At 38.5% G+C, this 72,089-nt stretch overlaps 1 protein-coding gene across 1 annotated transcript; it reads left to right on the forward strand.

Moving 5' to 3' along the window:
• The first annotated feature begins 33,102 nt into the window (after nucleotides 1–33,102).
• TES (testin LIM domain protein) lies at nucleotides 33,103–60,109 on the forward strand. Its single transcript, XM_053977927.1, has 7 exons — nucleotides 33,103–33,187; nucleotides 43,386–43,471; nucleotides 51,554–51,800; nucleotides 52,994–53,329; nucleotides 56,548–56,763; nucleotides 57,286–57,444; nucleotides 58,653–60,109. Exons 1-7 carry the CDS (start codon nucleotides 33,161–33,163, stop codon nucleotides 58,842–58,844), a joined length of 1,263 nt encoding a protein of 420 aa, XP_053833902.1. The 5' UTR covers nucleotides 33,103–33,160; the 3' UTR covers nucleotides 58,845–60,109.
• The last annotated feature ends 11,980 nt before the right edge of the window (nucleotides 60,110–72,089 follow it).

The raw sequence follows: 72,089 nt of genomic DNA on the forward strand, positions 1-72,089 counted from the left end.
TCCTAAACAAGATGGCAGATTAGTAGGCAAAACCATGAAAAGAATATAAAAGGTTTGGAATTTAAAAATCTGCATGAAGTTTATGTAAGCAGACTTTAAATCTTGCTTTCTTTACAAAACACCTGACCTTTTCAGTTTGTCTTGCACATGCAGTAATTTTTCTATTTTTTATTTAAGTTCTTCAGACTAATTCATTTCCCAACATTTCAACAAAAATCAAAAATTAGAGCCTGTCATTCACAAAATCATAGAAAACAACTTGATTTTCCATCAGGAAATCATCTCATCCTTTCCCCAGATTGCTATGTGATAAACTGTATCCATATTATTCCTAATGGATGTTTGTATAATAAGATTTTTAAAAGCTCCAGTAAAAGAAATATCTACACAGAAAACTAGACACTTCTCAGTGCAACATGTGAAGGTCTTAGCCTACACGTAAGTTCAGTGTTTATTATTATCTTCTTACTATGTTTACTAAACTAGAAGTCACTTGCTTTTATTTTACTTTTATATTTATGTCATATTTGTATCATATTAAATTATATGCACACACATTAAAATTTTGCATATTATATAGTAGTACTGTTATATTTATAATCTTTATAATTATATTTATAACATGAAAATTCTCCTGGCTATTTAATTTTATTAGACAAATATGTCTCTCTATTAGAAACAGGGTTTTTTAGAAGCTGCACATCATGATTTTAAGACTGTAACTATTTTCTTTTAATCTCAACTATTCTAACAGCATGCAGACCTCAAAACAATATTATTTCTCTATAAATTATGCTCACTGTCTCACTTTACATTAACACATGTCACACTGTAGAATAAATAACCTAAGTCTACCAAAAAGGGCTGGCACATGTTACTGGCAAATGTGATGATATTTTATTCAATTGAGGAAAGACAGCTCTGAGTCATTCTCACTCACATGATGTTCAAGTGCTCACACACAAAAAATACTATACACAACTTTTTACCCCAGAGACTTTATACCTCAAATGTCTTAGATCTGCACTTTCGCTCTAGTTTCACTTTCTGTCAACATAGCACTCAAAAAATGTTTGCCAACATGGAATCCTGCCCTCAAACCTGCTTCAAGAGACATTTAGTTGCTTCAGCCATTCCAACATAATATTTTTCCTCCTTCAGTGGATTCCTTATGTACTTTCAAATGAGGTTATTTTCTCCCCCCTTTTCCCTAAAACTTAGTCAGAATAGGGAAATAAAAAGAAAACAAAGGAGTGCTACTGTGATAGCTGCAGTTGCAAAAAGAGTTTCCAGTGAATGGGCCATATCCAGGACACTGGAAAAGTGACAAAATGCCACCTTTATCATGTCTTTTTGATTCTGTGTCATAAGCAGATGAGACATCTGAGAAGACAGAAAAACTCATAGCAGTAAAACTGTTGTAATCAGGAGAGGAGAAAACTGAGTCATTTCTGAAAAGCCAGTAGTCAAGTTCTGTCTTATTTTCAGTAGGACTGTTTGGAAGAATGGAAAAAATTAAATAAATTAGCATTTGGCAGTAGAAATAATGTTGCAAAAAGGAAAAAAAATGTCATCCTACAGGAAAACAATGGGGTATTTCCAAACTTAGAAATTTAAATATGGCAATATTAATTTCAAAAAAGCAAGGGGAGCATTTAGGCAAGAACATGACGGTGACTTCTAAAATGACAGAATGACTTGGAAGTGGCAGAGTGAAAGGCACAAGTCAGTGCAGACATAGAGATCACCCTTAAGCTCAAGTGATAAAATAAAACTGTCATAGATATTTCTCTGTTGTTAACTAGAGAATGGTATCTGGTCAGTAAACAGCTGTTCTATTTGGGCTACAGCATTCACAGCATGGAACAACCACAATCAATTTCCACATTGGGTAGCAGGCACATACAACACATTTGGGTCCTAACAGAGTCACTGAGAATTTTGAGAGCAGCTAAAAAAAATACATAGAAATACAAAAAAATAAAGAAAAACTGGTATTTCATCAGAAAAGAAAATGGCATGCATATACCAGGCTAAATGCTTTGCATGAGGAAATTATATTTTTTGTTGTGGTTGTTGTTGCTATTTATTTATAGACCTTTATTTATGAAAACTGAGTGTAAAATTAAGCTAAAGCAAAGTGGTAATGTTAAAATCTAGGATATAAGATAAACATACCTTACGTACAAATTCTCAGTTTATCATTATGCTATTTTATTGCATAAGTCAGGCAGCACCTATGCATAAAATAACTTTGGCTTTTCTTCTCCCTTCCAGACCCTTTATGTCTTTCACTTTCCCACTTTTTCCATGTATAACCTTACCACACAAATGCCTTAGTCTTACAAAGAACGCAGCACCTTTTTTTTTTTTGCATATTCTCAGATAAGCAACGTAAATGCAGAAACTTGCTGTGTTAGACTGCAAAAGTTAGAGTGAAAAGGGTCACAAAAATCCCAAAACAATGGTGAGTCATTCAAACACAACATAGAGACAATCTTATGGAAAAACATACTGACAAAAATGTGGTTAAGAAAAAAAAAATTAGTCCACACAAAAATAACAAGAAAAAGAATACCATTTTGGAATTCAAATACATGACATTAAAAGAGCTTCTTATATCTACATCAAACTTCATTTTTACATTAGCTGTTTAGCATTCAGTCCTGCAATAATCTCTTCTCCAACTAACAGCACAGATTTTTTTTCAGGTGAATGCATACATAACCCTTCTTTCTTCTTACACCATAAGGACAAGGTTTCTGGTCATTGAGGATAAGCAAAGAGAAAAGTAGGATTGATGACACTTCCCACCCAAAGCTCCTTTCAAAGCCATAGAAAGCTGGATGTGTTGCACCCTATACACATAAGGAGATGAGTACATGTATTCTGTGCCTGTACACCTATACATTGCCTACTTCTGCCTATGCAGTTCCAGGTACTCAATCCACATCACAAGCTGGGTGACACTGAGCTCAGTGCTGACACGATGTGCACATGCACAAAACATGCACAAAAATGGCAGGGAGCACAACAACGTCCATGCAGGCTAAACCTCCGTGGCCATGGCACACACGTGGAGGGGCAGCTCCACTCTGGGAAGATCAAACCCTTGGATGCAAGACAAATTTCCTTTTTGGAGGCCAAGTCCCCACTCTAGACTCCAGGACTTATTTCCCCAGTAGGAATTGGTGGAGAATCATAACTACATTTAGGGTCAATTTTAAAAGGGCATGTTTAAACATCACATGTTTTGCAGTATGTTGAAATAATTTAGATCCCCCTTTCTTTATGTCTAAAAATATGCAGTGACATTTGAAAGAAGGAAGTATGGTCCAAATATAGATGTGGGAGATTTCAGTATTGTCATCTTGTGCTGCTAAAAACTATGATAAAAAACCAAACACCCATTGTTCCATATACAGAGAGCCATTACCAGAAACTGAGCAATTACAGAACACTGCATATTTTCCACACATTCTGGGCATGGTTTTGATGTCTTTGTTCATGCTTAACAGTGCTTCACTTCTTGAGTAGCTCCACTTATGTCATGCAATATGAATAAACATAGCCTAAAACTGCATTATTTTTAAATTTCTTCCATTGATTTTTTAAAACATAAGTAGATATAAATACATCCTTCCATTTTTGCAGATTTACTTTGGAAGAAGTCTCCTCTCAAGAGTAAATAAATTGAAACAATCACTGATAAATTTTTAGCTGAGTAAAATAATAAAATTGTTACATTGGTTCATGGTAAGGTATGTCATGGAAAGATAAGGCTTTTCAGATGCATTGAGAAGCTAAGATTTTTTTTCTATTAATTATGCCTATTAATTGAAAAATATGTCCTAAGTACTTTGGAAAATATAGGGGAAGTGACTGCTATTAGAAAAGAAAAACCATCTCAGATTGCTTCTTGAAAGCAATTCTAACATTTCATTATGAAACATCCCATTCTAAGGATACTCTGGGGGCAGTAGCATGTTAATAGGCTTCCTGCCTCTGTCAAATTTGCAGAACCTGAATGCCAATAAAACATCAATTTTGGGGTTGGGGGGTGGAGGGGAAGCTGGGTTGTTTTTTTTTAATAACGGACTTTAAGTTTAAATTGACCAAAGAAGAATCAGGACCTCGTTACCTCCTCCATATCAGAGGTTTTATAGAACAAACTTTTATTTGATTTTTTTTCTCTGTCTTTTATCTAGCTTCGTTTCTTTCTGCTTGAGAAACTTCTGAGAGTCAGAGACTACTTTCCTACTACTTTGTATCCAGGCCAGCTATTACAAGCATTAAATAACAATCTGTGTCTGTCATTACGCCATTCTAAAACTTCTGACCAACATCAGCAAGCATGATACAACTTTATGTCCCACATTTATACCTTCTACTTGTAGCCAAGAGGTGAGAGGAAGTCAGCGTGCCAGAGTCTAGTTGAGTATAAGATTGCTACAACAGATTCTACATCTTTCAAAAGCCCACAGAAGATTTGCTGTTCTTTCATCAAAAGTACAACAAAAAACAAAGAGAAGAGGGATCAAGGCTGATTAACTATCCTTTCACCTCCACACAATACGTTATAAGCTGCTGGAAGTCTTTCCTCCAGAAAAACTCAGTTGGAGAAGTGTAGCCCCAAAGACGGCACCAGAGGTTACAGAATCATAGAATGGTGCAGATTGGAAGGCATCTGAAAGATCATCCAGTTCCAACCTCCCTGCCCTGAGCAGGGACACCTTGCACCAGATCAGCTTGCTCAAAGCTCCATTCAAACTGTCTTGAACATTCTAGGCAACATTCTCAGGGCAATTTGTGCCAGCATCTCACCGCCCTCACAGTAAACAAATTTTTCCTAATATCTAATCTAAACCAATTCTGTGTAAATGTAAAGCCACTCCTGCTTCTTCTGTCCTTGCAAAAAAACTTGAACAGGATTGAGCCATCAGCCTTGAGCCAGCTGCAGAATACAGCGGACTGCAGCACAGGAACAGCCACAGCTTTCTCTCCTTGCTCTTCCCTTTTCTCACACTCAGCACAGATGGGGATGCACAGCTGGAGTGAGGACAAGAAGCTGACTCAGGCCTGAGCATCAGCCAGCAACAAGTATTGAGGAGTGCACCTGCACACACTGCTGCAACTGTGATTTCTAGAGCATTTCTAGAACAATGTGATTCAGCCAAGAACAGCAGAACTGTGTCTGAACACCAACCTTTGGAAACACTACAATAGCCATGTACTAACATCAATGTACTCAGTATATCACATGCAAAATTTATACATAATACGGAACTTCACATCATCTTCATAAAACAGATAAACACATTGGTATAAATGTTACTCTCTCCTTTAACACATTAGTTTTCTCATTTCATTAGCTTCTTAAACTATGATACAAAGCATTTTGTGGCAATGAAATTCTTTTCCTGTCTGACCAATACAATGATCTCCAGCCAATTCAGAACATCTCTGGACATCACTGTAATACAAACACATAACTGAAAAACATTTTAGCTGCGAAAGCTTGCTGCAGTTATCTATTTTGATTTTAATCAGTAAATAATACATTTCAATCATTAATATCTGTTTTCTTGTTTCTATTTCTTGAAGAAATACTCTGAAAAAATATTACCTTCAGTAATGCTGCAGGCACATTATTTGCTGTATACATTTTCTGTATTGGCTTTTCAGACAGAGAATGTGTTCTCTTTCAGTTCTAAATGAGTGTCTTTGTCTTGCCTTAGACAAGGACATGCTATATAAACCAAAGTTACTTCCTCTTTTTTACAGAAAACTTCTTCCCCATTTATTAAACAGAGATGTTAAGTGATGACTAGTATATAAGTGTAACTATTTTGACTACTGTCAGCCTCTCAAAGAAATGCCAGGATATTACTTTAAGATTAGAAACAAGAAATATTGATAAAATATTTCTCCTCTAACATAATTCTGCTAAAGAGGCCATGAAAAACAACACAGTATCTTTTAGCAAGTGTCCAATGCTGCACATGATAAAAAAAAAAAAATACATGTGTTAGTCTAACAAATAGCAACACTATTTAATACCAAAACAAAGGAATACAACTGATCACTATTTTCTTACAAGATCTACTGTATTTACAAAAATTAAATAGGTTAATATTTTAATAGCATTTTTTGTCTCTTTAATACTTTAAGTGTTGCAGCAAATCAATACACATTTTGTGTCATTTTCCAGGCAATAACATTTTATCAATTTTTCAGTAAAATGTGGGTATGCTTAACAGGCATTGTGATGGTTAGACCAGAAAATAACATATGCAGTTTCATTATTAAAACTCAGGATGCAAAACGTATTTCCTGCTCTGCAAATGGCTCTAAATCCAATTTTTCCTCTATTGCATTTGGTGATTAAATATATTTTTTGTCTATATGAGTTTTAGATGTTTTTCTAACAAATTCAGGAGCTTTCAGGAAATAAACTCTTTATGTCAAGTCTCATTTATTCACTAATCTTATGTCTACTGTACACAAAAAAGGCATCTCTGACTAGAAAAGGACTAATCACTTCATGGAGGTTTACAAACCATTTATCTGAGTTTGTGGCAACTTTTCCAAAGTTCCAAAGCATATGCTTTTCCCTCAGGCATTAACATGCCATCTTTTCCATAGGAAACTTTTTTCCAGACAAAATTTTCACAAAATCTTTTCCTTTGTTTAGAACCTAATATATGCTTCAAAATACTCAAAATGTAGTCAGGTTGTGATACTTCTGAAGTATGAGGATTTCTTAGAAACATCAGATATATTATGATCAGAGCCAATTCATGTTTGTGAATTATGCTGCCACATTAGAAAATTCTAGGATATGTACTTGTAGAAGCCTACCACCTGCCCGTACTTCATGTTCTTCAGAACCTTCAATTTCATAACTTTTGAGTTTTTAGAGTATGCTTATAAGAAGTAACGTATCTGTCCTGGAAATTCCCTGCTCAAGTGCTTCTATTCTTCCCCTAAATACAGATCAACAGGTTTTGACATTTGAACCATTTTGTAGGCTTTTACACCTACCAACAACATTCAAATCCAAAGCTTGAGAGACCATAACCACATATTTGGTTTCTAAATCCTTTGTTATACCCAGTTTGCTTGCTGTTTCTGAGTTTTGACATTGAAGGGCAAGTGAACAATATATCCATTGACACTTGACAAAGTTTTTGTAGAGCTGTTAGTCAGGCCAAAGCCATAGCCTTTCCACAGGCCATGAAAGGTGCCAGACTGGAACCCCATGAGTGTACAGGAACCACCTGGGTTCCTCCAACCCCTGCTGAGAGTGCACTGGAGGCCAGATTCCCATCTTAATATTAGACATCCCAAAATATGATTGAATGTGAGTTATAGGCCCCCAGGATGTCATTTTAGTTGATTTCCATCCATGCTACCCTTCTCTACTCCCATGATTTCATTATATTGCTTCACCGGAAAATTCCCTGACTAGACAGCCAACTTCCCACCCACACATACAAATACTGTGCCTCAAGATGCCACTTGGCTTGCACAATCTTCTGAAGGAACTGTAAGAGGAAGCATTCTCCCAACCTCAATCCTCCCTTTTCTATAGATTAACCTCACTGCAAAGTAAATCCTCATACTATAATAGTTATCAAAAGAAGCTGAAAAGTATTATCAGCAAATGGCAGAAACTGAGGACACTGTTAACAGTGCCTAATAATTTTCTTCTTCATAACATATCTGGTTTTGTGTCCAGTCCTACATACAACATCATAATATATTGTAAGCTTTTAGAGACAAGCCAGAATGTCTAGCTTGTAATATTACATAGAGGCTACTGTGACAGGACAGGCTAGAGCATTCTCTAAGAGACAAGACACTTTATCTCTTTTTCCAGAATTTTTTATTGTCTCATTAGTCATATTGATGTAGGAAGAAGGAAATATTATGGACATTTTAGTTACTACCTATTTTTTTATAGGAATCTTTTCTGTTTTTCCCCACTTGACTTACTAGTTACTTCCTCTTTATTCAATATGACTGATTTATAAACTGATAACAACCTAGTTCTTGTTAGAGACTCCCAAGAGGTGCTGCTGTAGCAGATGCTGGGGTTTAACTGCTGAGTCATTGTGTCTGATTATGTAAAAAGCTACTTCCAAATTTACAGGTTTATAGGTTTATATCAAAATTAAAATAAAATCACTAGATACTTGTAAAATGCTTTATTCTGGATCTATATTTGTACAATAAAGCACTCAGGATTAAGAAAATATGCTGCAGACCTTTACAGAGAAGTGGAATATATAGTAGGATGAAGTGTCTCAGCATCCTAGCCACTACTTGATGGGACTGTGTGTGCCTGTCTCTCTGGAAGAGACCTTATGCTAGGAAATAGCATTTCTAAAACTTAAGAAGAAAGAAAATTCTAGACGTGTAGCCATAACTAACAGTCCTCAACGTAGAGAACATAGGTGATACAGCATTTTTTGGCACTGCTTTCATTAGCAATGTAGAGACAGATTTGCTTATTTCCAGAAACATGCATTTTTAAATCAAATGCATAATAATGACAGAAAATAGGATAATAGAAATAGAAGAAAAAACTATATTATTACCAAGACAAAGACATGATCAAAGTACCCATGACTTCTGTTCCTCCAAAATTACCTGAAAGAACACAGAAACTCCATACAGACCCTGCAGGCTGAGTACTGCCACAGGCTCTATTCTCAGAACGAGGCAGAGACAGACAGAGGGGAACACAACATGGAGAGCAACTCCCCAGGATTTCCAAGAGATTGCCTATCTAGGGAATGAAGAGAGGCAGGAATATACCCTACAATAGCTGGACATTTCCAGTATGTACCTACCAGTCCACGCTGATTATATGCCTGTCTTAAGTAAACTATCTGTCCCACTTTTTCCTTCAAAGATGGAAACCTAATTTCAGCAAGGAAATTCTAAGCCTGATGTCCTCTATAGGTTCCCTTGACTAATACATGCCCCATATGTAAAATCTTCTTAAAAAGATTTCTTTGTGGTCTCCACTGATTGTCAAATTATCCTAGTCTAGGAGGAGAACGAACATGAATTAAAAGGGAATAATTAGCCATGTTGCACTCAGGCAATTCTATCTTTGGTTATGTAGTGACAAGGAAATGACAAATTAATCACAAATAAGTTCCTTCTTGATGATAAATAACTGCATGTCATGCTAGAACAGGAACAATAATTATTTTTTGAGATTGTTGGAGTGAAACTTACACAGTGTCATTCATGTTATCCTATTTTGGCTTGCAATGTTATTCATGAGGCTTGCCATGTAGCTAAATTCCCTAAAAGGAAAAAATTTATTCCTGCAATCCATGCAGCTGAAATACAGCTGCAAACAAACACACTCCACCACACCTTCCTTCCATGTAAAGTTATGGAAGAGCATTAGATAGAAGAATATATTTCTATAACCAGTGTGAAGTCCACGTTTCTTTCCCCTCTATGAGTGTATTTAATATGGGCCATATTTGGTAAGATTTTGGCAGCTTCGTCCTAGAGACAGCAAACTCCACTGCTCCCTGACACCACTGTCCTCACCAGGCACAACCTGCTGCTATGAAGAAGACACTGAAAATACTGGGTGAAGAGGTTTAGTGTTCTGACTTCAGTGGGGAGCTCACAGCGGGAGTGAGGGCTGAGGCACCCGGAATATGCGGGAGCAATCCTGCAGCACGGCCAGCAGCCAGCCCTGCCCCGCAGTCTGCCACTAGAGGGAACACGGACGCGCTGGAATCGGGAAGGAAGGCAAATCGGACGTTTGCACTTTCTTCCTTATATCCCTTTTGGAATTCTTTTATCAAAATTGTCACCCACATAACGTTTCTGAAATGCCCCCTACTGGTCCATTTCAAGCCAGAAAAAGTACAGGAATGATGTTTTAAGTGAAAGTGACAGGGAAATCTTTGAAGTGAGAAGTCACCTGCAATTCAACTTTTTGCAACTCCATCTACCACTTTTTCTTTCAGATTTACTGCTGGGAAAAGCCCAGCAATATCACAAACTTGTTTGTAACTTAATCTGGGTGAGGACTTTTCAAGGAGCCTGAGAAAAACTACTGACTCACTACAGAATTTTTTCCCCTCCAGGAAAAAAAAAAAAAAAAAAAAAAAAAAAAAAAAAAAAAAAAAAAAAAAAGCCCATATTTAAATACAGTAAATTCTTAATTTCAGCTTCCATGGAATTTCGGGGGGGGGGGGGGGGGGGGGGGGGGAATAAGTGTAAATTTCAATACCAGAGAAGCCTTCCTTTCAAACCTTCTTGCAACCCAGGTGAGAGACACAATCAAGAAATGCTCACATAACATTGATTTGTTCTATTTTTCAGAAGCTGTTTCTGCTTCCATAAACAAATAAAAAAACTGCTGAAGCAGTAGTTCTTTCCTTATTAGTTCAATGCACTAAACTAGGAGCATATTTACTTTTCTGGAATCTCTATCTCCAAGATATTTGTACCTTCTAATTTATTCTAAAACAACACAGAACACCTAAAGATCAGAAAACTCTGTACAACAGAAATTTTTTTCCATATTCAGATCAACACTCCCCCAACAGCTGTCATAAACAGTACTGCATCTTGGGTTCATTGTCTTTAATGGGAAGCATATTTACAGAAATACAAGAATTCAGTTCTGCTTATAGCTGATCTTTCTTCCCTTGTATTTAAAAAGTCTGTAGATTTAAGTCTGAGATTGTTTGATTCATTATTTCAACTGGACCGGTTACTAATAGGTTGAAAAATATGGAAAAAACCTTATTATTTGAGTATTTGTTTATAATGTGAAAAAAGTTTTACATGGTCTTGACCCCTGCTGAGAGAAAAGGGCATTCCCTACATACGGCACCCCAGAGTACATGGCAAGACCAATACATCTTCAGAAGATATAGAAGCCATCAACAGATAAGCCTACATGTGTAAAGCAGTATAGTGGTTAGGAAATTAAAAACCTGTCCTCCAGATTGCTAACGTGGTTTTAAATATATTAATTTAAGATCTTTAAATTTCGACAAAATAATTAATAGTTTTCATAATGTACAAAAATTATACATAATTGAAATTAATAAAAGTTAAAATTATGTATTTGGGGTGTTAATACCTACTGAGAAGATTAAGCTTTAAATCACCAAATGAAGCAGTTTTTAATAAAAAATATTTTAAAATTAAAAAAAAAATAAATAAAAGGACCCTAGACAGGACAGACTCTTTCAAGATCATCTATAGATTAGGAAAAATAATTTAAAGAATTTTCATAGTAATGCTGCACTACTTTATAGGAAAATAAATACTTCACAAGCCCATAAGGTGGCAGCAAAGTCCTTTTTAATTGAGAGCAGTAACCTTCCGCTCTTTTGCGCAAAGTTGATGCTTTTGATGTTTTTTAATACCATCTCTTCATCGTCCAATTAACATAAAAGTAGTACACCAGTAACATATGCATTCCTCTGCATTGCTTTAAAAAGCAATAGTTCTCACTGTGTAAATCAGATACTTTAATATTTAATAAAATAAAATTAAATTACCTTTAGAACCTCATGTTAAAAAAAATAGTAATAAAGCCTCCCACAATGAAGGGACAGAATGTGCCCCACTGTGAATTGACTGGTAGCTTCTTTTCATGATACATCAGCTGACCTCAGTGCTCTGGCTATTGAATGAGCAGAACTAACAACATGGCTTATGTAACAGCAAAATCCCCTTCTCTAAGTTTTCACATTACTGAGCCCCATTTCTTTTTAATAGTAAATATCTCCAGAAAGCATGTATTTTCAAGCAGCTTGGAAAATATGTTACTTTCACAGAAAAGTTTACAGCTAAGAAATCTGTCCATGTGTGTGCTAGAGGTTCACTGTCAGAAACTAACAAGCTGAATTTATATGAAATATTATCGTTGTCATTGCTTCTACAGCTCTATGGTTGAAACACGATATCTGTGGGGCTGACAAGTCTGTACGAGTGTCTTCTACCAGCCCTGTCCTGTTTTTCAAATCTGGTTGATGCTGGAAACAAGATGCCATATGTTTAGGTTTTCCAAGCTATATTTAATCTTTTTCCACTGAAAACAAGTCCAGGCAGAGTGAGTGTACTCTATATTTGTAAAGGATTGCAAGTCACAGAGTAATGGCTAGATGTCTGGCCTCACACACATCCCAGGTACTTATAGAATCACAGAAACATTTAGGTTGGAAAAGACTCTTAAGGTTGCTGAGTCCAACCATTAATCCAGGACTCAAGTCCACCATTAAACCATGCCTCCAAGCAGCACATCCACATGTGTTTTGAATATTTCCAGAGACAATGATTCCACCACTCCACTGGGAAGCCTGTTCCAATGTTTGACCTCCCTTTCAGTAAAGAAATTTTTCCTGGTATCCAATCTAAACCTTCCCTGGTGCAACTTGAGGCCATTTTCTCTTGTCCTGGCCTTTTTTACTTGGGAGCAGAGACCAATCCCACTCTGTCCACAATGTCCTTTCAGGTAGTTGTAGGGAGAAATAAAGTTCCCTCAAAAAGGTATTACCCCCTCTGCATAGACATTCCTAAACTCAGTAAACCTATAATTCACCTGGTACTTCTGCAAGTGTTTGATTCACTGAATCTATATTTCACTAATATTTCCACCATTTCATCATACTTTCTGATCCTGTACAAATACTAGCCCATAGCACCCTCTGTTCATAGACCACACTAACACACACAAAACTTAAGTGCTTACAGCAGCCATTTAATTTTGGTCATAGCATACACTAGCCTAACCGCATTACTGGAGTCTATATTTAACAGCGAGAGCTTGTTTCATCAGTTTCCAAATAAAGATGATTTTTATGCCTGCTACCTGGCAATCTAAACCTGGAGTTTGCAAATCAAGTTGTGTTAAAAGCTGCTCAGCTTGTAAAACATAGCAAGGCAGAAGACTTGCATTTATGAGTTGTCAGAGCCTTCCTTGGCTTCATCAACAAACTAATGAATGAACAAGCCGTGTACATCCATTAACAGTAAGACAAAGCAGGCAGTGGAAGCAAACCTGAACTAGATCACATTGTCTCAGTCCACAGGGTTTACAGATGCAACTTTAACAACTGTCACCATTCCCTTGTCAGCAAATGAGCTAGGAGCATTGAATTTACTGTTTCCTGACTTTCTCACAGGTGTTTCCTATTCCCAAGCCTCTCTTTAGTGCTTGTACATTTCCATAGGCACTGTTTTCCCTGTTTCTGCTTTCATAAACATCACTGAATGTTGCATTTTGTCAGCTGAGACAAAAGAGATCAATGAACATTACGTTGATACAGAAACACCCAATGTCAGGATATTCCTTTGACCTTCCAAAAAAACATCCTTTTCTACATACATTTCATGCATTACTGTGAGCCGTCTGGTTTTACAATTTCCTGATTCAATAAGATTGTACCTTACTTTGTCATAATTAATGCACCAATATTCATGACTATACATTAAATTAAAATAGTAAAAGAAATTAAACAAGTCCCACATCATCTGATTAAATACAATATCAAACTCATTGGAGAACTGAGCTGGTTTACTCAAGAAGATTTATCAACAGAGCTTCCACATGGAAGAACTCTGACCTTTAACTAGCACTATAAGATTTTTCTTTGGACTTTTTTCAAAAGATAAACTAACCTTGTCTCTTATGGCAAATAGCAAAATAAGCAATAAAATAAACCCTGGCATAGTGAACTAATTGCAACAGGTAAAGTAGCAGAATAATACCCTTGGCTAGGTTTCCTGCTGGCTTAGAAAGGCAAGAAAGTTCACTGCAGAAGAGAAGTGGTGAACTCCTGAAGCTTGGAGCCAGAAGGTAACATCTGCTAACACCAAGTTTGATCAAAAGTAAGTAATATGAAAAGGAAAGTGCAAAGGGGCAGTGTTTCAGTAGAAACAACTCTGAGGCTTTCAGAAGAAGATGGCTTGGGGTGAGGAATACCATTAGTCATGACCTTACAAAATTCAGACTGGTGAGCTGGGCGGGTTTGGAGACAAACAACTAATTGCAAGTGACTAACTGATGCCTATGATGCTATTAATTTGTTATTCTGCTTCACATAAAAGCAATTAAATTCCCATTTTACTCCATTACTTTGTCTAAGCCAAATACAACTTCCTAGTATTATAATATGGCAAAGGACTGTAACATCCAGTAGAGAATTTGAGCATTGATAAAAATTTCTGGAGAAGGGTTAAACAGGATGGATTGGAGAAAAAAGAAGCAAAGAGACCAAAGCCACCCACATAAGATGAAATCTGCAGGCAAACCTCCTTTGCATTATGCCACAGCTAGGTAAATCAAAGTGCTACTGATTCAGCATCCAGATTGTCTTTGGGTCCTATGAGTAATTTGGTTAAACTATTTGGTTACATTTCCACAATCCAAAGCAGCTTTCAAAGTTACTTTCTTGTGAGCCTCTACAAATACTTTTTCTTTTGGTGAAAAACTCTTAAGAGAAAGTTGTATGCCTAATAATAGCTGAGATAGACAAACTAAGCAGCATTTCTTGAAACCTTATTTAATTGTTACTCCAGTGGAGATGTGCATTCATATATTCCTCCTGCCACCTTTGCTTGGCTCCAGCAAATATCCAGAGACCCTTCCAATCTCAGCTATTCTGTGATTCTGTGAGAAGGAATTAAATTATTCTGGTCTAAAGGCTGCAAATACTCACCACACAAATGGTGATCTGACAAGAAGCAGCATGATTAACTATATAGGAAAGATAAAAATTTCTATCTCTAAAGGATGAATCACATCATCCTAAGTCTGGTGTGTGAGTAAGCCAGATGAAGCACACACTAGTAGTACTTATTTCTTTCCATAGACTTTAAAGACAGCTCAGAGAGACTAGCTGTGACTTGTCAGGATCCATCCCCACATGGGCCACCAGTTGTTGACATCAGTGCTTGGCACCAATCAATGGTGAATGGGAACTGACTGTCATCACCAGTTTGTTATCTTACTGTAAGACTTTCATACCATCTCTCTGTGAGTTCCCAGGGGCAGCTTCTCTCAACACTGACTCCTTTTCTCTTCCTTCCACACAGCTGGCTGACTCCTACCTGTCCCTATCAGAATTACCTGACCCTTTCTGTCCCTAGAACAACCACTTAACCCTTGCTCCTCACAGCAGCCCAACCAACTCACCCCAACCCTCTCTCAACCAGCTAACCCATTCTTTTATAACACCCATCCTTATTGGACAATCCCTATTGGACACAGCTGCCCTATTAAGGGCAGGGCTGTTCCTACTCTTTGATAATTAGTACAGCTGCAACTCCTCAGGGGTGAGATTGCCTTCAGCACTATCTCTATTCTCCTACAATCCATCCTCCTACGGTGACTCAAACATTTAACTCCTACACATGGAAAATTGAATTATAAAAAGCTCTCAATAATAACAGACAACTGTTATTATTACAGTTACAATTGTTATAACTAGGAAGTTGTAGACTACCCTACAACCTGTGTTGACACCGGAACAATAATGATGCTTGGACAGATTTCTACTGAGCAATGACCTGTAGTAAAGGTAGGTATTGTTACCACCAGCACTGCTGTTACCCCACTCACATTGTAGCTCTCACCAGTAACCTACATTTGGTCTTTTAGTTACTTCTGGTTTGGGGTTGGCTCTGTTTATTATTTTTTTTCAGATTCTGCTTCTTGTCACTTCTATAAACACCCACAGAAAACAGTGTCTTTCTGACTGAGGTTTTTTCTAGACTGGTTCAGATATTTCCTGCCTCTTTAGTCACTAGTTTTCTGTTGATCCAGGAGAAATCTACTGTTCATCCATGGTGGGGATACATATTTAGCTGCTGACTAGAAATTCAGCAGAGAGTTTGGTAGTTAGTAGAGCAGCTTGTTTAGAGACCCTTAAAAAAATGCTCCTGGTTGCATGGAACGGCGCAGCAGTGCTGGTGATGTGCTGTGTGGTGCAGTCTCTACCACCAGATGGAGAGAGCACACAAAATACCTCAACCCTGATGACAGTCTGGAGAGAAGTGGACAAGTGGCCAGGTGACAGGCTGAAAGGGATCTGGGCTGGGGTTAATGGTGGTCTCATCTGTGGGACGTGTGCATTGTTGAGGCTGCCAGGTGAAGGAGCTGTGAGGTGAGGTGAGGTGACTCCACACTATCATGGAGAAGGAAGAAAAGAGCATTGGGTCTTCCTGACAGCCGACAGAGGCAACAGCTTGAGCCACACAATGAGTAAGTATGGCATGAAGTTATGCTTGAACTGTAAGCTTATACCTTCTGACACCAACAGAATGGGTCCTCCTGTGCCTTCAGATCTGAGCTTAGAGTGCCCTGAGAGGCAAAAAATGGGCACAAGCTCCACTGGGGAGAATCAGGAGCCTGCAATATGGATTAGTACCAAGATGAAATAGTATCTGATAGTGGTTGGAGACCCCCTTGCATAAGGGATGGAGCTGCTGTCATAGAGTTTCCTCTTTGCTTTGTTGATAAAGGACATTGTGGAGAAACTGCTGGGGCTCATTGTGTCCTCAGACTAATAATTCTCATTGTTTATCCACATGGGTACTGAGGGAGACCTGAAGCAACCCTAGAGGACTTACTTTGCTGAACTGGCAGAGATGATGGACATGGGAATTCAAGAAGAATTTTCCACAATCCTACAGGTGAAAGGGAAAGGCCAGGTAGGATTGAACATACTCTTAATTTACCAGGTGGTTGCATGGCTGGTGTCATGACTAGTTCTTTAGTTTCTATGACCATGTTGCAAATTCCTTTTTCCATGATGGAGGAACAATTCAGAGGCAGATGTAGATCACAGTCAATATTTATTAGAGCATTTTTTAATTAAGCTATTGTTATTAACAGAAGTTAACTATTCACACAGTACATTTCCTTCACACAGTTCACTTACACACAGTTACTAGTCACAGCAATAGTTTAAAAGCCAGCTTCAGCTGCTTACTCAGAAGCAGAGTCATATTGATGCATCAGTGGTTTGTATGAAGGTTTTGAGAATGGTCCCTCCAATATTTCTTTTTTTTATCAGCTGTATGTGCAGTCCTGTAACATTTATTTCCATACAGCAGCCTTCACTGCTTCTTGATGCAGTCTGAGCTACACAACCTATTGTCGATGCTACTGTAAGCTAGCAGCCAAGTACAGATTCAGCAGAACTCATGTTATGAGTTTTTCAGCTCTTGTGGATTCAAAAGGACATCACTGACGGATGGACACTAGCTCTCTAGAAAAGAGAGGCAGAGGAGAGGGCATTGCTGAATACAGGAAGGAGCAGTTTGAGTGTTGCTTTGGAATAAGAGACAGACTGGGTGAAAACGCATGAGTCAGGGTCAGAGAAGAGACCACTGAAGAGCACTGTAGTCAGGAAGTGAACTAAGCTTCTGTGAAGTTTTTTAAGCAACTCAAATCAGACTCTGGCTCTTATGGGGGACTTTATCTTCTCTTACATCTTCTGAAGGGGTGACACAGCAGGCTGAAAATCTAGGAGGCATCTGGAGGGTGTCAGGGAAAACTTACTGCCACGTATTTTAGAAAGACCAACGCTGATCTTGAACAAGAACTGCTTGGCAGTGTGATAATCGATGGCAGGCTTGGCTGTAGGGACTAGGAAACAGTGGAGTTCAAAATCCCAAAGGAGAAGGAGAAAGCTGAATATACAGACCTCATAATGAGAAGAGTAAGATTTGCCTTCCTCGAGGAACTGATACATGGGATCCTGTGGGAGGAATTTCTGAAAGTAAAAAGTTTAAGAGACTTTCCTTAAGGGAAACCTTCAAGTGCAAAACCAGAATTATCCTAATACCCAGGAAAATGAGCAGATGTTTCAAGAGACTACACTTCCTAAACAGGGAACACAGCTAAGAGCCAGTGTTAAAAATAATCAAGGGCAAGTTACTAAGAATATAGAAACATTGCCTGGACATGAAGGGGTGGTGAGTTATTCAATGCCTTCTTTGCCCCAGTCTGCCCCTGGCCAGGAGCTTCACCCATCTTTCACCAAGGCCTCTCTCCTCAGAGAGAGAATTTAAGAGAACCACACACACTGGAAATTAATAGCATCAAGTATCTTTAAGAAATATTTAACCATACAGATCCACAGGATCAGGTGATATGCATCTGACTGCTTGCCATCACCACTGTAAAGCTGCTTTGCACTATTTTTGGAAGACTAGAAATCAGATGTTCTGATGACTGGAGAAAGTTAATATTGCATTTAGCTTAAGATCTTATTGATCTGAGGAACAGCAGTCTGGTTAGACACGATTTTGTCCCTGGGAATATCAAAGAATATGTTCTTTTGAAAGCTGTTTCTAGGCACAAGAAGACAAAGGAGGTGATTTGGAATAGGCAGCATGATTATACCAAGAATCATAGTTAATATATCATAGTTAATATATCCAGTGCCAAATGCCTTTTATGATGAAAGAATATTTGTGGATGTGAGGAGGATAGTGGATGTTACCTGTCTTTTCTTTAGCAAGGCCTTGAGATGTTCCACAGCTTTCTTGCACTATATTGCTATCTACATAGATGAACTACTGGAGGTTTCCACTCATTTTGGCTGGGTAAGAGTAAATTTTCTCCACAGCAACAGTGTTTTGGATTTGTGCTGAAAACAGTGTTGGCAATGCAGGGCTTCTTTAGTTACTGCTGAGCAGGGGTTACACTGAGCCAAAGCTGATTCTGCTCCTGACATTCCCTCTTCCAGTGAGGAGGCGGGGGGTGCACAGATGCTTGAAGGGAAGACAACCAGGACAGAGGACATCTACTGATCACAAATATATTCCAGATCATAGGATGTGGTGCTCAGCACCAAAATTCAGGGAGGGAGGTTGGTGGGGCCTTGCTGGGCATTGGTCGGTTGGTGGTGAGGAATTGTTTTCTTTTATATTGCCAAGAAAAAAATCTTGGATTTTATTTTTCTTTCTCTTTGTTTGGGTTTTTTCCTTACTTCTTTTTTCCTTTGTCTATCTTATTTATTATATTGCTTTTATTTCACTCCTGAGTTTTCTTCAGTTTTACCCTTCTGATTCTCTCCCCAGCACTGAGGGGGAGTGAGTGAGCGACTCTATGGGGCTTAGCTGCAACCTGGGGTTAAACCACAACAATGGGTTAAAAAACACATGTGTGATTCTTCAGGCTAATTGCATACTGGTTTGTAAAGGACAAAAAAGACTGCAGCTACTAAGAAAAGGGAAGTGATCAATCCTTGCTAAACCACTCTTAGAGGGGATCCCCACATTCAGTTTGGGGCTCCTCAGTACATTAAAGACCAGCTGGTACACCAGCTGGTGAGACTTCAGCAAAGATCATCAATGACTGGAGCATTTGCCTGAAAAAAAGGCTGAGGGAGCTGAGTTTATCTTGTTCAGAAGAGGCAGCTGCAGTGGAACTTAGGGACCATCAAGAAGACAGAGTCAGGCTCTTTCCTAAGGTGCAGTAGGAAAATGGAAACAGTGCCCATAAACTCTAAAGATGGGATATCCTGACTATACAAGGAAAATATTATAATTAAGCACTGGAGCAGGTTGTCCAGAGGAGCTGCATGAACTCTATCCTTGGAGATGTTCAAGACCCAAGAGGACAAAGCCCTGAGCAATACTGTCTGATTGTTGATCCTCTGGCCAGGAGGCTTGAGTAGATGAGCATGAGCACCTTTCCAATCTAAATGATTCTGTGAAATACTCTTTTCCCCTCCATCAATTGTATGCTGTGACAAATAGTGGGTAATGTCTCTATGAATGAGAGTGGACATAACTGCAAATCCCACTCTAATCCACTCAGCAGCAGCTCTGGAAATCTGATCTGGCTTTCCAAATTCAATTCTAACTTTCTTTATAGGTGAGAACCTTAAAAATACTTGCAAAAATAGTTATTTTGAGAACAGTATAATTTTCCCTTTGCTGACCCCTGAAGTATGCCAAGATTACAATCCGTGTAATTCTAAGATTACACCATAGTTGGATGATCTGCTACAAACCAGGTTCATTTACCCTTGAAAAAAGAAAAGAAAATCTTTAATTAACACTCCAAAAAAAAAAAAACCAAAAAAAAACCTAACACAAAAAAAAAAAAAAAAAACAAAAAAAAAAAAAAAAAAAAAAAAAAAAAAAAAAAAAAAAACCTGAAATTGTGATGGCAGTCTTGGTAGAATTTTATCCTTAGCTATAGTAGAATCTCAAAGCAGAAGGTATTTTCAGGCTATACTACACAGAGCAATGCAGAGTTTACAATTTAAATAATAATTATCTCTGAAAGCTAATTTAAAATCACTGGCATTTCATAATGATCATCCAAAGACACAGAAGTCTGTAAAGCAGCTAGAGCTTTCCCAGGCTTTATAGCAAGACTAGTTTTAATGTAATTATAGCAATTAAGACCCTTCTATTAATAACTTTCTTTTCAGATTAATAAGCCACTTATGTAGTACAATATAAAGAGGCTTCTAATTACAGTGACAACATTGTGATTTCTGAAAACTGCTTAATAATGTGTGATAAGCGACTGCCAACTTGCATTAAGATGTTTTAGGAATCCTGCATGAACCTGATGTTTGATAATCCTGTTTTGAAGACATGATTTGAATTGCAAATTGAATTTAAAGGAAAATTCAGCATTCTCCTGCCAAAAGCAGTAGAATTTTTATTTTCAGGGCTGAGCAGGCCTTTAAAAACATAGCAACACTTGATAAAACAATTTGTTGTTGTTTGATGTAGCTGGCCATCAGATGCAAGGCACCCTGGTAACAGAAAAACTTCTCTTAATAATTTCAGTGGATCAAAATCTTAAATGAATTATCTGGTTTAAACAAGGCATCCCCTCAATAGGAAAGATAAGGTAATTCATAAGAAATTAATAAATATAAGTTATTTGACTTAACTAAAGTCTTATTATTAAAAATAATAAGATGTTGAAACTGAGTCTCTAATTGCTCCAGAGCAAGGTGTCTATTTCAGGTATTAATGAAGTTTGTCCCTAGGTGCATATGAAGCTCTTGGATTCTTGATGTTTTAAATACATTTTTTTTTTCAAATGTCATAAGGATTTAAGGAAGACTTATTTTTCATATTTTAGACATGAATACTGAGATATAGAAAAATCAGATTTTTCAAGAGATTAAATTAGCTGACTCTACTTCTGAAATTTTTATCCCCAATGCATAATTCAGTCATGTATCCTTTTCAGGTTACTTCAGGGTGAATGGTTGCTAAACTACATGGTATTGACAGGTATTGGTTGCTAAACTACATGGTATTGACAAGGTTAATATTATTATAAGAGACTTAAAAATTATAATCATCTTAAACACTGTTAAGATCACCAAAGGACTTTGGCCACTACATCAAACTGTGCAAAAAAGAAACTGCTCATCTACAACCACTGAAGCTCAACCCTCCAAATATATGCCTTCTGATTTCAGGAAACTGGACAGTGAGTTAAGCTGCCTGACAGGAACTCGAGATAACATAAAGGTCATACTATTGTCCAAGTATCTCAGCTCTAAGGAGGAGCAAACAAGGCTGCGGCAGGCAACAGCCCATAGACTCTTTTGCTGAGGCCAGGTTTGCATGTCTCCTCCCACAAACCAAAGCGGAGCAGGAGGGGAGTTTTTGGGGAGGTGGTGACAAAGCCTCTGGTCTGCATAAAACAGGGTGAACATCCACTGCCAAAGGCTAAGAGCTGAGATTTGGGCCAGATAAGAAGCAGACCAAGCGGATACAGAATGATGCTTTTTACTATGCCAGTTGTCTTCTCTTACAGAAACTGGCCCAGTTATAAAACTCTCCCTCCCATCCCCCTAGAAGGTCACATTTTCACAGGACATTCAGCTGCTCACATATGAGAGGCAGCTGTCATGTCCAGAAGGTGTCACAAGCTACCAAAGACCAGAAGAGTGTGTCCCTTACTCATTCCTGAGGCCTTCCACCAGAGGATTGCACTTGATTCACACCTTGCAACAGATTCATTGTTGCAAAAGACAGCCTAAAACATCCCCCACCTCAGGGGAGGCTCTTGGCCATTCCCACCTGTACCTGAACTATACTAATCCACAGAACTCTGTGTTTCATGGGACCCCAACACCTACAGGCTCAGGGTGAAAAGGACGCCACTGAATCCACAGCAGTGGTGACTCTTTCTATCTAAGTTGTCTCTCACTCTCATTCTCCCTCTCACACTCTCTTTCCTATTTCTTTCTCTCTTTCTCGATTTCACATTTGCAATTAAATAAAATCTGTACTATTGGCTTTGGCATATGGTCTTACTTGCATCTTAATTTAAGCAGAGGCATCTCTCACTAATAATCATAATAATCGTATCATAAGAATTATACAGTTGTAATTAAATTCATCTGTTCTTTAATAAACATTAAAAGAGAAATCCCAGACATATTTTCTGCAAAAATTCAACTATTCATTGAGCAGATTAGAAATATTAGAATTACAGTTGGATGCACTTTTGGAGGGAATAATCAATTTAACAAAAAAGCAATTTTACATTTTGTAATGGCATCTATGATGGTGTGCTGAATATGACAAATAGGCTTTATTAAAAAACCCAAACAAAACCAGCCATTTTCAGGGGTTACAAAACCAGGAAAGAAAGGTATCTTTTCTTCCCTAACTTTATCCACTAGTGTATAATAAAGTTGACAGGGAATATAGAAATCGCCCAGTTTATATATTCTAAGTGTGACTACATTCACAATTATTCCACATTAAATGGAATTGGTAATTATCCCAAAGCAGGGGTTGCTCCTTCACAGCAGGGATTCTGCACAGAAAGGGATATATTAGAAAAAGAATATTTCTTGTCAAAACTGTTCTGTTCCATACAAAATATTTTAAATACGAACATGGTGAGACAGATTGTTTCATTACCTTTGAGGTTACAGGATTTGTGTGGGAGATTCGGTAAAAAAATAAAAAGTGTTAGACAAGGCTGTCCCATACTTCAAGAACAGCTGAAGGCCCTAAACACAAGACTATCCAAGAACAGATCAGTACATGCATTTAGGTTGTTTGCTGAATATAGCCACTGACTTCTATTCAAAATGCCTCCAAAATGAGACTCCATCTGTCAGAAAAATTTTCAGGGAAACAGGCACAAGAATTGTTAGCTCTGGCAAAAGAAGGCAAAATAGTCTTCACTATTCATGTTCTAGGAAACACCTTCATTATCTGGCATTAACAGGTAATCAAATCAACTTCTTTCTCTCCTCTAATGTTCCACATCCACCAAAACAAGCAAACAAAAACAAAACAAAACAAAACAAACAAAAAAAAAAAAAAAAAAAAAAAAAAAAAAAACAAAAACAGTCAACAAATTTTAGAAGAAGAATGGAATAATTATGCTATTCTGAGTAGGATGTGAAGCAGTAAAGTTTTCATCTCAAAATGGCTGATCCTTGATAAAGTTATAACAAGCTGAAAATAGACCCTGTACCAGGAAGCATTGGCTAGCCTTGGCTCTTGGTATTGTATTTTGTCACTGGTGGAAAAACAAGCAACAAAATTAATGAAAAAAGCATTTGAGAGGCAGGTACATACATGGGCACACTGAATTCTGATTTTCTTTTCTTATGTACCTTTTTGTATATATTGCCTTAGTAACAGACAAATACAAGATGCTATCAAGCTATATTAAAATATTCTTTTTGAGAATGGAAGGCAAAACATGGATGAGAAAAGTAAACTAAGACTTCAGTCACTCCAAATAAGGGAGTGGGAAGAAGATGGAAACCAAATAACAGAGCAGCAAAGCATAGAAAAAAGGCATACATGGAGAAGAAAGCGAAAAATATATTAAAAGCTCTAATCTGATGAACCATGTTGTTCATACAGTTTATTTTTAATAATGTTTTGTGAATCCTTTAGTCTTTACCAGTAAAGGAGTACAGTTGTTGAATACATAAAAAAAGCTGTGATAAATTGTGTTGTAATGTTTCATGCCTACTATACAGAGAAAAGGAGAAATATACCATACAGGCAATGAAGAAGTGAAAAACTGAAAATGAAAACAACTTTAACAGTTTCTGTTTTCCTCAGCACTCGTGCATCATAATCTATCCAACAGCTTTTGAGACACAATATAGCCATTGCTCATTAGTACTAAATGCTTGAACCAGTGAATGATAGAGTTTTCAGTTCTTAGCTTACATACTGTTGTAATTTTACCTACTGAACAAGACAGAATCTAGACAGTACTGTAGTTCAAGATGTGCAAACATGCTGGTAATCTTTGGGAATCAAACTTGTTTCTTGGTCTGTGGTATGTACAACAGACAGCTTCCCCATGATACTGTCTAGAAGACAGGAATTCTAGAGTGTCTTCTGAACAATGCTTGCCTCCACCAATTCATCTTCGAGGGCTAATCCATAATCCCTTCTGGACATAATTTTGTCGTAAAGCTGTCTCACAGCTGTATTTAACAGTCCTCCCCATTCTGCTTCTGCAATGATTTCTCCCATTATTGGTCTCCCTCACTTTGAAGTGACCAACTACACCATCATGCTCCTCTCCTTCTGCTCTCTCTCGTGTTTGATTTCTCCCACAGCCAGTTAAGGTCTCTAAATTCAGATCACTAAGAGGACAGAAAATTAAATAACCACAAGATTAATACATTTCTTCTGGTTACAGAGTTGAACTGGCTAATCAAGGAATCAGGTAAGAACCAGAGATGGCACAAGTAAGGTCATTAGACTGGACAAAGGGCAGAAATGAAGGAAGAAGGAAAAATCAGAACTGCTGCTTTAGCCAGAAATGGATGTTAGATAGGACCAGATGTCTTCTCTCATTGCTCCTCAGCTACACAGCCACCTTTACTGAATATTTTTTTTAATAACATGAAAATGTTTTTATTTCTCCCCAAAATGCATTTTTTTAATGGTATGCAAGTCATTATACCACCTAAAGTCAATTGCACCATGTGGCTGTGTAAAGCTAAAAGCATAGGCAAACTACTTGTACGACAAGCCCTAAGAAAGACCAAATTCAGTAAGCAAATATAACCATCTGCCTGAACTTATGCCTCTGTAACCTCTTTGTCACAGGAAATAAAATCAGATTTTCTGAAAACTTCTGAAAAATGTTTTTATTGGTTGAAAAAGCAGTTTGCTCTGATTCTTGAGACATCAGCTGTAGTCCTGCCTATCGAGCCATGCTTTTCACCTGTTTCAGAGCTAGAAAACCTCTACACCAAAAGCCTCCAAGTCAAACAGCAGAATAAAATGGCCAAAGTGAATTATATGCCACATATTTTCATTTTAAATGAAGGCATAGATGTAGGAAAATTATTTCTGTGGCTGACTTATGACTCTCAACTAGCATACCCATCTGCTGGATCAGAGCCTAAACTTGTATTTCAATAGAGGCAGCAAATGCTAGATTCATATCAAGGCCATATTACATTATGACACTGTTATATGAAGAAGGATTAGAATGCAGTAGAAAGTCTTCCAGGACTGATAAAAACAGAATTGGCAAGCCCAAGCAGGGAGTTTACTTACTGTAGTTCAGATAACTGTCCTAATATTAATTTTTCTTCACATATACCATCTGAAACTATAAATCATATCCCCTGAGACTAGTCCTTTGACAACCTGTAAGTTACAGAGTAAGATCTACAAATGGGTACCTTTTTGGCTGGGCTAACAGTAGTTTTGATCAGTAGAAAAAGCAAGAGTCTGATCTATCAAAGTTCTGATCTATCTACCTGTAAGTTACAGAGTAAGATCTACAAATGGGTACCTTTTTGGCTGGGCTAACAGTAGTTTTGATCAGTAGAAAAAGCAAGAGTCTGATCTATCAAAGTGACAGCTTGGAGACCTATGACCCTAATGACAACTTCAGTCCATTTAATAGAAAAAAATTGTGCTTGCAGAACCAAGCCAGAAAATTTTTTTGATGACTCTGAAAGGAGTCTGGTATGCAGAAAGTCTGATCATCAGAGCCCTTTTCCTAAAACTTTACAGGTTTGCTTTTCTCAGATGTGGGTGGCAAGTATCACAGGATACTGGATTATGAACAGACACATAAAGAATTCAATTACCTGTTAATGTTCCTTGGCATCTGTAGTCATAAAAGCATGATCTCATATACTGTAACTACTTTCTTTCAATAGCATTAGACATCATCTCTTCAAGCTTAGGCTGAAGTTATTAAATACAAATTATAGCAAAAGAGTTGCTATGATTCTATCCAGATGGTACTTAAATTATCCTTCTCTAGACATATACAATCTTTATGTAAATTATTACTAATGGAAAATCTGAGAACATCAGAACCTTTGCTGGAGCTCTCTTGCATTGGAAAGAGGCCAAACAAGTGTTCATAACATTATATTGTCAGCAGAGCTATATAGGAAATTAGTTCAATTCCACAGTTTTTTTGTGGTTTTTTTTTTTTTGGAGAGCATAAATAAAAATTCTCTCGCATTGCATTGGAACAAAACCAAGAATGTTCAAAGTAAGAAACCTGATGGAAACAGCCTTTATCCTTTATTGAACTAACTACTCCCAGAGTGGAAGTATTCCCCATGGAATACAGAGTCTTTTACTCTGACCTAGGCAAAGCAGCATCAGATATTGCACTTCTGCAATTCATGCCTTAGTAAATGCCTTAGTCCTAATGAGATGGAAATTTTTTTTTGTGTTCTCTACTGTCATCAAAAATTCCACTTCTAGTATTTGAACTCCTGCAGAAAATTTTTATTTCAAAGAACTGTTCTGTTGTCATGACAAAATAAAAAACTGTTTGCCATAAAATTTCTAGATAACCATAGTTTTCAAAATTTTGTCTCTGGATATTGAGAGATCTCTGACATAATTCACAACAACAACAACAAAAAAAAAAAAAAAAAAAAAAAAAAAAAAAAAAAAAAAAGATAACTTATTGACTTAGATGAAGTCCATGTAGCTAATGGAGAAACATCAAACTTTGGGTCTCTCTCTTCAGATGGAAAATACATGTAGACAGCTGTTCCAAATCAAAGTATACTTGTTTCTTTTGTCCCAGGGAGCCCAGATCTGGACACAATACTTCCAATAAGGCATTATCAGTGGATGGAGGGGAAAGATCACCTCCCTCAACCTGCTGCCGAGGATATATCTTCTTTGCTGCAAAGGCAAATTGCTACTGCATTATCAACTTGGTGTCCACCAATACCACCATGTCTTTTTCTGCAAAGTTGCTTTTCAGCAGCTCAGCTCCCAGCAGGTAATGGTGCCTGGGGTTGTTCCTCCCCTGCTGCAGGACTCTGCAATTCCTGTTGAATTTGAAGAGGTTTCTGTCAGCCCGTTTCTCCAGCCTGTCCAGATCTCTCTAGGTTGGCAGTATTACCCTCTGGTGTGTCTGTCACACCCACCTGTTTTTCATCATCAGCAAGCTTGCTGTGGATACACTCTGCCCCATCACCCAGTAATGAGGATGCTATTCTCATCTATCAAGCCAGTTATCTCATGGATGCGCCTCAGGATCATATCAGGTTGGTTAAGCATGACTTGATAAATCCAAGCTGACTACCTTTGTCCTTTATGTGCCTGGAAATGATTTCTGGAATTAGCTGCTCCATCAAGCACCACAGGGATAAAGGTGACAGTGAGTGGCCTGTAGTGTCCTTGGTCCTCCTTCTCTTGCTTTTTTTGAAGATAAGTGTGACATTTACTTGTCTCCAGTCTTCAGGCACTTCTCCCAGTCACCATGATGAATCCAAAACTATCAACTAGTCTCACAATGGCATCACACAATGTCATCATCCAGCTTTCTTGGCAGTTATGGAAAACTCCCATTAGGACCTATAGACTTACATATGTTTGCTTGTGCATGCCCTGACCTCACCTTCTTCCACCAAAGACATGTCTTCCTTGTTCCAGCCTTTCCCACTGGTATCTGGGATTTCTGAAGGCCAGTCTTATTAGTAAAGTCTGAGGTGAAGATGGCAATGCCTCTTGCATGTCCCATGTCGCCAGGGCCACTTCCCCATTCAGCAGCATATCCACACTTTCCCAACTCTTCCTTTTGCTACTTGTGTACTCAAGAACTTTACCTTGCTTCTTTTGACATCCTTTCTCAGATTTAACTACAAGTGGGCTTTGCATGCCAGACAGTGCCTCAGTATTCCTCTCAGGTTACCCATCCCTGCTTCCACCTTCTATAAACTGCCTTTACATGTTTGAATTTTGCCAGGAGCTCCTTTTTCTTCCATGAATAAAATATGTATGGAAACTTACTATACAATAAGCTTTTCAAAGAACAAGAAGTGCATCTCTGGTTTTACTTAGTATTTTTCTGATACCATACATTTAATTTCTTATAATTTATAATACATTTTGAGTAGGTGTTTGAGAAGGTGTTGAGTAGAGTTTTTTGCCTAAGTAAATTTACGTCTATTAGAAACCTTCTTCAGGTTGTAACTACACATGTTGTGACTGGGACTGAAAACCAGAGATGAAATAAAAGAATTAGCTCCCTTCTCCAGTATATAATTTCTGAGTTATATCCAATAATTGACTTAGAAACTTAAAAGTGACACATTTAGTTTCTATGCTAGGGGACCTAAGGCACATAGAGGTCATGGAGCAGTCCCATAACTCAGAACAGACTCCAAGCAATGAAGCATACTGAGCAAAAAAGAAATGATAGTCAGCAAACAGCTGTCTCCCAACTTAGCTGAATCACCTATACTTGGTAGAAAATATCTCTGCTTATTAGGAAACAGAGACTCCTTTTATCCCAATTATTTCAAAGAAAAGAGCACAGCTTACTCTTTCCTTACAGAAGAGGTTTTTCTTTTATTGTTTTCTCCCCTTCTCTTTATGCTCCTAAAACTGCCCACAAATGGACAAGTTCAAGTTCCTCTTCTGGTTGAAGGAAGATTTGATTTTCCCAGCAAGTGTCATAATCATCAAGCTACACCACATTTTTCTAGCATTTTGCTTTGCCACTCTTTCAAGAACTGAAAAGTCACAGGGACAGTCAGGGAGAACAAGAAAGAGCATGACTATAGCCTGTGTTAAGGGTTCTTTGGATAACAAGCTCTCATCTGTATAAGTTTACCCAACATCTGGCCAATGTAGGCCTTGAGACTGCATAGCCATGTAGACAGATCCACTCTGTCACTGCTTCAGTGAGCACTTTTTCTTTTCTGTACAGTGGAACTACTTTAAAAGCATAGTTAATACAATGTAGTCAAAGTCTGGTAGCTAGTCCACAGTCCTAACAGATGGAAGCTGTAGTTTGATTTCCATCATGCTGATGAAATCTTAAGACTTTGTATTCTGACTTGGGGGAAGGTTCAATATCTACTCAGGTTTTACAGAAAAAGTGGGGCAGAGCGTCTTCTTTCTATATTCTTTTAAAAAGGCAATAGCTGTTACCAAACTTTACAAGGTTCTTAAATCAGCCTCTATTTCATGCATGGTCTGAAACTTCCTAACATAATAAGCCTCTCTGTAGAATGAAATACAGTGAAGTTTAGTTCTAGATTTAGAATGGATGAAGCATGAAACAATTATCAAAATTACTGTGTCAATATTAACGCTTACAGCATCTGAAAACTGAGAGAGTAAAAAGCAAAAGAATTAAAGTACAATAGAAAATCATGTATATGCTTATCTGGTAAGCAGATAATCAGTAATGCCTCCAGACTTACAACTTTTGATCTCTGCACCCAAATTCCCTTCTGGGTTTTTATTGGACCTGCCACAAGACATTTCATGTAACATTTCTTTGTTTTATTCAACTGGATACAAAAAGGCAAATGTTATTCCCTTCTCAAACTGAAATGCTTTTTTAAAACTAAATTACTGTGTTAAGCCACTTTGAAGCAAGACAGACTCCTTATATTTATATCACACTTCAGATTATATTTACAGGAAAAGATCTTAAAAGCACAGTGTCATTTCTTCTAACATATAAAGCACTGAGAAAACAGCAAAACTAGAAGAATTTAACTGGAAGCTAGTCTCAAGTAATTGCTTGAAAAGTTTAAACAGAAGAACTGTTTATTAAATAACAGCTTTACTGGAAACAAATTTTCAGATTGCTAAATTATGATACCTTCCATCTGAGGATGGGCTTTTAAATCACCTATATAATCTACATATCTAATGTTTGGAGAAATGTAGTTACATTCATCATTATGGTATTGGAGTGCAAAGAAAATTGTAAAACCAGGAAAATTATCTGACAGACCATCCCTGCAGTCCTTGTTCCCAGAAATGTATATGGTGGAAGTATTAGCCTTTTCCCATCTTCTGCCTGTTGCATTCATGAACGTTACTGGGGGAAAGTTAGCGCTGAGATACATCATGCTTTTTCCTTAGAAAATAATAGTATTTAAAACAGGTATTGGATATTTCCCAGACAGTTATAATAAAGCCCAGCTCTGTGCCCTGGCATGTCAATGTTGTTCTCCTGGCAACTTCAGAATCTTTAAGAAGAAGAGTCATATAGGATCACATTCATGGAATAGGAAATTATTTCTGCCAGGCAAATTAAAGCCATAGAAAACACAGAAAATAGTTACAATCTTAAAATGCATTCTTTATTGATCCAGGTCTCAGAGAAAGTGTGTTCCAAGAGCAACCTGCTGGTTTGCAAAACAGAAGTTTTATATTACTGTCTGCATTTTCCCTTAGATACATGAATCTGTAGGCTTCATATGTGAATTTGCAGAGAGTTGTTAAAAGATTGCTACATTCTGGCACTAGATGACACAATTGAAATATGCACAAATCACAACCAGAGCATCTCCAAATCAAGAAGTTTAGGAAAAATATAAGCAAATGAGCAGTGTTATAGCTTAGTAGGGGAAAAAAATAAAAATTACATGATCAAAACCATTATCATGCTATTATACCCAGAGAGATAAGTATAAGCAAAATACACTTAAACCATACAAGATTTTCTTTCACTTCTTTTTTGTTTCCTAGAATGAAAATATGCTTCTATATCCATACCCAAATGAAAAGCACATAATGATGACTATGATAGTTTAATTTCTCTGCTTAGTATTGTTAAAACTACCTATCTAGTCTTTGTAATTGCTGGCATTCGACAGCACATTTATTGAACAGGAATAATCTCCTGCTTACTGCTTTGACCACAGTCTGAGGAACTGATGAGGCTTGATGGTATTCAAACTATAGGGTCCCAGGTACACCAACATCAGACACTCTTAACTTCTCCTTGTCTTTCAACCCCCAAACCACCAGTAATTAACCACTAAAGAAAAAAAGAAAAAGAAAAAATAAAAATTAAAAAAATAAAAAAATAAAAAAAAAAGAGTGAGAACCAGAAATTAAAACCAAAATGTCAAATCCAACCAAATAAAATACATGCAACAGTTCCTATTGTTCATCTCTGTAAGGGAGACACACACTGAATACAGCAGCATTACTTGGTGGACTATGTTCTCTCATTTTTTCTAATGATTTAGCTTGACCCCACCCTCTCTTAGTTTTTTACTGTACTTCTTGGCCAAGATCTGCTGCATAGATTTACCTATAGGAGCTGTCGGCCCATGGCATACACCATGACACCAGTCCCAGCAGAAAAGTCAGTTTTGCTTTTATCTGCTAACAGACAACAAACAGACCTGGTCTTATGTTTGCTTTGTTGCAAACATCTTTCAACAAGTGGTGTCAGACAGAAAAAATTAAACGATGAAATATAAGTACCTCTGGCCTCTGAAGAAGAAACAAAATTACCTAAGATCTACTTGAGAAAATCTGGTAATTGTGGAGAGAAAACACTAGATTCTGCAAATGAATGAAAAAAAAAATCTATCAATTTTTTCACCATCACTTCCTAGGGTAGCTATAAAGTCTGTATGAACCTTTGCTACTTTTTCCAAAGACAAAAGAAATATGAAACATTAAAATATTTATGGAAGCATTCAGTCTTGCAAATGCTTCATTTTCCTGTCATTTTGCATTACATATACATTATAGGTAAAATACAATTTATATTATCAGTGGCATCCCAGGACTGAACATATGCAAAAGTGTTTGAAGACTGGGATGAGAGTCTAACGTTTTTTCCTGCAGGCAGGTAGGTGGAGTGTGGAACCCAGCCCTTGCGGGCACGGCCCTACCGGGAAGCTGCTGGGAATTCGGGCGCAGGCTCGGCCAGGCGGGGTACGATAGGACCTTGCCCGCTGCCGCCTCCAGCTCCTCCTCAAGTCAATAAACCACAGACTTGTCAGGGTTGGTAGGGACCTCTGGAGATCATCTAGTCCAACTTCCCTGACAAGGCAGGGTCACGTAGACAAAGTGGCACAGGAACGTGGCCAGGTGGAATGTCTCCATGACCTCTCTGGGCAGCCTGTTCCCGTGCTCTGTCATCCTCAATGTGAAAAAGTTCTTCCTTACAGTGAGGTGAAACCTTTTGTGTTGTACTTTATAGCCATTGCTCCTCTTTCTGTCACTGGGCACCACTGAGAAGAGCCTGGCACGACCCAGCTGACAGCCGCCTTTCAGGTATTTATATGCGTTCATGTGATCCCCTCTCAGTGGTCTCTAGACTAAACAGGCCCAGCTGCTGCAGTCTCTCCTCATAAGAGAGATGCTCCAGACCCCCAATGATCTTTGCGGCCCTTCACTGGACCCTCTCCAGTAGCTCTTTGTCTCTCTTGTGCTGAGGAGCCCAGAACTCAACACAGCGCTCCAGATGTGCCTCACTAGGGCCGAGTAGAGGGGCGGGACCACCTGCTGGCCATACTCCTCCCCATGCACCCCAGGTTACCACTGGCCCTCCTGGCCTCAAAGGCACACTCGCATTATAGCCCGAGATCTCCTCTTTTCTCATGCTTCGGGAGACTCCGCATTTGTAGGGGTCTGTACCCGAAGGCGAGAGGCTGCACCAGCGGCGCCCCGCCGAGACCCCCCCCTGCCAGCGCTGACTCACGGCCGGGCCGGGCGGGGCCGGGCGAGGCCGGGCGGGGCGGCGGGGATTGGCTGCCGGGCCGGCGGCGGCCGGCGGGGATTGGCTGCCGCGCGGCCTTTGTTCGGCTGCAGCCACTGCCGCAGGGCAGCGGAAGTTTGAGCGTCGCGGAGCGCGCGAGTCGAGACTCCTCCGTGGGAGCTGCCTCACGGCCAGACCCGCCCCGCCATGAACCTGGAGAATAAAGTGAAGAAGGTAAGGAGAGCTGCCCACCGGGGTATCTGCCGCGCACGCCGGTGTCCGCTCTATGGGGAGCGGCGGACCCGCCTCGGCGCCGCAGCCCCCGGGAGGACTGCCCTGGGGTCGCCCCGGGGTGCCGGGATCAGCCCTTCCCGGCGCCCCGCGCTTCCCGCCCGGGCCCCGTCGCAGAGGTGGGAGGCAGGAGCGCTGTCTGCCGGGTACCCCCGGGGTAGGTAGTCGCCGCAGTTGGTGCCCCAGGTGGGGACGTACCGCTGTTCTGTCATGCAAGTTAAACATGTGTTCGGTCCCCCCAGTAAACCCCTGAGATCTGATAGCTGCTTTCATGTATGTGCGCTGTGTACGTAGGCATGAAACTTAAATTACAAGCAGCCAAGTCGCTGTTTGCGGTTATGTTAGTGATTAATTTCAGACCTATGATGTGACTGACTCCTTACAAGTGTGTTATCATCGTTCGTATGGATTACCCGCTTGAGCGAGAAGCCTGGACTTGATTTTTCGTTTTTTTTAAAGATATATTGACTAGTTAGTTGCGTCAAACTGGTAAGAAACAAAATGTAAGTAAAAGAAAGCGATAGGTAATCCAATTGTATTGAATCTCTTTCCAAAACGAACCATTTAAAACTTCCTATGTAAAACTGACTTCACGTGGGATACTCTTGTAAGTCTTTGCTTCTAGTTCTTTCACAAATTAAACGTAGTGCTAAAGCACTGACTTTTATAAAATTAAAAACTTATTTGTAGTATCTGTTTTAATACAATTTGATAAGGGGAAAAGGACCTTTATATGTGAACATGGGTTAAATCTATACATAACCTTCATTGAGATGTGAAAAGTAGTCTTTTGAAATCAATGTTTGAGGGGTTTATTCCTGAATTGTTTTATTTAAAGGTAGCAACTTGTTTTAAAATACACATACCTGTGTGCTTTTCCAACTTGCAGGCTAGAAACTGACTGGGGGGGTGAAAGTAGTTGTGTAGTGTGGAGAGCAACCTGTTAAGGCTGAATCCTAGCAATGGGTGGCCTTGAGTTACAGCTTGCTCCAAGTGATGTCACCACGTGATAGTGTCACTTGGGTGAGGATCTTGCTTTGGAGGAGCTGCCTATCTCAACCCCCAGTCATTAGGCCATCAGCATACAGACGGGTGTAGCTAAGTGCTGTCGCTGTCTTTAGAAGGTGGTTGTGTGCACAGGGTTGTTCCCCTTGTGTTACTCCTTGTATGCAACGAAAATAAGCTTCTTGAGTACATTTGCTTGTATTTTCTAAGCACAACTTAAACTTGATGGCATCACAGAGCTTGTTTGCTGGAAGCTTTTTGAGCTCCAGGAGGTGAAAGACACATATTTGTGGAAGATAAAGCATTCTAATTCAGAATTTATTTATCTAAAGAGAAAATTCTGCTGATCATGGAGTCTTGGTTTGAGTGAACATTGCTGAACATCTGCTAGAAATTACTCTGTAATTATTGGGTAGTTGTGTGTGTTTTAAATTTATTTGACTATTTTTGCCATATTTTTCTTGCTCTTCTTCTACTTCTCTTCTTCATCAACTTTAAAGATTCCTGAAGACTTTCCTAAACCTGTTCAAATAAACATAAAAGCTAGTGCCACAAAGGAAACCAGCAAAGCTCTCTTTTATGAAAATAGTATTTTTGTTCTTCTCTGCTTTAGTGTTAATATGCAGAGATGTCTATGATTTGAAAAACATCACATTTTCTCTGTTTCTACTACACGTGTATTCAGAAAACTGTGCCTCTTATTGTGCTGTCTCTCCTCCCTGGCTCACATGTTCTCATCTTCTTTCTCTTTGTAACTTGGATGAAGCTTATTTTCCAAGGGAACAGAAGAGGCTCTCTGAAAGTCCCTACAGGGAGAACTGGAAGCTTTGCTAGGTACCAGCAAGTTCGGTACAAAATTCTTCTTTTTGACTACCAAAATTTATTTAATTAAAACTTCCTAAGTTTTGTACACTGAATAGAATAGCAATTTCATGTCAACTCTGGAATAACTGCGTGTCTTCCTTTTCTGTCCTTTAGTTCCAATTCTCAACCTGTTCTATTATCTTTTTGCTTCTCTCTTTTTTGCCAACTTCCTTCTTTCTTCAAAGGTGGAAGAACATTCTGAGAAGTGTCCAGTCAAGATTATCAAAACCAGTGAACTACTTGGCTTTTAGAAGAAGCTTGTCCTGAGGTGGAGATGCCTGTGTCAGATTTTTAGTCCATCAGCAGCAATGGGTCGCTTTACCACATGCTGTAGTTCTCACCTGTCTTTGTCTTGCACCCTGGACCAAAATAGCTTGGGTTCTCTTACCAAATGTACTTTATGTAACCTTTTATTTTGTAGTGACTTGTACGTATTTATTGCCTGGCAAATAACCTGGTAAATACTCTGGAGTGGTGAGTGGCTAATCTGCCTGTTGGGTAGGAATTTCCTATAACACTGGGCAGAAGAAAGTAGGAATTGTCATATTGTCCCCAGATAAGTAATTCCATTGCATTTTTGAACTCTTGAGTTTAGATGTTGGCTATTCTGTAGCCCTGGTGTTCAGCAGAGCAGAAGGAAATGAATGCCTGTTGGAGCAGCATGTGGTGTGGAGGCTCAGACACTCAGCTGGTGCTAGAAAAGCTGCTTCCCCTACCCACAACTGCTAATTTATAACTGTACAGGGTAATATATTGGAATGTTTTCTGTTTCTGGGAAACCTGATAGATGAAGTTTCCAAGGTGGCATTCCTAAGATTTCTCTAAGTGTCAGGAATCCATGAGTCCATTCTTCATTTTTGAGCTTCTGTATTATATGTTTGGAAAGTAGCTACATACATTTATATCTATGTGTCTAAGTTTGTGAAGAAAAAGAACACTCAGAGAAAGTCTGTTTTCATTGTTGATATTAGGTTTGGTGGGGTTTTTTCTCCAAATGTAACAGTTCTATCACAGTCTGTCTGATTGGAATTGCTTCCCTCCAGTACAAGACCAGTAGGACTCCAACAATGTACCTGTTCTTCAGCAGAAGAACTACTGCCCCATCTACCACAATTTCTAACCCATCCTTTCAGCAGTGGATACCTTATATACTTTTATACCTTATATGTCTCGTGACAGAAAAGCAGCAGTCCTGTTTAGTGTACCCTTCTGAAGGAATCTTCAGGGCACAATTACTTTGGCTCAAACTTTTAATTTATTTTCTGTTTGATTTCTTTCATGTGTTGTAAAACTCATCTTGCTATCTTAATAAGTGGCCAAAGGAATGAGCACTACTGTGTAACCAGATGTCTCGCGTGGTCTGAATCCTGGACTCTGGACAGCCACAGCCTGCCAGAAACAGAAATTTCAGCATGCACTTTCTGTACTGAGCAATATATATGCTGAACATATGCAAATGTGTGGTCATGTAAATTTTGTAGTCAGTTCACCATGCTTTTTAGAGCTATTAAGTAACTGGCAAACATCTAGGCAGTGAATAGTGTCTTTTTGGCTGCCTTTGAATACTAAGTCTAAGACTTTCATGGTCTGTTACAATTTTCCTTTCAAATTTAGGGGAAACTGTACAGTTTTCTCCTTTTTCACAGGGGGAATTATATTTGCTTTTGCATTTGAGGATCATGAAGATAGTGTTTGTATAAAATGAATGCACAACAGAGCTGCAGGGTAAGAACAGGAGCTCCAGCTTGAAAAGTACTTGTGCAAAAAACAGACCACTGTTTCTCCCAAATACAATATATGCTGTGTTCTCAAACCTTGTTTTGAGGCTATAGGGAAAATAAAGATTTAATGCTTTGTGTTGAATACTCTAGCAGAACCTTGTTATAACAGCCTGGATTCCTGCCCTGTCTGCCACCTCTGTGAACTTGGTAAAATGAATCAGTAGGTCACAGTCCTGCTTTTCAGCCCTGCTGGCAGCACAGTCTCATGCTTCACTAGAGAAAATAAGAATCTGGCAGTGAGTCTGTTCTGTATAAACTTTAACAGTATAATACTTGCTTTATAAAAAGAACTTTGCTTGCAATGGAGAAGGGGCAGGGCAGTTTGGGTAGAAGAGGTGCAACTTCTCTGGTGTGGAATTTGTGTGGTTATTTTTCAATGGCATGGGACTTAGTTTGTTCTGTTACAGTTGGAAAACCAAACACTGAGTGTTTTAGACATTGCTAAGTCAACAACTGTAATGATCCTTGATAAATGAACGGTGAATAAAGTATGTGTAGGAGCAAAGTCAACTTTTCTGTGTTTTGCAAAGCATGATTTAGTAATGTCTGCTGGACTGCACTTCCTGTTGAGGTCACTGTTTGTTTTGGTGTTACTGCTATGGAAACCCATTATAGTAGATCTTTTTTTGCTGTTTCATATGTATAGTGAGATCAAGGAAATGTACTTTTATTCAGGGGTGAGTTTTGCCTGAAAGCGGAAGAATGAAAACATTTATGTAGATATGAGAGGAACTACTTTGGTTTTGTTCACAAGGAAACTAAGCAACTGCTTCCTGCATATGCTGTGGGGTTTGAGGGTTTTTCCCCCCATCAATGTTTAAAAAAAAAAAAAAAAAAATGTGAATAATTTTTTGGAACACCTGTCTGTATCCACACCTCTAGGTATTTTTTGCCCAGCATCCCTGGATAGCAGCTTGGCAAATATGGCACACCTAAACTAAACTTTTTGACTCTTACTCTATTTTTTCCTATAGCAAAAGTATTCCCTAGTGTCTGACTATAAAATATCATGAAATGCCTGAATAGCAAGTCAAGAAACTCTTTGAATGCAGGACTGCATGACTTTTAAGATCAGATGAAAATTTCTTCAATAGGGTATAATTATAAACCAAGTATTTTGCAGCAAGGGGGAAAATTTACTTACTTAGAGTTACAGTATTCTGTCATGAAAGTAAGAAATAGCTGATTCTGCAGTTGTTCCTGGAAATAAAGAAAGAAATGTTTCTATTTTCCTCTAAGTAATAGTAATGGTGACTAGCAATTTTCAATGAAATTTTATTGGTAAAAGTTGCTTAAAATTACTTTTTTTATTTCAAGAAAGTATACTGAACATGTCATGCAAATTACTATCTTCTTCTTAGCAGATACAAAGTTTGCAGTTATAAGGGTGCAGATGTAAGTATCTATAATGTAGTATATTTTAAAATTGTATTTTACAATCTGATTAGATATGTATGTTTCACTTATATAAAACTAATACTTATGTGTATCGGTTGTTTATATATATATATATGCATGGGTTTTTTTATAGGGATGTATAGGTACAAACCCCCCTAATATGTAGTTTTTGCTGATGACCAAAGTTGGTGGGGTTCTTTTAGGTCCTGGAGACTTTAAGGAAGAGCAGAGCTGTTAAGATGAAAGCATGTTACCTAGCATCTCAAATCTGGTCAAATTAACAGGTAAAAGGAGTCAGGATGCTTCTGTCATGACATTTCCAAGAATACACCAGATCTAACTGTACTCCAGTACTGCTGTATATGTGTTTCTGGTTTTGTTGGGGGATTTTTTGGTTGTTTTTAAAGTCTGCCTAACTCTTTATTTCTGCCTTGTTTTCAGTCTGAGGTTGTCTAGCTGCAGCTTTTAAAAGCTGAAAAAAACCATGCTCTTTCCTGAATGACTAAAGCTCCTAAAAAATGAATGTGTAGGTTTCCAGGTCTGCTTCTCAAAACCTAATGTTAGAGGATGTAACTGGGTAAGAGTGCTGATGTCAAAACAAAATCCATGGAGTATTGTGAAAATGCCTCTGCAGTTCTGGATGATGGATAGTGTTGTATTGGAGGCTTACAGATTGTGTTATAGTGTGTGTCAGCTGCATTCAAACTTAGCTAGTGTAATGCTGGACTTTGTGAATAAACAACTCTTGTTTTCTCTCCAGCTGAGCTATCTTTGATAGCTGTTAGCCTTTTGAAGGTACACTATGTAGCAGTGTCTTAAATATTTAAATTCTGAGCTATTTGATATTTAGTAGAAGATATCACAATAAAATAAATTCCTGAGACTTTGGTACTATCAGGCTATTGCAGCTTCTTGATTTATTCCTCTGCCTGTCCTGCCCAGATCATCTTCCAAATATTTTTCTTGGATGCGACCACTTTTTGGCATCCTTCTTTCTGTGCAAAATGGACTTTTGTACCCAGGGTTCTTAATTCCAGTCAACTTTTCCCTAAATCAAAACACATACTTTAAAAACCCCAGGGTCACAGTTGTCATCAGTTTTATTAGACATGTTAAAACATGTTAAACATGTTAAACAAATATAAAGTGAATTGTGGGATACTGCTTTTTGTTACAAATCTGAATTTTGTTTTCCTTCTCGTACAGTGTCTGTGACAGTTTTTAAGATCATTGTCCAGATATTCATGTGTCTTTTGTAGTGGTTTGTCCTTCTTTCATTCAAGAATCATAAGAAGTATCACTGATCTTCTGTTTTTAAAGTTTAAATGTTGTAACCTATTTTAATTTTCCATTTGTTGTTTTCCCTGCTAGAGAAGACTTCTGATGGTACAGAATATAATGATATAAGATCAGCTCTCAGCAACAGAGCATGCACAGCAGTGAGATTTCTCATGTTTTTGGGGGGTTTTTTGTTTGTCCTTCCTGCTTTACCTTCTCTTCTTTGAAAGTGCCTAAAGCACATTAAGATGTACTAGAAATCTGTTGCACTCTACAGGTGCTTTCCCACTCAAACATCCAAATAGATCAATAATTAACTAATCTTCAAACTAGAACATTCCTAGAATTTTATGGTAAATCTAAGAATAGCTTTAGTGTGGATCACTTCAATTCTGTGCTTGGAACACCTTCAAGCACAGGAGAAAGCTCTGCAAAAAAGTCATAGTCACATCATCTTCTTTACTCCGGCTGTTTAAATCAGTACTGGGTATTTTGGTAATACCAGATGGATTTGGTTAGCTTTTGCTGTAAAAAAAAAAAAAATTAATGGTGGTAGACAGACAGGAACCTTCTTCTAGCAGGATTCAGGTGACCTGTGTGTGCCATTTCTGCCATAACTCCATTTATGGGGAAAATGGGTTCCCTGCTGTTCCAGACAAGCATTTTACCTGTCCAGTGCTCAACCTGCTCTCTATTACTGGGTGTTTCTGCTTGGTGCTGGCCATGTTCTGCAGAAGACATGGAGACAGATGGATAGAACTAAAGAAGCACCACACTGAAGTTTGAGGCTTTCTGAATTTCCTAAACTACAGCTGAATTGGCTGCTGAAGAAGAAAATAATTTCTGAGGCTGATGTTTTCTTACAGCTGAAGGATGTCCTGTTACAGGCCTCTGGAGAAATATGTGTAATGCACTGACTTGTGGATAACAATAGCCCGCAGTGCTTTTGAGTTTGGTTATTTTATATCTTAATTTTTGGCAAGCTTCTCTGTCAGAACAAAGGCTGAGGCTGTGTGTGCATCTAGAATCACATCTAGTTTGGTTTTTAGTGTGCCTTTCAGTCTTGAGCTAAACTTTTTCCAAAAGGTACCCAGATATTGTGTATTTCCATAAGGTAATTCCCTTCTTTCTGTTTCACAGCAAACTGAAAAACCTGTTTCAAAACAAGTCTCTCTCATTTGCTAATTCAATTTGTCTTGAGCTGCACAAGCATTTACACAATGGTGTGCTCTTTATTTCTGGGGAGGGAATATAGAATGCTGTATTTCTAAAGAAATCTGCACTAAGACTGCTGGCTGTGAAAGTGCAAGTAGGCTGGCTGGTTGTTGTCCCTGTAGTCTGGAGAGAGTATGTTCTGGGTGGAGCATTTAGATAGCACATATTTCCTCTCCTTAATTTGTTACTAAAGAGGGGGTTTTTTAGCTTAAAAAAAACCTTAAATGTTAGGAGGCTTGGAAATTATAGTTAAAATGGTTTTTGAGATTCTTCTGTATTTCTTGCTTGAATTTCAGATTCTGTTTTGGGAATTTTTGAAATGCCAAGCTTATTTTCCAGTAGTATGAAACAGTATAACTGTTGTCACTATTACAAGTGATCCTATGTTTCTAAATCTTCTAATTGCAGTACTAATGAGGTTATGATTATTTCTCTTTCTTCTCATTCCACTCTTTTTGAAGGAAGGGAGAGCCTGAGCATAAAGAAGTAATGCCAGTTTGTAACTGAAGTAGCAGCAAGAGAGAATGGGTTATGTTGTCTTTTTTTTCTGTTGATCGGGGTTTTGGGGGAGTTTTGTTTGTTAGTGCACGTGCAATCATATTTTAAGTTTAACAACTTTTTAGAGAGGATGACTTCAAGACAATACCAAATGAAAAACAACCTGTCTCTCCCTCTTCCCCCTACCCCAACCCCCCCCCCCCCCGCTCAAAAAAAAAAAAAAAAGTTGTGTTGCTTTAGCTTCCTTTTTCCCTTTATAAAACATCCTGGACAACATCTTGTTCCCTTTGAGTGTGAATTGAGAAGAGTGCTCAGCTTTTTGTGATTTGTGGTGTGTGTGTGTGCGTGTATATATAGGAGATCTCTGGATTCCAGATGACAAGAGTCCTATTAATGGCCATCTTAAGTGAAGATGAACTTTTATTAACCAGTTAGCTTATCAAAAGTGTAGCTGATGAAGAACCTAATCTTCAAAGTTATGCTTATTTTAAATATCTACTGGTATATATAGGTTAGCACCTATAACATGTGAACTTCATGAGCCCTTAGGTTGATGAAGATGTCACCATGATGACAGCCAGCTTGTATTTAATCTTCCAGATATGGAAGAAATAATGTCATCTCCTTCTGTCCACAGCTGCCAACATACCTCCTTCTTCTAAACAGATCACAATCTTCAGGGTAGTTTTCCTCAGGGATGTCTGATCATTGTTGAGGCAATGATCCTTTTAATTATAAAGTAACTGAAAACATGATATTCCCTGCATTTTACCATGTGTTCTGTATCAAACAAGTGGTTGGTGAATAATCTGTTCTTTATTTTGGACAGAGACAAGTTGAAAGTTGACCTGGTTTATATCCTTGTACATACAATAATAGTAGTGTGATTTTTCTCAGTAAATGGCAAACTTAATAACAGAACTCTATCACCTCATGTAATTAATTTTGGCATTGTGTTGTTGCCAGAACTAAAGTTAGTACCAGAACTTGTCAGTTCTAGCTCAGTTTCCATTAATGGTAAAAGCTAAACTGCAGATGAACTGTTTCTAGCTACAGCTAGTTGGGAGTGCTTCTCCTACTGCGTGGGGTGTGGGGACAGCTTTCTCTCTACACATTGGGCATGAGCCTGCATACCAGCTATGACCACATTTCCATGGTCCTTCATCTGTCTGATTTGAGAGCCACATTCTTCAAAGGTTTAAAGTGCTGGAGTGAGACATTTTAATTTTACTGTGCTATGTGAATGCATAAGTTACCCTGCTTCATATTTGTTTACCACCTCAAACTTTAAAAGCTGTTACTTGGTTAAATTTGCTGCTGTATGATGATATATGATGATATATTATGTGAATACCTTTACTCTGCACTGTTGCCTATATTCTCTGATATTCCCTCTGCATTGTGAATTGTTCATCCATCCTTTTGAAACTCTTTACATATCGCTTCTGGTAGTTGATTTTGCTAACTGTGCTGTTTCTCTTTCCCCTCAGAAAGTCAGCTGGTATGAGTCCAGCTGAAATGTAATTGTAAAAGGTATATGCTACTCTCAGTCACTATCAAAGTAGCCTCAAATATACTTGGAAATATTAGACAGACCACTTAGTTGTCTCCTTTATTTGAGATTAGTGCAAATAAATCTGGGGTCTGCTTATTTCTTGGTCTCCTGTATTTTGCCAAGTCATATACTGTAAATCACTTTGTCCAGATAGCTGGATTAAATGTCCTTTGACTTGAGGTCTTCTGGCCTCACTTACTTTGATTTCACAGCCTTAGACCTACGAAAATGCTGCAAAGAATCTGCTTTTTCTCCTGTGTGAAGTTTGTAGAGCAAGCTGGGCTGGGGAGAAAAGTCACCAGAAAAGTACTAAGGCTACCTCTGCCGCCTTAGCTCAATCCTATGTAGAGGCTTGTGTGACCACTGCTACTTATATAGATACAATAGGAAGGTAAGTGCACCCCAAATGCTGTCCTTATTTATGTCAGCTTAGTCAATGCTTAATCTTTTGATTTAGCTGTTGATTGCAGACTATATAGGCATGAGTAAGATCATTCATGCATGATAATACTTGAAGCTGACTATAGTCATGTTCCTCTGTACACAGATGGGCTTGGGCCATGAGGAGGGATTTGGTGCCCCCTGCTTAAAATGCAAGGAAAAGTGTGAAGGATTTGAGCTTCATTACTGGAGGTAAGTGACACCAAATGTATCCTAAGCTGTGACTCAGCACTGCAGACCTTGACATATGTATGCAAACGTCTAAGTAACCATTTTTGTTCTCTCTCTCAATTAAACTGTTAAGATGTTTTTAAAAAGCTGGCCCGGTTCAGGGCCAGACATTCTCAGATGCTTTACAACAGAGTATCTAATCACTTCTGAACATGCATTTTTGTCTGCCCTGAAGTGAATGGTAGTACTTCTACTGCAGCACTTGTTTAAGCTGACTAAACAATTGAAGTAGATTTGTAAAAACATGTCTAGCCTTACTGTAAGAGACCTGACAGGGAAGAAGTGTGTTTTATCTCTGTAATAAAATGCTTTTCCAACTCCTGACGAAATACGTAAGCTTTGATGTGAGATATATGTAAAATTATTTTGAAAATATTTAAAACTTTGTACACACCTACAACTTATTTAGATGGGGAGGAGGTGTCACTTGTGTGTGTCACATAAATTCAAATAAGTTAGATAACACTGAGCCTTGGATAGTGAACTGTTCCTAAATCAGTGAGTTGATGATAGCAGTAAATAGTCTGTCATTTTGCAGAAACTTTTTATTTCATTAAGACCTTCCTTGTTTTAATGAAACAAGATGTATATAGGTATATTAATGCATTTATGTATCACTGGCCCAGTTCACTCATAATATTGGGCATCCTCAGTATGTAGCTTTGTAATTCTGATTTTTTAGGAAGAAGGTCCCTCTCAAAGGGAAAATCCTGAAAAGAACAGAAAAATAGCTTTTAATAGCACTAGCATATGCTATCAATGAAAATTATTGCATTTAACCAATGCTAACTAGCTAGAGTGAAAGTTGCATTTGCAATAGAATTTTGTTTTGTCTTATGAGGTAGCCTTTGTACGCCAGCCATAGTGGCATCAGGTGCTGATAAGGCCTAGGAGGTTTTACATTTTCGCCCAAATATTTGACTGCAGATGAGACTGTTTAGAAAATAATCAGGCAAACAAAAACAAAACACAGCAGAAATGTGTTATAAGTTGATACATAATCAAGAAGCTATATTCTTATCTGTAATATGTAGCTATAGAAACAACTTAGAAATAATGACATGGATCAAGAAGTCTTAATTCACTAATAAGTAAACATGATCATCTAAAGATAAAAGAAATAATTAATGGAAAGACTTTTTCAATATGCAGTGCATCAGTGAGGGGTCATGTGTAGAAGTAATAGTAAAATAAAACAACTGATGTAAGTAATGCAATAAAAGAGAATTTTTAAAAGTGCAACTGTTAATAGTGTTTATCCATTGTTGAATGAGAAATTGTATTACTTTCTGCTGAAAGCTCTTTTGTTCATAGTCACTGTAATGCCCACACCTTCTCTTTTATTTTACTTTTTCTTAATTGCCAATGTTACACCTTGTAATTGCTACATTATTCTTTAACATGAAATAATTTGGATTAAAAAAAATAAAATGGTTAAAGTGATTTAGTTACATCATAGTATGATTGCAAAGTTAAAAGGTGTCTGCTTCTGTGTGGGTATTTGGGGTTTTTTGCCTGTGTTTTTCTTTATCCATATTGCATTATCTTCCTGTGGTTAGGGCTCATTGTGCCAGCTCCTGAAAATATAGCTCATCAGAACACTGTCTCTCCTAGAAAAGTAAGAGTTTGTAAACAGCAGTGGATTAAAGAGCAAGTAATGAAAAAGATGTAAAAACAGTGACTATTTAGCTAAGATTTAATTTGGAAATTGAGTCCATATAGGCTAGACCAGATAAATAAGGTGGCTGGAAGAAGTCTGAGAAGCTTCATCTAAGGGTTAGACAAATGTGGCACATACCTCTGAAACAGTCAAAAAGTTAGCAATTGTGAGAGAATTCAAGAATGGGTTGGAAAAATAGCTGTTCTTCCAGCAGAGTTATTACCAGTGACAGTAAGAGTGTGAATCTGAAGTCTTAATTCAGTTCTGTGTAAATAGTTTTCAAAGGAAAAAATATATTAATATGCTTTGCATGATGCATATATATTTTTTAGTCCATCACTTAAATGGAGCACATTGCATCCCAAATATCTGTTTACTTAGTTGTTAGCCTTTAAATCTCAAACTCTAAGTAGGAATAAACTGTAGCACAAGTGGACAGAATATTGTCTTTATAACATGAATAGTCAAAATCAGTTCAAGTTTACCCACTTATTTTATTGCTACTTGTCTGTAAAAGACAAGTCTTGAAGTAAGAATTGTAATTAGAGAAACAGTTACACATTGGGAGAATAATTGGGGGTAGGGATTGACCCTCGTCAGCAGCCAAACACCCATACAGCTGCTCGCTCCCTGTTCCAGACATCAGGGTGGGAGACAAAAAAGGAGAAGCAAAAGTGAGGCAACTCCTGGGTTGAAATAGTCAGTTTAATAGGTGAAGTGGTGCAAAGGGAATCACTGGCCATCTCCCACCAGCACACTGATGCCCAGCCAGTCTCCAAGCAGTAACTACTTAAGAATTCAGAAGCCCTGACTTCTTAATCCTCTATTTCTGTTTTATTGCTTATGATGTTAATGTAGCATTTAAACCCCACTGTCCAATTTTGAGTCAGCTGTGCCCCTTCCCAGCTTCTTTACTTGCTGAGGCGGGGTGGGGGCAGAGTTCAAAAACGGGGAAGCCTTGACTTTGTGCCAGGAGTGCAGAGTACTAGCAAGTCCTATCAAGGCTGTTTTAGCTAGAACCCCGAAGCACAGCTGCCTAAGGGCATTATGAAGACAGTGACCTCCGTGCGAGCCAGACGCAGCCCAGCGAGCGGGGCAGTAGCGGCAGCGTGTGCCGGGCGTGGTTCTGCTGCGGGCTGTGCAAGGCTGACACTGCCCTCTCCTGGGGACAGCCGAGGAGCTTCGGCACATCGCACTGCTCTTGGTCTAATAGGTGAAAACGCTGTTCCTCAAAGAGCCAACATGTAATTTCTTTTTGTATTTCCATACATACTTCCTCTGGGGAGTCAGGTTGTAAAGCGCACAAAAAACCCAAGCGTACCTATCTAGTAGCAGGGCTTTACTGCTACTAAGGAGTTACTATACCCTTCTTGTCTATACTGGGAGTATTTGGAATATATCTCTTCTGGGGTGGCATATATTAAGTCTTTTGTGCTGTAAATTTTGACACACTGTATGGGCAGGTTTTATAGATGCAGAACTGTAGATTGAGGCTAGTATAGAAATGGTGGTAAATGAAGCCTTTAGTAAAATTTATTCTTAAATTTTGAAGTTCTGATAGCCTCAGTTTTAAAATTGTCCTCAGAATCATGCTTCTGTCCAAGTGTAACAGCAGCAGAAAGTGAAGAAGGTCTTTTTAATTTAGGCGTTAGATTTATTTCAAGCTGCAAAACTCACACGTGTCCAGTGGGTCAGGCTGGATGTAAGAGATTGCTACTCAGTTACATATTGCTCTTAGGGAATGTATTTCCCACTAGAGGGGACTATGGGACGGGAGTGAGAAGTTGCTAAAATCAGGAGGGAAGGTTCTGATTTATCTTGGTTGCATATGTACAAGAAAGTGGTAACTGTCCCTCATGTGACTTCCCAAGATGCTAAAAAAAACTACTGAAAACAAGAATCTTAAGTTTGGGAATTATTTTTTTCAGCATGTGGCTTCTCTGCACAGATACAGTATGTGGAAGGCAGGGAGAATCCTAAGTTGGCTTTAAGATTTTCTGATTCTACAGCTGGCAGGGAAGCATTGAGATGCAGTTCAAAGCAGTAGCAATTACTTATAGCTGCATTAGTAGCAGGAAAACATTACAGAAGGAGTCACAAAATCATAGACTTGGATGAAGAAGCAAAGTGCCTTCTCAGTAATTTCATTGATAATGCAAAACTGGGAGGAGTGGCCGATACACCAGAGTCCTGTGCAGCCCTTGAGAAGGATTTTGACAGGTTGGAGAGGTGGGCAGAGGAGAGCCATCTGAAATTCAACAAAGGCAAACGCAGGGTCCTGCACCTGGGGAAGAATAACACCATGCACTAGGACAGGCTGGGGGCTGACCTGCTGGAAAGCAGCTCTGTGGAGAAGGATCTGGGAAGCCTGTGGAAAACAAGCTCTCCCTGAGCCAGCAGTATGCCCTGGGGCCAAGAAGGCAAATGGTGTCCTGGGTTGCATTCTGCATGTGGAGTGCTGTGTCCTATTCTGTGCTCCTCAGTACAAGGGGGACATGGAGCTCCTGGAATGGGTTCAGTGGAGGGCAGCAAAGATGATTAAGGGGCTGGAGCATCTCTCTCAAGAGGAAAGGCTGAGGGAGCTGGGCCTGTTCAGCCTCAAGAAGTGAGGGGACCTCATCAATGTCTATCAGCATCTGAAGGGAGGGTGTCAAAAGGGTGGAAGCAGGCTCTGCTTGGTGGTGCCGAGCAATAGGACAAAAGGCAGTGGGCAGAACCTGATGCACAGGAAGTTCCACCTGTGCATCAGTTCTTCCACAGGAAGAACTTCTTTACTGTGCAGGTGACCAAGCACTGGAACAGGTTGCCCAGAGAGGCTGTGGAGTCTCTCTCACGGGAGATATTCAAGAACCATCTGGATTTTGTGATTCTGTAAAAGGAGAGGTTAGTCGTTCTGCATTGGAGGGCACAAGCCTCGGGACTTGCCAGGTGTTTGTTGAGGATTTCTCTATGCTTGCAGCTGCTGCCTCCTGTCACTAGGAGCCAGCATAGGAAGGATCATGATCCATCTTATTTTTCCTCTCTATAGACCAAAACATAGGCAGTCAGGAGGATGGTTAACATTTGATTTTGGAGAAGGAACTGGAAGTCTTTGATCCTTCATGTCAGCAGACATTCAGGACACAGGAATTCATCTCTAGAGAAAATGGAATCTCTATACCTTTCTTCCTTGTTCTTTCTAACTACTGAAGACCTGCTAGCAAGGCACTATCTAATAGACCTGTCTTCACAGTGATACGTAACTTTTCATTCCATAGATTTTGAAGTTTTCTCCCTATCTTCCATGTTTTGAGTGGGAAAAGCTTTTCAAATTGCTGAGATGTGTGTGGAGGAACATTGCTCTGCTTTGATTAGGTCCTGAGAGCTGTGAAGACATAAGAAGTCCCTAATACCTCCTTCAGCAGGGATCTTGATGAATGTCCTCAAGTGAAGAGTTTTCAACAATGCAGATGGAGAGAACAAGAAATTTTCACTGCTTGTCCTCTTGATAGAGTCAAAGGAGATTAAATTGTCTAAAGCATATATGTTTTTGTATATTCATATGTCTTTGGATGTATATAACCACAATTGTTTTTTCTTGCTCATAAGGTGTTCACTTTAATATCAAAGATAAAGTGTCAATTATCAAACAGACTTGTGAAATATAAATTTGAGGTAATGGAATGGGGTCACTTCAGTGAGATAGCTGTATTAAAGTCAAAAAAATGACCAGCCAGTCTATTCTAAAGAGAAGTAATTGGCCATATGCCTCCTGCACAGGGGACAGTGAGTGACTAATGAGCAGGATTGTGCTGTGGCAACTAGTGAAAGAAGTTAGGACTAAATTGTAAACAGTACTATTCAGGAACAGTTATGTGTATAAATATCAACTGTATATCTTCTAGTGCTGGAAATTATTCAAGAGGAAAGATTATAAATCAGGACAGGATACTTTTTTGGGGGCTGTTAGCAGGGGGAGTGTTGGGGAGCACAGGAAATGGCAACAGCCTAGGGGATTTTCCTTCGATATGCTGACATCAGATGTGACTCAGCATTCTCCACATTCTTTCTGTATTGTTTTGTCCTGTATTCAGAGGCATAACAGTTCACAAGTTCTAATGCCAAGGCCACTATTACACCTGTAATATAGCCCCTGTAATAATGTCAATGCTGCTTTACTGTGTTGGATGCTGTAGAGTGGGTAGAGTGCACAGCCTGTGTCACGTGGCAGTTGTGACCACACAGGCAATACAGCAGTAGGAACTGTTCTTACTGAGTCTGTCTTGCAAGCAGAGCAGCTCCAGACAGCATGATCATACTTCAATTGGCGTAAGACACAAGACTAAAACCGGGGGTTACTGTTGCTAAAGATTTAAGTTGTAAGAGTAAATAAATTGTCATTGTTTGGATGGACAAACTGCTTCAATTCCAGTAGCATGTGTGCTGTGAGGCATAAAGCTGCATGGTGATCATGATGTAAATTACTAAATCTGCAAAAAGCAAGGTCGGATTCTGTCACCTGGTTTTAGATCTCAGAAAAGATATGACTGAGAATTGGTAATAAGGTATAATCACATACATGCCATAAAAGATGAGCAAAGTGAATATGAATTGCTTTATTAGTATATTAAATAATCTCTAAGTATTAGCTATGTAAAGGACTTGTGTAGACAGATGCTGAAGATCTTGCAAAATTTAGTTTCGAGTGCTTGAGATGCATAGTAAATCTTTTAGGCTTAGTGGGAAATGCTAGTTCATGCTTGAATGTTTTGGTAAACTGGGAGATTGCAAAGTGATTAGTGTATAGTAGCTATTCAGGTAAGTATCAGCTTTGAAATTCTGCACATCTTTCCTGTTATGGAAATGAGTTGGAAGCTGTCAGACAGTCTACATCTTAGTTAGTGATCTCTTTAGGTATTTGTGTGGCAAAGTGGAGTTACTTCTGCTTAACATTCTTGTTTTGCATGAGTGGCTCATTTTTAGAGTTAGATATTCTTATTTGGAGTGGACTTTATAACTTAAATTGCCACAATGTATGTTTTCTGTATAACCAAATGACCAGTGCAGCATCCACCACACACTGAAATGTTAGTACCCCACATCCTAAACTGGTGTGCATATAGAGAGGATATATTTGGGGCTGGCTGTGTATCACTTCAGGTGGCCAATTAAAGGTCTTCTTCCTTTCCCATTACCTCAGGGGCTTGCTGTAGTCATGGCATGTTCTTGTTGTGTTCCTGTGACATACCTTATCTTGGCACCTAACTTGCCTTCAAGACTATATAAAGCAAGATGCAGAACAATGTTAGAGTTTGATGGGTTTTGGCAAGCAGGATTCAGAAGCATTTTATAGCTAATAGTTTATGCTATTTGTTGTATGAAGTATAAATAATGGAGTAAACCACTGCTCATTCCTCTTCAAACTCTAGAGATCCAGAAGGTTGATATGTTTTCTTAGTCTGTAGTAAGAACCTTAGTTAACATCTAGTTTCACTGATTTCTGGCTGACTGCTTTGAACTGAAGTTCTGGGGACACTGTTAATAAAAAATGAACTAGCTCGTCTAATCCAAGGTTCTGTTCATTATATGTGAATTGTTTAATTATGCTTAAGGTAACAAATTATTTTATAATATTCGTTAGCCAAAGCAGTTGAAATATGTTGTATATGAAAGAATATCATTTATATCCAAGTAAGTAGATATACTTCTACCTTTTAAGGCTGTTTTCTGTGAAAAGTCTCTCTACAGCATATGCCAGAATACCTCTGACTTGGTTTAGAGCTGTTTTGAAAGGCTTTATCCATATAAGCCTTTAACTTTTCTTTCATCTTCTCTTTAAATTCTGTGCTTTCAACAGAACTCAGTGCAATTATACTCTTCGTATGTCTGTATGCATTTTCTTCCTTTCTTGGAAATATTTGTTTCCACACAATAGCAACCCAGTGATAACCAAATATCATGCATACAGTGAAATACATATGAAGAATACATAGTATAGTGTGTGTAACTTTGAATATATGAAGAGCAACAGAAAAACTAAAATCCCAAGCAATTGCTGGGGGAATCATGTTGATGCATTAGGTTATCTTATAATAAATCTGGTAGGTGACCTATAATGGATATGTATGTGCTTGATCGGTACTGAGATGTAACTGAAGAAATTACATAGCTTCATATTAAAAATGCATTAGTGTAGTTGACTGATATCTATCTGATAACAGTATCTGTAAATAAACAATGTAAATAATACAACAGGACGCATAAGGAGGTATTTGGCATATTGCAGAAAAAGTGTATATTTCCTAAACAAAGCACTGAAAACAAGGGTTTAGGTTCCTGGTGATGTTACTACACACCCACATGGTGTGAGATTGTAATTTTGTTCCTGTTTCCATGAATTTCAGGAAAATATGCCGCAACTGCAAATGTGGCCAGGAGGAGCATGATATCCCTTCAAGCAATGAGGAAGATCGGAAAGTGGGGAAACTTCTTGAGGATACAAAATACACAACCCTCATTGCAAAGCTGAAGAATGATCCCGTGTATAAACGCAATGTAATGATACTGACCAGCCCAGTGCCAGCCAAGAAGAACATAACCATTGATACTGTGACTTATGAGTGGGCTCCTCCTGTTCAGAATCAGACGCTTGTAAGTCCAACTCACTTTTTTTCATGTTCAATGCAAGAGTTGCTGGGAGATAAAATAGTAGAGCTTACTGGAAGGATAACTTTGCCTCCTGTAGTCTTCCTTTCTTCCTCCTCAAAACTGAAAATATGGTGCCTGTTTAATGAGTCTTGCATCTGTCATCTTGCTGTATAGATGCTTAACTGTAGAAATTTTTAAAAACCTGGAGAGATGAGGTACTTTTTTAATGCATAGGATTAAGAGTTATCAACTAAGTCTGTGGAGTCCAAGAGTTATCTACTAAGTCCCTGCACTTTTTTTATTATTCTTTCTGGTTTTTTCTTTTATTTTTCCTTTTTTTCCTTTTTTTTTCCTTTTTTTCCCCTTTTTTATTGAAGTTGAAAAATTTGCATGGAGTGTGGGCTTAAAGGAAAAAAAAATCAATACCCAACACCACATCAATTTATGTAATTGTTTAAAATTAAGGGGAACACTTAGTCTTGCTTATAGCTTTTACTGTATATGGCAAGAACAAGGTCAGTGTTGACATCTAAAAGAGCAGCTCTCTTCCAGTATGTTTTCATCTGAAGTAGATGAGATGGTAGATAGCCCTCTGAGGATCTTGCTTCACTTTTCAAACTTTGATTACTAATTTATTGTACCAAAATGTTATGCAATCCATGCCAGAATTACATTATCTCAAATTATTCCTTTTCAGTGAATTAATCAAACCTTGTGCATCTAAGACTTATTTAACATTCAGTTACCAATTTGATTTTTAGCCTTGTTATTGCTTTATTTAAGCTAGAGCGTTTTTTCCCTTAATTTAGCTAGAGTTATTTCTTCAATGGGCTGTATGCCCCAAGTACATTATTTCAGTTTCTACTTTTCTAAGACCATACTCATGATCAGTATTCATAGATAGAGACAAGGTGCTGTGTAAATGTTATTTATTCAGAGAAGTAATAACTCTTTTCTGTATGTTGTAAAGGGCTTAAAAAGGAGTCTTTCTCTTACTCTGGGAAGAAGCCAATTAATGCATCTGCTGTATTTTATCTCCATTACTTTTTCAGGAGCTTAATGTTTATGGAAAAAACCTTGTTTTTTGACAAATTTGACTGTCGCTAAAAACAGTAGAGATTACTTTAGTTGTGTTTACTTATGAGAATGGGTCTGTAGTTGAAGTGCCATCTGATATGTAATTCCTCCTGATTCAGGCTAGACAGTACATGCAGATGTTACCGAAGGAGAAGCAGCCTGTTGCTGGCTCGGAAGGCGCTCAATACAGAAAGAAGCAGTTGGCAAAGCAGCTGCCTGCTCACGATCAGGATCCTTCAAAGTGCCACGAGCTTTCCCCCAGTGAAGTTAGGCATATGGAACAATTTGTGAAGAAGTACAAAAGAGAGGCACTCGGTGTAGGAGATGTCAAGCTCCCTGGTGATGTGGAAGTGAGAGCTCCTGATGAGAATAACTTGAAAAATGGTGCTGGCAGAGGTACCTCATCTGCTGTTGGAACAATGGAGAAGTCCCCAAATCGGAAAGCATCTCAGTATGTAAGTATAAGAAGGGAAAGATAAAGCAAGAAGGTATATTATCATCTGAGTGTTCTATTTGGTCATTTTAGCCCAATTAAATTGTTAATTTGGAATAGCAGAAGTCTGGGGAGTGAAAGAAGGAACTGGAAAATGTTGTGAATGTCTGCATAGAGCCGTGGTTTCTGACAGTATTTAATGCATTGCAGAAAATAACTTCCTAGGTGACACTTTATCCTCAGTGCAAAAACATGTTAGCTTGGAGATAGTATATTAGGGTGGCTTTTACAGAATAATAATCAAAAAGCTTGTGTCATCTTATGGACCAATTGTTACATTCTTCTCCTCTTGAAGAGTTAGCTTAATTTTTGAAGCTTGTTTTCTTTTTCTTGGAAGAGCACTGAAATTACCCACTTGACAAACTGCTTTTAAAATGAAATTAAATTAAGGAATAATAAAGTAACATGTCTCCATCCTGTGTCCAACAAGTTGAACCATACAATCGCTCTTTTGACTAGCCTTCTTTTCATATTTGGTTCCATTTTCTTATCTATATTTTTTCCTTTGGTATCTGATTTCTCCTTGTAATAGCTCAACAAAAAACAAAGTATATAAAACTACCCATATTTCATGGATATTTCAAAAATTATATCCTTAATCAAGTATTTCTGACATAACTACTGCTGTGCATGTCTCAACTACCAATTACAAATTCAAAATAGGGGTAGGATTACTGAAGGAACATTAAATCAGTTAGGGGAGGTAGACATTACTTAGCAGTGTTAAAAGCCCTACTATACGTTGATTTGTAGAAATGTTGCTATTATGTGTATGAATCTTTAAAAATATTTGTCTGCAGGTTGCTTACAGAAGATTAATATACAAGTTCTAGATGGAGAAAAAGGTTGCTTAACATTGGTTATAGAATGTGGCTTTTGGTGTTATTGGGGGGTATGATGTAGTTTTTTGTTGTTTGTTTCTGAACTGACAGTGTGAAATATAAAATCAGCACCTAGGTTTTAGCTTTGGACATGGCCACTTTCCCTAAAAATTTTCAAGCTGTGCCATTTGGTTACCTGTAGCAATTTGCTATTTTTTTTTTTTGGTCACTGTCTTGTTATGGAGAATCTAAGAAACTAAGAAGATATTTTACCTTGGCTTGATTAGGTTACTATCATTTTGTCTTATATCAGCCTTTCCTGCTGGTTTACTTTAGTTTCACAACAGCAATTCTTATCTCCTCAAGGAAGACCTACAGAAATGCACATCTTGCATTGTACTCTGCTGACCAACTGCCTTGGACTATAATAAGTCAATAGCAGGAGGCATTCTGTCCTCCTGAGTATTTGTATCAGAAGGTGCTTTATTTTTTAAATTACACTTGTTTATCACTTCCAGACTTTTCTTACTCCGGTACCTGAGTATTCTTCCTGCAGTTTAAGCTAAGCATATATTATCACTGTGGGCTGTGATTTAGAAAGGGGCTTGTAGCATAAGTGAACATTTGGGTTTCTTTTCTGTTGTTAGGTACTGAATTTACACTGGGTTAAATAATCAGGATTTAGATATGTTATTTTTAAGTATTTTGTGGGGGGCATCTTATTTTTGCAATGAGACTTTGTTTCGGCTGTATGATTAGCATTATCTCAACTGCTTTTTATCAGTTTAGCATAAATTGATATATAAGAGCTCTTAAATACTTAGCAGAAGAGTACCATCCTTGTCTACACTTTTTTTATTGGTTCTGCATTTTTGCACATCAGATTTTCTCATGCGTTGTTCTTCAGACTGATTTTGAAAGCTGTATTCCTGTAGCTGTGGTAAAAAGAATCTCTTGGAAAATTAATTTTCATTATAGGAATAGACTGCACTTCATTGAAACCTGATAAAAAAATAAAAAAGCAAATCCAACATTACTAACAACCAGGTCTCCACTATTAATGTAAATATACCTATAATAATTGTCTCTGTGTTTACAAATACAAAGCTTTTTCACCATGACTGAAAGCTGAATTAAAGAAAAATAGGTACTCAGCATATTTTCATCTTGTAAAGAAGGAAATTTTTATATACCTTTTAACCACCAAAGCTGGAGATGTTGCAAATGGTAGGCAAGTGAATCACATTGCCTAGACTTTGGTCTAGGCAGCTACTTAACCTTCCAGTGGACTTCTCTTGGAGTATGAGGTCTAAAGTAGAAAGGTCAGAAACCTTTATATACATGTATATTTGAACTTTCCCTTCCATTAATTTCCCTGTATTCTGTTTCTGTTCCAAGTTGTTGTTCTTTTGGTGGCTTTCTATCTATCTTTTGAAATTGTCAGGCATCTGGGATCTGATCAATATGCCTTGTGGCCAAGGCACTTTATGTGTTTTATTTTTATATGCACACACAAAGCCACTTGTGGCTGATGTGAGTCATAAGAGGAAAACCTTCCCAGGGTGTTCAGCCCAGTCTACAGACCAGCTGGATTGCAGGAAATGCCAAACTGCTGATTAAACTGTAGATAAAAAAATTTTGCTTCAGTAACATAAATCATCTGTGGTTTTTTACTGGATGGCAAAACCCTCTCTATAGGGAGGTATTGGGCAGAAGACTGTGAAGTCTCTGGAACTGTTTGTAGTGTAGCTGTGTATGTAGTCTTTGTAGTTTATCCATAGTCACTCTCCTGTCCTAAAATCATTAATCACAGACTGTTGGACAGCAGCCATGAGTGACTAGCATCCATAGAACACAGCTTTAAAGAGAATCAGTTTGAAATATTCACTATTTTTTTATTTTCCCCACCAGTGATGCAGATATGGCTTGGTCTTCTCATGACCTATAAGTACAGCCATTTCCTTGTCATGCATTCTAGTCGTAGTTGGTTAGCTTGGATGGAGGATCATTATTCTCTCCTTGTTCCTAAGCATGTAAGGTTTACAGAGCATAACGTGAATTTTAATTGCCTGTTGTTTTCTTTAAACACTGGCCTGCAATTGCAGAATCTGAATACAGCGAAGTACAACAACCCTTTTAAGGAGCACTAATGCTATGACAGTGGAATGTGCATTGCTTATCTTGAATTTCTTACTTAAACCTAAACTAGGGTACAGGTATATCCTGAAGCACTGCTTTCTACTTGTGGGCTTAAATTTCAGTCTGGAAAGATGGAATTTATTAAGTGTGTTGATAGTATATAATTTTTATAAATACAGCTCTCAAAGACTTAATTAACTTGGTAATAACCTCTTTCCAGTCCTGCTACCACTGCAAACTGAACATGAAGGAAGGTGACCCAGCTGTCTATGCAGAACGTGCAGGATATGACAAATTGTGGCATCCAGGTTGTTTTGTCTGTTGCACCTGCGGTGAGCTTCTAGTAGACATGATCTATTTCTGGAAGAATGGTAACCTGTATTGTGGAAGACATTATTGTGATAGTGAAAGACCCCGCTGCGCTGGATGTGATGAGGTAGGAAATATCCTAGTGCTTTCTTCTAAAAAAAAGTTTGTTCCCCTGAGAAGCGATTAGTAGTTTTACTAAAACATTTCAGTGAAGGAAGATGATACGCCTTCACCAGTATAGTTGATATTTGAGTTGCAAAGAACTGAAACCAATATGGACACTGCGCATTCAGGAAAACCCATAGTTTGCTTTGGATTTGGTGGTGATTTTGCACAATCTGTAGGGACATAGGATGTGATATGTGAGGGCAAATTCTTCCAACAAGTCACACTTATGCAGTTGTTTCCTTACCAGGGACACTAGGGACCAAACTGACCCTGGGCATCAACAGGGAACAGCCCTCCTGGGGCCTCTGGCATCTATGAGCTCTTGGGAGCACCATGGAGGCTTTTGGGAAACCAACAATGGTGGAACCAGTGGGAGTTCCTTGCAAATCACAAAACATCCAGAGGCTAGATTTATTAAAAGGTACACTGTTCAAATGAATGTACTTGTTTACTTGTACACTTGTTTGTATCTTCCTCATAGCTAATATTCAGCAATGAATATACTCTTGCGGAAGGGCAAAACTGGCATCTGAAACACTTCTGCTGTTTTGATTGTGATTGTGTTTTGGCTGGGATAACCTATTTAACGGTGAATGACAAGCCAGTCTGCAAATCCTGCTACATGAAGAACCATGCTGTGGTAAGGTCCTTACAGATGTCTTAGTGTTGTGAAGGAAAGGAACATAAGTCTGTGGAGCTTCAAACTCTTACTTTTCTCAATCTGGGAGTATCTGAAGAGTATAAATTGAATATTTAGGCTTGAGTCGGTCATCTTCTTCCCCTTCAGGAAAAAGAAACCAAAGCCCACAACTTTAGGCAGCCAAGTGTTTTGTCACTTAATAAATTTGGACAAAAGCCACTCCTGGGGTGAAGGGGGAAAACTGTTGGAAAAACACCTAGAACTTAGCCAGTAGTGAAGCAGGATTTGGTAACAGAAGTAGTAAAGTAGCTGAAGATGAGTGATGCTGCTAAATGTTTAGTTCTCATCAATTGGAGTTCATTGAGCCTGGTGGGAATCAACTTCAGCTGCTGCTAAAAGCCTGTAGTTAAATACTGCAATCTAGGTGCTTTTGTTTTGTTTATTTCTACCTACACGTGCTAAAAAGGAGAGTGACTGACGGGATAAAGCTAGAAGTTCGGAAAAGAATCGTAGTTCTTGATTCGTGGTTATGCTGGAAACTAATCTGAGATGATGGTCCATTCATATCTGTAAGTTAGGTAGCTATTCGTTGGGGGCTCAGTCTAATGTGCACCTGGATGATTAATATAGTGAATGGAGAAAAAATGGTCATCTCTAGTTGGCAGTTAATAATATTCTGAGGTAGGTGTGAGGAATTGTTTTTTTGGAGAGGCTTTTTTTTCCCTCTTAAAACATTAACTTTCTCAATCTAAATTATAATTTGTGAACAACCAGATTTTAAGATAAATTGCATTAAAGACTTTATAATAACCTTTAATTATTTGGCATTACCACAGAGCTGTCAATGCAAAGGAAGATTTGTAGCTAATCTCTTCACATATTTAAGTTAATATATGAAGATCTGTGCTGTTTGACATAAAAGGTTTTTACGATTATTTGGGTATTGAGAAATCCTAACCATCATAACTGTCTAAGCTTAGTCCCAGCAGCAGATAATTTGTGTCCATTTTATTATTCTGGGCCCTCAGCTGAATTCTAATCAAAACACTTTAAAAATAAAGAAAAAAATCAAAAGCTGGAGACTTTTTTAAAAGGCTTCTTCTAACACCTGTTTCTGTCCTCCAAAAGCATTTAAGAGATCCAGGTTTTATTGCACTTGAAGAGAGCATGTGTGTGCTTCATTTCAGTATTGTTTTATTTCTCAACAGATCTGCCAAGGCTGTCACAATGCTATAGATCCAGAGGTTCAGCGTGTAACGTACAACAATTTCAACTGGCATGCCACGCGGGAATGTTTCTTGTGCTCCTGTTGCAGCAAGTGTCTAATTGGCCAGAAGTTCATATCTGTGGAAGGGATGCTTTTCTGCTCAGTGGGATGTAAGGAAAAGATGATGTCCTAAAAGAAGACATGCACAGAACTAATCGAGTATTGCTGTGTTCCAAAGGCTCTTGCATTTCTACTGTAAAATATATGGTGTCAGGGCATTTAAAATTATTGAAAGTATTAAATAGCATTTCCCAAAGATTTTTTTTTTTAATGTCCAAAGCTTCCTATGTAATCCTTATTTCTTAGCTATAATAATACTTTCTCTCTTGGAATACTGTTTCTGAGTCTTACTTCCAATTGCTTCATATAACAAAAATGTAAGAAAAAATATGTTACAAATTCTATGCATTCTAAGGGATCTCTTCACTGTGAAGAATCTTTTTGCTGTATCTTGTCTGATGGAACAAGAAAATGTGAAAATGCTCCAATTTATCTTGTTTTTGTGATAAATGTAACTCTTCCACCTCTGGTTTCACTAATTTATCATTTTTATAGTTTTTTCTGCTTTCATCAAGCACTTTAGACAAAATGATCAGTTTTACTGCCATGTACAGCTTTTGTTTTCCTGACTTCAAGTATGCAGGGAGAATGACACTTAAAAAAAAATTGCCTTTAATAATTTCTTTATTTAGTTTTGATACATGGGTTCTTGGGGGATAGTGACTTCTCATGTCTAGTTTTGAAAGTAACTCCACCAGTAGAAAAATGTTGGCTCATGTTTCTTTCTTGTAACTTTCATGCCTGGAAAAGCTTTAATTTTACAAATACTAAAGTTATGTTATAGATTGGGGGTGAGGGGTGTTGGTGTTAGAAAATAAGAGCAGGTCTTGCTTAGATTAAAAAAAAATTGCCAGAAGTAGTGGGTGTCACTTTTAGCCTTTCAGAACTGGCTTCTGTTTTATATCATGAATGTTCCTTTCGTAAGTTGTGCCTTCTATCAAGAGGGATGTGGCACATAGTACTGTATGCATTTCCAAGAATGTATTTCTGCAAATGGATCCTGCTTTTGATTTCTAAATTCTGAACCAAAGCACAAAGAAGTCTTTCCCAGAAAACTTCCAGAATTTGAGTGAAAAAATTCACAGCTTTTTATTAGCTTTGCTTACTAGATAAACCAAATGTGTGGCTCTTCCTTTGTTTCATAATTATAGACCTACAGTGAAGCATCTTAGATGTCTTTGTGCCAAACACTGAATGGGGAGTCTTTGGCCTGAAAAAAATAATAAAATAATTAATTTTAAAAGAAAAGTCTATGCAAGTCTTATGTTCAGTTCTTGTAAGTTTTATGGTGATTGTATTGTAACACCTATAAATAAAATTAGTGGTTTTCACTTTAAATTGTCTACTAATTCTGTTCTTGTTCAGTCCCCTTCAGTGGGGCAGGGCGGAAGGGAAATGTTCCCACACATCAGCTTGGACATTATTTCCTAAAAACTGAAGACCTGTATTATTGTGCAGTGGTTACTGTCTTGTGTAACATTGTTAATGTGCTTATAGGTGCAAAACAGTGGGTCTTGTTCCAACAAATGCACAACTTCAGAACTTAGTGTTATTTTTTGTTCACATAAACTATTTTAAGACATTGATGGGAAGTTTTGAATTCATACAAGTGAGGCAATGGGGTGAGAAAATAAAGTGCATTGTGATCCTTTGAGTCCTGTGAAAGTAAGACCCTCTGAGGTACACTGGGATTTTTAGATGTTGTCTAAGTTCTAAACTTTACATCCATGTTCTTGAAGTCCATACAGCTTTTCTCAGAGATCCTCAGGAAGTACAAAAAGTATATGTATTTCAGCTCATACCAATAAGCTGTATCCTTGCCAGATTTGCAGGTTTAAACCAAAGAACACCAGAATGTCTCAGTAAGAGAAGGTTTTTCCATGTAAGTGCTATTTAACCTGCAGCAGGTTGTGTACTTTAACGTTTACATGAAATGCTGTAAGAAAGCTGTCTGGGGAGGGATAAGGTCTTATTTAATGATTTTCCATAAGGATGGCTTAATAGTGACTGGGTTTTATATGTCTTGAGTACATCTGTCCTCAGCCTCTCACTAGTATCTCTTCTGAAAGATGCAGCTGACTTTTACAAAGAACTGTGAAAAGATCTTTTGCACCTTTCCTTGCCACACTGTTTAACAGCTTTCTCAGTAATGTGATTACTTGGACTGATAGCAGTCCTACTTTTCACTTTAAATCCTGTTTTGGACAGTTTTGTTTATTAAAATTTATTGTTTTATAACCTTCATTTACAAAGCTGAGCAGGAGATACCTCAGGGGTTACTTATTCCATCATGACACAATTGCTAAAGAAATTTATGTCAAACCGAACAATTTCAATAGTCCATCAACTAGGACTAACTTTTTCCAGGCCTCTTCTGAAGCATGTTGGCTTGCTGGCTTTAGCTGGCACTCTTCTTGAGTATCTTCTCTTGCCTGCTTCATCCCTCTGGTTCTCCTGCCTGGAACCTGATGCATCTAGATGTTTCTCCTGTGGGGTATCCAAAATTTAATTTTTGTTCATGCAGTAATTGGAAAGGATCATGTCTTAAGAACATCAGGTGTAACATGCAGGTGATAGAGTAGACAAGGATACTGCTGTGTGACTTCACGATAGGTCAGAGATGATTAGGAGTGCTGAGCTGTTCTTGTAATGAGCTAGGAAGGAATTTATGTTCCTGCTTTTTTGTATTAGCCGAAAGACATGTCAACATACTGGAGCTCAAAAACAAGCATTAAGATTTCATTCTGCCACTGTCATAATAAAAATATTGGCAGTAGAGTGTTGGGGTTTTTTCTCTTGCATTTTTTGGCTCTTTTATTAGAAGTCCCTTTGGACCTATTTATCTTAACAAGCTAAGAATAGAAGCTGGAAGCTTTTGCATACTTCAATAATAAAAATATATACTTTCCAGATGAAATTTTGATCTGTCTTGAATGTTGAAGTTCTTTGCTGAAGAGTAGAACTTTGTTGATAAGAAAGAGTTATAAGCAGTCATTTCTACCTCTGGAAATCTAAAGTTTATATATAAAGTTTATATAATAGTATATATAGTATAGTAATAATATATATAAAGTTTATATAATAAAAGACGTGCTAAAGAGCAATGAGCACAGCAACTTCCCATTTGCTTTCAGAATCATAGGGTTTGGATCTGAACACAGTTAATGGTGTGAAGCAAAATTATCTGACTTTGTAGTAGTAATGACCATTAGTATAGAAGTGTTTGCTTGCAGAACTAGAAGTACTTGGGCACTCTAGACCCTTTGTTCCCAGAACTGGTGAGGTAGGGGTGGCAGAATGGTAACATTTTGCTCAATAGCCTCTGATAAATTTAGCATGGGTTTGGGATGCTAGAGGTAGGAATGGGTGGCAAGAAGGAGGCTGGCAGTCCGTGAAAGGGTCAGCAATTCACCTAGCAGCAAGCTCTCCAAGGGACCAGGGACGCAGTGGCTGTACTAAGAGCAGGATAACGGGAGCTAGTGTGTGTGTAGCAATTCAAGGGCAGAAATTCAGAGTTCAGGTAGGATGTCCTTAGGTCCTGGGCATGCTCTCCCCCCACAGCAACATCCCATACCTTGTTGAATCTCAGTGGAAAGCCATCTTAAAAATCACCTCCACAAGAGCAGTCCTCGGGGACCCAAGTAGTCCTCCTTTCTCAGCAAAACACTGACAGAGAAATATTCCAGTCTGACTCACATCAATATATATGAATGCTTTTGTGTGGTGAGAAAGGGTAGGAGAGGCCAGTAGAAAATCTTTTGCTAGGCCTCCACACTTCTCCATGTGTCAGGACTGTGGAATGCCCTGTTAATCCTAGAAGTGACAGGAGCATATTCCAACTGCTCCTCACATACCCATCAGTCTCTATTGAAAGCAGATGTTATTTTCTTTATTGTTTTCAGTGTGAAACACAGGGAAGATTTCTTCACCTTCTTTAGTGTCTCTGAATGAATGAAGTGTTTGCTTCCAGAAGTGGGAAGTCTTGATTAAAGGCTGTCCTCAAGCATTTTAGCTCCAAATTCTCCCTCTCACCTTCTTGTAGAATGTCCCTGCCATCAAGCTGTGGTGTCAGCTCCAGGTAGGCACCCTTTGTATCATCTGTTATAGATAGACCAAAGCAGTTAAGAATTTCATAGTCAACCTAAACTACACATTATACAGCTAATGATTTTTAATGTTAACTGAAATACACCACAGAAGTTGTATTGCTGTGTTGTTAGCACTCAGCAGCGAGTAGGATCACACACAAGTAGATTTGGTGATTTTTGTCATGCAAAGAGCTGCTTGTTAATGGTATAAAGTTGGAGCCTCTCTGCACTCATTGCATCTACTACCTTATTGCTTCAAAGTGTTGAGGCTGAAAAAGTCTATGGGCCAGGTCCTTCTACCTCTGCCTTTACTTCAGTCAAAAAAAAAATCAAGTTTGTTAATTAAGCATAAGGCCAAAAAATGGTACTTAATAAAGTTAAGTGTACTGCCAAAGAGGTCCTAGAAATAAGTGCTAAATGGAAAACATATCATCTAATTATCATCAAGTACTGAAAATAATGTATTAATTTTTGCCTTGTCCTGATTAACATAAAATGATGGGTAAAGGAGCTTTAGGGACCTAAAGTCCAAAACTAGGACTAGGCTCAGATTGTAGACTGCTGCCCTGTGTTCACTGCCTAACTCACAAAAACTGAGCCAGATGGTTTTACCTCTGGCAAACATTGAGGCAATACCTGCTTCAGAGTGCCATCACCAGAGCTGCAATGTCAGATTCGGTGACTGCTATGAACAATCATAACAAAGTGTTACAGATCAGTTTCCCCTTTGCCTTCCCCCTAAACAAGTGAAAAAAAATAAGAGGATGTTTCTGCTACAAATTAAACCCAGCATTGTTCAGATTTGGATTCATGCCCAGCATTGTCATAAAAAACTTTTGCCACTCAGTTTATGAGAAACTAGTTAAGCTTCATATATTTGTTAACTTTTCGTTTGTTAAAAAAGAAATGTAGTGTCACAATAAAGCATCGAGGCTATTTATTGGTTGTCCTGACTGAGTTGTTTACATGAATCAAGACTTGATTTTTATGTTGGCAGTAACTGAATTCTTGGAAGCAGCCACCTGATGTTCCTCAGTTCCCCAGCAGATGCCGTCTGTGCTGCACTCAGCGCACCGGCTGCTGCATCCAGAGGGTAGGGCTGTGGGAAACAGCAGGAAAATAAGTTTTGAACTGAAAGAGATATTCTGAAGGCTTTAAGAAGGTGTAAGCTGAGGATAGAGTTCTAAGTCTAGAAGTCAGTGCAGAACTGGAAAACAGCATGACCAGGAATTTGGATGGGAGAAAGAGGCTCAACAAAGATATTTTAGAATTAATATGAGCAGAGTGGGAAAATAGAGGGAAAATATGTAATAAGCCAGGCAGCATCCTGAATCATGGAAACACTGTGAAATAGTTTTGACTTACTATTAAAAGGCAAAAAACATGTAGTGCTGAAGTTCAGTTGCTCTAGAAAAGGAAAATGGATGATGCTGTTTAATTGCTATAGGTAGAGATCAGGCTATGAGGGTAAGAAACAGGCTGCAATAACCAAGGTTGTGAGATAAGAAGAAGAGGACTTCAAGATGACAGGTGGCGAGGAGAGGTGGTTCTTCAGCCCTGAAGAGGCATATCTGGGGTGCTGTGTCCAGTTTTGGGCTCCTCTGTACAAGACAGACCTGGAGCTTCTGAGTGGGTTCAGCAGAGGACAGCAAAGCTGATTGAGAGCCTGGAGCACCTCATGAGGAAAGGCTGAGGGAGCTGGGCCTTTTCAGCCTTGAGAAGAGACAACTGAGTGAGGACATCATCAATGTCTCCAGTGTTGAAGGGAGGGTGTCAAAGGCATGGGAACCAGGCTCTGCTCAGTGGTGCTGAGCAATAGCACAAAAAGCAACAGGCAGAAACTGATGCTCAGGAAGTGCATCCTTTATTCAGCTGTATATAAGAAAGAACTTTACTGTGCAGGTGACTGTGCACTGGAATGGTTTGCCCAGAGAGATTGTAGAGTGTGCCTCACTGGAGATATTTAAGAACCATCCGAACACAATCCTGTGGCATGTAGTCTGGATAACCCTGCTTGAGCAGAGAAGTTGGACCAGATGACCTGCTGTGGTCCTTTCCAGTCTTACCCATTCAGTGATTCTGTGATTCAGCAGTAATCCATGCTCCTAATGTTGCTCACTTATATCTAAAAAGTTATCTGTTACACCTGTATGGTGATTAATAGGTGTGCCTCATTTCAATGAAGCAAAAGTGGTTTTGTGTGCTAATAGTCTGATGCACTGTGCTGAAGTCTGCTGCCTGAGGTTAGCTTTATGACCCTTCCTAGAAAGGAGATCTGATTTTGAGGAATTTCACAATTCCTTCTGAGGAATTAGAGCACTGGTAAAAGCTAAGCAGCATAAAAGCAAAATCAAGTGCCCAACTTTTAACTGTGGAATCAGTGTTTGAGGGCCCATTACATCACACAAAGATTTAAACTAAAGAGACCTCTAGGAGTCTCCAGTTCAATCCTCTGCTGAAAGAGGTATAAATTTTGTGGGTACATTGTTACTCAGGGCCTTGTCCAGCCAAGTCATAGTCACAACCTGCTTAATCCAAGGGTTGTAATTTAGTTCTATTTATCTCCTGGCCTGCTCTGGTTTCCACTGTCACACATCACTGAAAAGGTACCTACCAGCTGTCATTTCTCCCTCCAGTTAAGATCATTGCTCCATTGCATCTTCCTTGCAACAGTCAGAGCATTTCCAAATACCTGAACCAAAGCAGCTTAGCTCCCAGAGGTTTAATTGACAATCGAATTGTACTATATTAATTTGCAGCAAGAGTTTCTCCTTTAGAGACTTCAAAGAATCTAACTGGGAAACCATACTTATAAATGTATTTATTACTTTTATCATTATCTACATTTACTGTGTAGCAGAGATTCCAAGGCAAGAACTCTGAGGGTTTCTGTGGTTTAATACGAAACCTCTGACTAATGCATTTCCCATTATTAGGGAATTCATTAGATCTTACTTGCCCATGTGAAATGTATGTTGTCTATTAAGAGGATGAGGCTCAGCAGAGGTTCAGCATTAACAGACAAAACTTGTTTTGCAAGTTTTTGAAACTTTTAGGAACTTAATATTAGATGTCTATCCCTCTGCCAAGTTTGGCTAAGGTTACAGGAGAAGAGGCTCCTCTGTCTCACACACAGACCGCCTACATGGAAAACACATCCACACATGACTCAGTCTGAAGAGTCTTTCCAAAAGTACCTTAACTAACACTTCAGTGTGGTCTGCACCCATTTCTATCTGACACTAGCAAGCTTCAGAACAGGCAGAAAAATCCACATTCAGCATTTGCAGCATTTCCTACTGGTGTGTTTTGGCGGGGTGACCCTCTGTTCAGCATTTTGGCTCTAACCTTTACTGCACTTCAAGTTCTGGACCCAAAAATGCCACATTCTGACAGACAAGTTTCAGGTACTGACACCTTTTCGTTATTTTGTGTAGAAGATTGGCTCAATGGAAGCTATTGAGGCTTCTCTTGTCTCAGATGGACACATATTCATCAAAGAAAATATGGAAAAAGTCAACAACATAGCTTAAAGTTCCAGAAGAAACAATCTGGGAGGTATTTTTAATTAGTAAGTTTGGTGGTGTATTTAGGAGACAAATCCAGAATAATCAGTAAGAATAAAATCAGTAAACAGTTCATCAGTTCTTAGAAAACATTTTAATGACCTTTCAGCATAGGGAGCCAGAACATTGTGGGCAGAATACAAACAGCATCTCTCTCATTCCAGGAATTCAATGCACTTTTTTTCGCTTCAAAAACTCTCAATATGATAGGCATTCAGAAGTTTTTCAGGCCACTTTTGTGGAACTGCATCTGTTCCATTGCTTCTTTGTTTTATTTTGGTTTTTTTAATACTTTAGGGAAATTATCTCTAAAACTGAATATTCCTCTACAAATTTCTTAATTACAGCAAACAAACAGGTTCTTAGCCCACCCTAATTTAATTGTAATGCATGGAAAGTATCAATATACACTGCTTGGAATCCTTTTTATTCTTTTACCTCTTTCCTGTCTAAAAGCATAACGAATCAGCATCGTTTAGCAGACTGCAGAGTATGACTGCAAAGCACAAACATCTAATATCTAATTCCAGTTGCTGGCTGAATGCAACAGACATTGTCTAAATTCCTTGGGCATTCTGTTCCTCGATTCCCATCCTATGTGGGATGGGTGTAACAGCAACTTCACAGTGATATTTTGAGGCCTGGTTCACTCTAACCAATAAAGTTTATTGAATCTGTAAACTGTATAACTGCAGTGCAGTTCCATAAATAGTCTTAACAGTCTTTTCTGAAATACCTTTTTTCTTCATTTTGAAATTCCCATACAAAACTGCCAAACAGAATCTGGTCTTTGTATTTAGGAAGCCTGTAATCATTCCATGAAGTTTAAAAAATCTGGCAGTGATCTGGAAAACTTAGGAGGTAATGAAAGGTTACCAGGAGGAATGCAGAAGTGCCTTGTACGGTAGTGGAGAGTAGAACCAGTACATAGTATGATAATACAGTGTAGCTCCTGTCTTTGGGGTGGGCCTTGGTTGCATTGCTCTGCCTGCATCTGAAATGCATGGCAGTGTAAACATCACACAGAGATTTTCTTGAACATTTGTAAATAGTTCAGCAATTTTGAGAAATGGGGTGGAGCCTGCATATGGCTAAAGAAAGAAGCATTATTCTCATGCTTGCTGAACTCACTGTCCCAAGCTCAGTTCTGATCCTAATGTAAACCACTGCCACTTGCCTTCAGGCACAGTTGTACAACGCGTGTCTGACCAGACTTGGAAGGCACACACTGTTCCAGAGAGAGCTGTGCTGCATCCCAACCTGACCCAAATGTGACACCCCAAACTGAGGATTTCTACTTAGCAAGAAAAGGTGCAGCATTTCATGTATTGTAGGTAGCTTTGAGGAGATGAAACTTTTTTTACTGAAAATTAGTTCTGGAAACCAGAAATCCTGAGGTATCATCTTGAGGCTGGGTTTTCTTTCTCTCACTGCTAATCACTTAGAGAAGGTGAAACCTTTTCTAGTTCTGTGGTTTAATTTTTTTTAATTAGAATGGCAACACCAATGTTTCTGGAATCTTCTGAAGTCAATTAATAGTTTTAAAATAACTTGAAGATGAAAGGTAGTAAATGTTTACTCCAGGTGACTGTGTTCTCAACATTCCAGTTTCACAGAACTCAATACAGAAATTTGCTTGGCCAACAATACCTGGCCTTGAGGCTGTAGTTGTATGCTGCCACTCAGCTCCTCTGCTCTCAATTTTGGCTCAGGGTATGGTATCTTTTATTTTAGAAATACTCTGGTGCTATTACTGCAGGTAAATTTTAGTTTTCAGTTCAGCCAATTGAACTTGTATACTAGAGTTAAGTGCAGCTATTTATTTACTTACCAGAAGACAACATTTAAGTAAAGAACCAAATCAAATAAAAGTTAAAAAAACCCTGACATCCTTTAATCCAGCATAATCCCAAATGTTCTCATTAAAATTGCATGATTAGAAGTATTATTTGCTATAGCAGCACTATACCAGTCTGCACTACTAATCATTCAGAGAACATCTATGGGTGGGTGATCTCATTAGTGCAGGAAAAGGTTGTATCAGCAAGTACTCCATCTTTCAAACTGGTCAGAACAGGTCCCTACTGACAGAAACCTGTGGAAAGCGAATAGGATGTGGAATTTTAGATTCCCATTTCAGAGGAGCCTGCCAGCAGTCTTCATACGTGGTGGTACACAGGTCTCAGTCCCATTAGCAGAGGTAATAGGAAGACAGAGCTCTTTGGGAGGGGTTCTCTAGGGACACCAGTAACAGGACAGGAATTAGAAGCTTCTGAGGAATGTCAGAGTCCCACCCCATTAGCTAACCCATATCCTTCACTTTACATTCATAGCGATAGGACTGACATCCACAAGTGAGGCAACACTGAGTCATCAGTCATCTAATCTAGCAAATTGCTTTTGCAGGATTCCCCACATCTCATAAAGCAGGCAAGAAATGTGGAGGTGTCATGTTTTGGTCAAGCACCAAAACACTCCCGGCCAGTGACATTGCCTCTTCTGTTGTTGATAGTGACCCCTATAGGAAACCTCTCAGGGGGAAGGTACAGAAGTGAGACCTGGCCAGCTGCCTGCTCATACCAATCTGCACCAAATTCAGCTGACTGAGAGAATCATAGACTGATCACAGTTGGAAGAGATCTTAAAGATTTTCCAGTCTAAACAACCACCTAACACTACCACTGTATCCACTAAACCACATCACCCAGTGCCGGATGCAGATGCCTCTTAAACATCTCCAGGTATGGTTAGTCAAGCACCTCCCTGGGCAACTTATTCCAATCACCTCAACAGTGATTATATTTTTTTTTCCTAGCATCTAATCTGAATTTCCCATCTCAGCTTAAGGCAATTTCCTCTCACAGCAGGCATGGTAGAAGAGACCAGCACCCACCTCACGACAGCCTCCTTTCAGGTAGTTGAGGAGAGTGATGAGCTGGTCCCTGAGTGTCCTCTTCTCAAGACTAACCAAACCCAGTTCACTCAGCCACTCCTCATAAAGCATGTTTTCTAGACCATTCACCTTATTGCCCTTCACTTGATAGGCTCCAGTGTCTCCATGACCTTTTTAAAGTGAGGGGCCCAAAACTGAACTGTACTCAAGATGTGGCGTCACCAATGCTGAGTACAGGAGGGAAGTTCTCAGGTTTTGGAGGGGGTCTTTTCTTTTGGGGCATTGTGTTTTTACCCCAGCCAATAACCAAGCCCCACACAACTGCTCACTTACTGCCCCACCACCAGGATTGGGGGTAAAATCAAAAGGATAAAAGCTGGAAAACTCATTAATTGAGACAGAGACAGTTTAATAGGGAAAGCAAAAGCCATGCACACAAGCAAAGCAAAACAAGGAATTAAGTCACTGCTTCCCATGAGCAGGCAGCTGTTCAGCCATCTCCAGGAGAGCAGAGCCCCATTAGGTGTAATGGTGACTTGGGATGTCAAATGCCATCACTCCAAACATCCCCCCCTTTCCCCTTCGTCCTCCCACTTTGCATACTGAACATGATGTTGTATGGTAATAAATGGAATATTGCTTTGGTCAGTTTGAAGCACTTGCCCTGGCTGTGCCTCCTCCCAACTTGCCATGCATCCCCAATCTTCTCACCAGCACTGCTCAGCAATAACAAAAACATCTTGATATTATCAGGACTGTTTTCAGCACAAATCTAAAACACAGCCCCTCAGTCCACTATACCTCAGTTCAAACCAGCACATGGGCTTAAGTCAGAAAATGTCGTGAGGGAAGAATTTGCTTTAATAAGAACAAAAGGCAAAAAGCCCATTGTCCAGAATATCTGCTTGCAGATAAAAAAAAAAAAAAAAAAAAAAAAAAAAAAAAAAAAAAAAAAAAAAAAAAAGCTTTAAAAAAGCTTTATAGATGTTCATATTATCAGGACTTAATGCAGCAGGTTACTTTGAGCATAACATTGAGGCTGCATGCATTCTATGCTATAAAAGTAGCATGGGACAATTTATAGTTAAGCAATGATGTAAAGTCTGGAGAATAATAATAGAAAACAGAATTGGAAAGAAGACAAAAGTTATTTCCTTTGGAAAATGTTGCTTTTGGGTCTCCAAACTGTCTCTTAGTCTGCCAGACTTTGCTAGGTGTTGTCTTAGAAGGAGCTATTAGAAGATCCACATTTTATCTTAGTAAGCATGTAAGAATACGGTAACTTCTTTAGACTAATAAATGATGCTCCACATCAACAAGGGAGTAATTTCTCTTCTCCTTTGTGTAAAAAATTGGTTCATCCTTCACAACATTTCCTTTTTTCTGGAGCACATCTCTAGCATACTGACCAGTCAACATCTGCCAACTTAAGCAGACATTTCACTTCCCACCATGGGTGGAAGAGTGAAGATTTAGGCCACCATCTTAAACAAGACTTTTCTTAGAGTGAAGCTATTTGCAGCAGAGCCTCACAAAATATGTGAGTCCATCCTGAATGAGCAGCAATGGCAAACACGTATTGTAGGAACTAGAGTCAAAGAAGAAAATGCAAAGTCCTGTTTTATATTAGCTGCAAATAAGCCAGTATGTAATAGTCTTCAAACTATGAATTTTTTTTTTCCTTTGTTTTGACTAGATTTGTAATAAGTCAAACAATATAATAAAAGTCAGAGCAGAGCTGCTAAAGCCAATCCTCTCTTTGGCCTAAAACAGTAATGCAGGCAAGAGAAGTATTTTACACCTTCAGTCATTTTGGAAACTAAACTGGATGGCTAATTGAGTCAAAGTTTAATTTCCTGAATATTTGTCAAAAATTCAATGTTTTTCTTTGCCAGATGATAATGTGCTATACTCACCATGTTCAAAGTCAAGGCATAACATTGTTTAGTAGCTTCTGTTTTATCTTTGTGATATGAAAACGAATAGAGTTTAGCTTCTCACAGTCAAACTGCAACATAGTTTATGCAAGCCACTTATCTAGATAGCTGTGAAATAGTTCTGTAAAATACGGTAAATACTGCGTGAAAAACATTTTTGTGTTGCTTAGACACAAGACTTCAGGGTTTGCTTGCCAACTTGCAGGGGAGTTAAATGGGCTCAAAAAGGTGCTCTCTGTTCTTGCAATATCTAATTTTTCCATGTGTACTTTATACCTTGCCAGGAAACAACCAAGCAATAATGTTGCAATTAAATAGCAAAATAGGTAACATTCGAGGTTATGGACAGCTAATGCTGATGTTCCCACTGTCTCTTTGAGTGACACTTCCCATTGACTGTAAAGGGAATCTGGATTCTTAAACTTGCATTTCCTTAATTGCACCTAAGGTAGATGCCTAAAGTAAGCGTAGTATATCACTATGTAAACATAATAATTGTATATTAAATCTATTCCCACTTCAGTCTCTGTTTTCCCCTTTTCCTGCTTTTTTAAGATAACAAAAGAAAATAACTTTCAGATGCTTAGTATTCATCCAGATGTGAGATACGCAAACTCTTTTTCCTATACCTTCACTTCCCTCTGGCAAAGGCAGATTAGACAAGTGGTAAACAAATCCTTTCAAATCTGGTCCTTACATTTTAAAGCTGTAACTGCAAATTAGAGCAATGATATTGATAGGAATTTCAAGTGCTAAACACCATTAGAGATACAATGTTTAATCCTGCAAACTGATGAGCACTCTTGACCTGACCCAGCACTACATTTAAAAAGA

This window comes from Vidua macroura, chromosome 5 (genome assembly GCF_024509145.1).
Source record: "Vidua macroura isolate BioBank_ID:100142 chromosome 5, ASM2450914v1, whole genome shotgun sequence".
NCBI classification, from domain to species: Eukaryota; Metazoa; Chordata; class Aves; order Passeriformes; family Viduidae; genus Vidua; species Vidua macroura.

Coding starts and splice junctions, on each gene's coding strand:
- TES (XM_053977927.1), top strand. CDS start 33,161: ATGAACCTGGAGAATAAAGTGAAGAAG. Junction 43,472..51,553: donor TTTGAGCTTCATTACTGGAG/GTAAGTGACACC, acceptor CATGAATTTCAG/GAAAATATGCCGCAACTGCA. Junction 51,801..52,993: donor CTGTTCAGAATCAGACGCTT/GTAAGTCCAACT, acceptor CTCCTGATTCAG/GCTAGACAGTACATGCAGAT.